The sequence below is a fragment of the Oryctolagus cuniculus genome, chromosome 7, assembly GCF_964237555.1.
Source record: "Oryctolagus cuniculus chromosome 7, mOryCun1.1, whole genome shotgun sequence".
NCBI lineage: Eukaryota > Metazoa > Chordata > Mammalia > Lagomorpha > Leporidae > Oryctolagus > Oryctolagus cuniculus.
The window spans coordinates 140,582,075-140,643,022 of record NC_091438.1 but is presented as its reverse complement, the minus strand read 5'-3'; the positions used below and the strand labels follow the sequence as shown (position 1 = coordinate 140,643,022).

At 54.1% G+C, this 60,948-nt stretch overlaps 1 protein-coding gene across 1 annotated transcript; it reads right to left on the bottom strand.

The window, feature by feature from the left end:
• Positions 1-1,171: 1,171 nt before the first annotated feature.
• Positions 1,172-11,069, bottom strand: SPOCD1 (SPOC domain containing 1). Its single transcript, XM_070077006.1, has 11 exons — positions 10,899-11,069; positions 10,363-10,426; positions 10,042-10,132; positions 9,605-9,764; positions 9,386-9,502; positions 7,919-8,044; positions 4,955-5,069; positions 4,608-4,758; positions 4,193-4,328; positions 3,679-3,768; positions 1,172-2,040 (listed from the first exon to the last, which is right to left on the bottom strand). The coding sequence occupies exons 1-11, from the start codon at positions 10,977-10,979 to the stop codon at positions 1,564-1,566; spliced, it is 1,608 nt and encodes a 535-aa protein (XP_069933107.1). The 5' UTR covers positions 10,980-11,069; the 3' UTR covers positions 1,172-1,563.
• Positions 11,070-60,948: the final 49,879 nt, after the last annotated feature.

Sequence of the window (60,948 nt, the reverse complement as noted above, 5' to 3'; positions counted from 1 at the left end):
TTGCATAGTAATTTGCGTCATTTGCATACAGCGCGGAGGCTGTGGCGCTCCCTTACCCCTCGGAGTCAGAAAAGTTCCCGAAGGAGCTCCGTCCCCTCCCCGGTTCCCCTGTCCTGTTCCTCCGCGCCACCAGTACCCGTTAGCGCACCGCACCCCCGCCCTCCCTTGCAGCCCCTTCCTTAAGCTCCTGCACCCCGCCCCGCCCCCCGCTCAGCCTGGCGCCTGCCAGCCCCGACCTCCATCCCAAAGCCGAGGGCCCCCTCTGCTGTCGGCCGCGGGTAGGGCAGCCGCAGAGCTCCTGGGGCAGAGAGGAGGGGCTCCCGCCATCGCCCATCGCCCCACCCTCCGAATTCCGGAAGGATCCAGGGGGTAAGGGTAGAGTCCAGAAGGAAGGGGCAGCAGCGGCCATCCCCTCAGGCCCTGCTTGCCCACACTGGGCTGGGTGCTCAGGGGCAGCTGCTTCCCAGGCCGGTTCTCTTGAGGTGCACCCCACACTGAGTAGCTTTATGGCTGCAGTTGCTAGGAGAGCTCACTGCAGGCGCAGGGCAAGCCAGCACCCGCCAAGTGTCACAGCAGCCCGCAACCACCCCGGCTGCCCTCCCCCACACCAAGACCCCCGACTTGCTCCAGTACCGGTTCTGGGCGCTCGCAAAGGTACAGCCAGGAGCCTCTATCCAGATCGCCCAGTTTCAGCAGAGGCCTCCGCAGAGCCCTGCACACAGACACACAGGCACATACACTCACAGGGACACGCACTCACAGGGACACGCACAGACGCACACAGAGACGCAAAAGTACAGGGCAGGGGAGCATTGTGCCCCCACATGCCACCTCAGTCCAGCGGGAAAAGTCTAGGTAAACGAACACCTTAGAAACCACTGTCCCCTGCTGGCCCTCTTCTCCCTAGCAATCCTTAGGTGTCCCTGGCCCTCTGTTCATTCCCCTTACCCCCACCCGAGTCCTGACTTCTCCACCCACCACCTTCTCTTCTTCCTCCTCCTCCTCCTCCTCCACAATACTCACAAAATACTCATAGGGGCCACCGCGGCGACATCTGTGTCCCAGGACCCCCAGCCTGCAGCTGGCAGGGCTGCACAGCCCTAGCCCCCAAAACCTGACCAGACCCAGGTCGCTCCTGCCTAGAGCCAGCTAACAGAATGGCAACTTTGACAACTTCTTTATTGAACCAAAAATCAACACCAAACAAACTCAGGAACAGGAAACTGAAATAGGGCAGGTGGGGCACGCTGACCCTCCCCTTCCTCCTCCCCCATCTTCCCCTGGAGCAGTTGAGGGTTCAGCACTGGGGAGGGCGTCTCCAACCCGTTCTGGTGGGTAAGGAGGGTCACCCCTCTCCAGGGAGGGGACCCTCACAGCCAGCCCCATCTGTAGGGCCCAAAGAGGAGTCAGGGGCTGAGCCAGGGAGTCCTGGAGCTGCCGGGGGCCAGCAGAGGTAGCTGAGCATCCCGGGGGCTGCAGGGGGCTGACCAGATGCGGCAGAGGAGCTGGGACAGGGCTCCTGGCCTGGGGGCATCAGGGAGGCTTGGAGCTGGTGACTCACCGTCACCAGGGACTGCAGGTGCTGCAGCAGGGCTTGGTGGGGACAGGAAGCCCTGTGGAGGTTCTGAAGATTCGGGAGGCCAAAGCCACGGCCTCCCGGTGCTGCTGACCAGGAGTGCCGGGACTGGCACCAGCCTGGTTCTGGGGGCTGCTGTCCTTGTCCAGGACCCTGCCAGGTTCCGGGCTCTGCCGACAGTCTCCCCCTGCCTCCGGGGACCCTCTGCCAAGCAAAGGCGCCCCTGGGAGCCAGGCTGCCCCTGCCCTGGGCCTGCTGCAGGGCGCCCCCTGGGGCAGGGGAGCCCTTCGGGGCCACCTCTGGCCGCCTGTCCTCTGGCTGGTAGCACCTCGTCTCCACTTTCCTGTTGAAGGAAACCACCTTGCGGAGCTTTCCCCACAAGGGGCTGGCGGCGGCTGTATCTGGAAGCCCCTCCTTGGGGAGCAGCACGGCCAGCAACAGGCTTGAGTGAGTGGCTTCCAGGCCTGGGAACAAAGGAGAGGAAGAGGGATGGGGAGACCCGAGGCCTGGCGGGGAGAGCACGGAGCCCCCAGGGTGCGTTCTGGCTGCAGCAGGTGTGCAGGTCGGATCCTGAGAGCCCAGGAACAGCTGGGGCCCAGGAGGTGACAGGAAAGAGGCTGTGTGAGCCCCTGGCTGGGGAGGTCATGGATGGTTTGCCCTCAGGACCACGGGGCTTCAAAGTCTACCTCATTGTTCTAGGAGACCCAGCCCAGAAGGGTCATACCCTGCATTCACGAGCAGGCGCAGGCCCAGTGCCCCCACCCTCACCCCGCAGGTGACTTCCTGAAGCTGCACTTGGCTGGGGGGGCGGTATCCAGGCACAGAGGCCACGCCTGACCCAGCACAGCGATGGTGAAAACCCCTCCCTCTGTCTTAGATGACATTTCCGTCAACTGTGGGTCCTGCACCAGGGTCAAATGGGGCTATCCCAGGAGCTGCTATTCAGAGATGCCTCCTGGAGAGGCAGGATGGTAAGGTGGTTAGTGCCCAGTTTCTGGAGCCAGGTTGCCTGGGCCTGAAGCCTGGCTCTGCTATGGACGGGCTGTGGGACCCTGGGCAAGTCCTTGCCTTCTCCCTACTTCAGTCTCCTCATCGGTGAAATGGAGACTCTAACAGTACCTCTCTGACAGGTCTGTCTGGAGACCCAAACAGTTCCTGTACTAAAGCTTTTAGAAGAACGGCTGACATCCGGGGATGAGCTCTCCTTGCTGCTCTTACCCCACCACCAGGAGTTCCCTTCTGAGATGTCCCGGCTTCCCCTCTTTGAGACACAGGTGGCCGTGTCAGTCTGGTCACCAAGAGAGGGGAGGCAAAGCCAGCATCGTGGCACAGTGGGTTGAACCACAGCCCGCAACGCCGGCATCTCACATGGGCACCGGTTCGTGTTCCGGCTGCCCCACTTCCGATGGCTAATGGCCTGGGAAAGTAGCAGAAGATGGTCCAACTGCTTGAGCCCTGGCACCCACATGGGAGACTCGGATGAGGCTCCTGGCTCCTGGCTTCAGCCTGGCCCAGCCCTGGCCACTGCAGCCATTTGGGGCGTGCACTAGCGGATGGAAGACCTCTTTCTTTCTCTCCACAGGCCCCCTGCCCCCTGTTCTGTAACGCTTTCAAATAAATAAATATCTCTCTAAAAAAAAAGAGGAGAGTCTGGTATTGGCACCGAGGCACTCACCTGGGCCTCCCAGGGGGCGCAGCCTGGTGGGCAGGGGCTGGAAAGCAGGCAGGGGCAGCAGGACGACGCCCACCTGCTGCACAGCTGCCAGGCCGTGGCGCTGCTTGTTGTTGAGGTAGGAGTAGAGCAGGCGGCAGTTCTGGGTATCCCGAGCCCCGTGTGGGCACAGTCTGATCACGCACGTGTCCTGTGGGGTGCACAGAGCAACTGAGGAGCCACTGCCCTCTGTCCCTGTGCACACCCCGGTGCCAACCAAGCCTCTGAGAACCCTGTGAGGAAGTGGGTCCCACTTCACAGAGGAGGAAGCTGAGGGACCTGCTCGGGGCCACACAGGCCCAGCTATCTCGAGCCAGGCCTCAGCTGCAGAGCAGAGAGTGAGGGAGAGGGCTAGGGTGCCAGAAGAGGGTGCCCAAGAGGGGGCAGTTACCTTGGCCTTGGCTGGGTCGATGCTGGCCAGAAGGTCCCAGATGGTGTTGGGGGGGATGCAGCCTGCTGAGCGCAGGACCTCGGGCAGAGCCTGGGGGCCGGGCAGGCCAGGCAGTCAGCCCCCAGCTTCCCAGCCGCTTGGCAGATGGGCAGGTGGTGTCCCGGGACCCTAAGTGCCTGGCGTGGCCAGTCTCTGGCACCTCCCACCCTCGTCCAGCAGGTCAGCTGATGGTTTAGTCGCTAAAACCCCCCTCAGGCCCAGGGAGGCACCAGCCTCCTCTGCGGGGGCGCTTCTCGCATTACTGGGAGCCCTCCACCCTGTGTGTGTCTGCAGGAACAGGGCTGGCATCTTACCTGCACCCACGCCTAGCACAGGGTCAGGCAGGCACAGAAAGGGGCCAGCGCCTTGTTTTAGAATTAGTAACACAACGAACAGACCAGTGAATGGACAGGAGTGACAGTGGATGATGGGGAGCAGCGTGCGGGGGAGTCCCTGGGGAGCAGGGCAGGTGCACCTGGATGAGGTGACAGCTGTGTCCCAAGACCAGCTGGGCCGTGACCCGGAACCGCTTGATGGAGAACATGTCAAGCGCACCCTCCCAGGGCGGCTGGCTAGGCAGGGCCTTTGTGGGTGCAGCGGGCATCTGGGGCCTAGAGGAACAGAGAGACAGGGCTAGGCAGAGAGTCAGGGCTCCCCCAGCACCTCCTTTCTCTTCAGAACAGCTCCTGCATCCCCACGGTGGGGACACTGTTCCACACCTGGTCTTGCACAGGGGGACCAGCAGGACAGGCGATTCGATGCCCCCATTGCATGGACTGGCTGACAGAGGCACACAGACAGAAAAGCCCCTCCCGCGTCTGCTGCCCCATCTGGGGGCTGCTCCCGCCAGCCCTGCTGAGTTGCCCAACTCCCGGCTCCCTGTCCCGCACCTGTCCCGGGGCTTCGGGGGAGGTGTCTCCCTGGCTTTGGGCGTCTCTGTGGTGGCCACGGGAGCTGGGCTTGGGGCTCTCTGGAAGACACTGTGCTTGCCGTTGCTGGTGGCTTTGAAGAAGCCTGGCAGCTCACTTGCGGGATCCCAGTCTGCAAAGAGCAGGGGCAGGAACTGAAGCAGGACAGGCAGGAAGAAAAAACGCTGGCGTGTCCTAAAAGCCAGGGTTTGAATCGGGTTCTTTTTAAGGTGCCCTGGGGCACAGACATCCCCACTCTGCCACCGTCTCCCCAGGCCACCCGGCCCTGGCCCCAGCCTGCCCACCGCCCGGGGCTGTGTCCCCCGCACCCATGCAGATGCGGCAGTGGGGGTCCAGGAAGTGGTGCTCGTGCTGCTCCGTGGTGTCCTCGGCCGTGGCAGGCAGGGCTGGAGAGCTGCTGCAGTCCACGGACACCAGGGATCCCTGGGAAGCAGAGGAAAGAGGCTGGGAGTTGGGAGGCCTCCCCAGGGAGGCAGCCTCGGGGACGTGGTTTATTTCATTTCCTCAATAAGATATACAAATATATATATATATATATATATATATATAAATTACAAAAATACCATGAGGAATGAGGATTTGGCGCAGGGTTGAAGTCCGCATCCCACACGGGAATGCCTGGGCTCAAGTCCTGGCTCTGCTTCCAATTCCAGCTTCCTGCTAATGCACACCCTGGGAGGTAGCAGGTGACAACTCAAGTACTTAAGTCCCTGTCACCCATGTGGGAGACCTGGGTTGAGTTTCTGGCTTCTGCTTCAGCCTGGCCATTTGGGGAGTGAACCAACCAACTAACTAACTAACTAAACAAACAAATAAATAAAATACTCAGGGGCAGGAGCGGGGGGCTGGTGCCAGGAAGCCTGCTGAGACAGCGCAGGGGCGGTCAGCCCTCTGACTATGGGCCTGAAGGGACCACAGAGGCTGCAGAGGTCTGCAACCAAGAGGACTAGAACGTTCACAGTACACTGTCCAGCAACTCAGTGTACTCACCCCCCCCCCAAGGAAATTAGTTTAAAAATCTGTAAAATACAAGAAATTATTGAGGATGAAAATAACATGAATTACCAAAAAATATCTGTAAATACTGTGAACTTAGAAAATTTTGAAAAGTACTGAGAAATATTTTAAAAAGCACCCCTTGTCCCACCACTCAGAGACAACTGTGGGCAGCCTGGGCTTCCTGTACCCGTTTTCCTGCACACGGGGCCGCCTGGGGGCCTTTCACAGAACTGCTGGGCTGAGCACTCAGCTGTCCAGCCACCTGCAGGTTATCCGCTCCCCGTGGACACTGTACCGAGAGCTGCAGTGTGTGCGCCACCCCCACTGCTCCGCCACTTCCAGGTCACCACCATTGCAAACAGAGCTGTGCAGGAAGCGTTTTCCTAAACTCTCAACTTACTTCCTTAGGACAAGGCCTCAGAAGCAGGTGATGGAATCAGCAAGACTGAACCTTTTAAAGACTCCTGGGGTGGGTGTTTGGCACGGTTAAGACGCCCACATTCCATATTGGAGTACCTGGGCTCGAGTCTCAGTTCCGTTTCAACCCGGCTCCCTGTTAATGCACCTGGGAAAGCACTGGAAGATGGCCCAACTGCTTGGGCCCCTGCCATCCAAGTGGGAGACCCAGATGGAGTTCCAGCCCCTGGCTTCAGCCCACACCAGCCCTTGGTGTTATGAGTGTTTGGCAAGTAAGTCAGCGGATGGAAGGTCTTGCTCTCTGTCTCTCCTCTGTCACCTAGCCTTTCAAATAAGTAAACCTTTAAAAAAATAAGACTCTCGATGCCCATTGCCAAATCACTTTTTTTGGTAACAGAAGTGGCTTTAAATACAAAGCCAGCACTGCTTTAGGAAGACTGAAGACGACTTTGAAACTGCCTCCCGCCTCACAGACACCCGCACAGCAGGGCTGCCGCACGGGCTCAAGTCACACAGCTGCGCTCAGGTCTCGGCCGGCCACCATGCACTAGGCGACTATGGGGCAAATGCCGCTGGGTCCCTCATCCTGGAAAGGGACATGGTGACAGCACCCACCCATCGGGCACTGTGAGGGCTGAATGAGGCACTGTTTGTGAAAGAGACACACAGAGGGTGTTCGGCGCTCTCTCCCCCACCCCTGCCCTGCCATCTGCTCTCTCCCCCACACTCCTGTGCTGAGGTCTCCCCAGCTTATTTAGGGAACACGTCAGCCATCCCAGCAAGGGTCCCCTCTGCACAGGCCATGTCTCTCCTGGTTGCTGGCAGTGGGAGGGGGAGCAGGGGTCTCTGTCATGTTCACCGCCTAGAGCTACGCCTGCCAACCAGAAAGGACATGAGTGAACGAGTGACTCAAGGCCCGGCCCTACACCCTTCTCCTGGGCACACAGCGTGGCAGAGTGGGATGAACACAGGACCCACGCAGGGGCCAACCACAGCCAGAGTGGCCTTCTTCTGAGAGTGACAGGTGGGAGCTGCGGGAGGCTCGGGCACAGGCTAATGGGACCTGAGGCTGCTGAGCCACTGTGCCAGGTGCCCCATGGAGGAGGAGGAGCCTCAGGGGAGGAGGAGCCTCGGGGAGGAGGAGCCTCAGGGAGGAGGAGCCCCAGGGGAGGAGAAGCCTGGGGGAGGAAGAGTCCTGGGGAAGGAGGAGCCTGGGGAAGGAGGAGCCCTGGGGGAGAAACCTCAGGGGAGGAGGAGCCCTGGGGGAGGAGGAGCCCTGGGGGAGGAGGAGCCTGGGGGAGGAGGAGCCTGGGGGAGGAGCCCTGGGGGAGAAGCCCAGGGGGAGGAGGAGCCTGGGAGAGGAGGCTGCAGGGTACACAGAGCAGAGATTCCCAGTGACAAGAGGAGACCCGGACTCCACTCACTGCCATTGGCTCCAGGACCCAGGGTCAGCTCCTACAGCCCTGGGCACTGGGTTGTCCCTGTTTGGGGCACCTATGAACCAGTCTGCTGAGGATGGGGAGCCTCTGTTCCTCACTTCAGAAAGACCACTGCCTGGACCAGTGTGGCCCCCCAGGTTCCCAGCCAGAGATCTGGCAAACGGCTGTGCTGGAGATGACCGTGTCATAGGACTTAGCACCACTCATGTCGCTCACGGCCTTGGGGTGAGGCCAAAACCTAGAAGCCTCTGTCTCGCTGGATGGGCCCTGGGCCCTGGGCCGAGGATCACTGTCCCCGCTCACCGTGAGCAAGGCGGACTTCAGAGCAGCCAGAGGACCTGCGCGAGGCTGTGAGGCTGGCAATGGGGGGGACTCTGGGCACGGGTCCTGCTAGCCCGAGCTCAGACTCCCACTTACCACCAGGTCCTCCAGGGCCAGTGTCTGGTCGAGGTCCCGCGGGATCTCGACTTCTCCCTTGTGGGTCAGCTTGGAGGCTGGAAGGCTGCTCAGCTCCTTCTGCTGCTGCTCGATGACCTCCAGGACCTGCAGAGGTGGCGCGGCCAGGCTGGGGTCTGGGATCCCGCAAGCCCAAGGAGGCCCCTCGCCTGCGGCTCCCCTTCCACACCAGGCCTGTCCACACTTTGCTTCTGCCATTCCTTTTACCCTCAGCCCTGCCTCTCCACATTCCATCCACTCACTCTTCAATTCACTTCTCCTCCAGGGAGCCCTCCTGGACTCGCCTTTCCCCACTAATCAGTCTGCCTCTGACTGTACCTCAGCTTTTGCCCTGAGGAGCGTACAATGTAGGGGAAATGGTGCAGGTTCAGAAGCCCGGCTGGGTGGCTACCAAAGACTCACAGGTACACGGCCTTGGACCAGCACCTCGCTGAGCAGAGCCACAGGCGAGCTGTCCTCTGGAGCTAATCAAGGACCTGAGTGACACAATCCCCTGCCTGGTTTGTCTCTACAAAGCCACCTGCTTTGCCTTTCCAAGGAACCCTGGCGGGTGGGGGGCTAAGCCCTCCTGGCAGGGCCCTGGCAGGTGGGGGGCCAAGCCCTCCTGGCAGGGCCCTGGCTTCCCAGGGCCCCAGGCTTAGTTGAAGGCTCTGCTGTTGTCACCTGGCAATTCTTACTCATTGAACAAAGGGTCCGCAACTTCAGGTTGTGCTGGTCCCAGCCCCACCCCCACTTATGTAGCCAGTCCTGCTCCTTGGCCGCCCACAGGGCCAGCACAGAGGCTCAGCGTATGGTGGACCGATTCACCCAATGGGCTCCAATCATTCGTTCTAACCAGTTCATGGCTTCCAGGGCCTCATGCCCAGCCCCACCCCAGCGGCCCTGTCCCTGCCCCTTCTTCTCTCACCGGCCACCTGGCACCAGGCCAGGATTCCCCAGAGCCTGCTCAGTGCTGCACCTGCCTGCCTGCCCCAGAGCAGTGCCCAGACAGGGAGAGCGCCATGGACACAGGGCATGCTGGGGCACAGCTGTGAGGTGCAGGGCCTGTGGAGCACCCCACCTGAGCCTGGGCCACCAGGAAGACCCCATGCAACCATTTCTGGGCCTTCTGAGGATTGGAAGAGAGGGGGCCCTGGGGTGTCCCCCATGGGTGGCCAATGCCCACCCTGGACTCCAGAGGCTGGGCCGTCACCAGGACCCGCCCCACAGGCCCAGCTGCACACGACACCCGGTGTCAGCTCCCTCCAGAGCCCTCCGACCCCAAGCCCTTTCATTTCGGCCTCTTTTCCTCCTACTTTCCTCCCGGGAGGCTCTCTCTGGCCCCCTACTCCCCCTCCCTGCCTTCTCTGCTTCTCATTCCTTTGTTCCTGTCCCTGTCCCTCTCCCCGCCACGTCCTGTGGCCTCTCCTGCCGTGGCTCTCAGCTCACCCTCTTCTCCTCCTGGTCCCGCCAGCGGGACAGCTCCTGGGGGGCCAGCTGGATGGAGCTCATCCGCACCAGGTCGTGGGGGGTGACTTCACCTTGAACCACTTTGAGAAAGAGGTCCTGCAGGGGCGGGGGCCGGAGCTGCACCGCCTGCTCCGACACCCCCACCCCGACATCCGCCTGGGGGCTGGGCCACCTCGGGGAAGGGCCAGCCCCACTCACTGGGTTCCTGGGGTCACGCAGGTTGAAGAGCAGGCTGCGGTACTTGGTCTTGTAGCGGCAGTTGGTGCCTTGTGTGAGGGCGAACAGGGCGGCCTCGATGCCCGTGGCAATGGCCTCCACTGCCTCCTCGCTCAGCACCAGGTCAGGAAGCTCCTGAAGGCTGTGGGCCAAGGGCAGGGCAGTGGGCACCGAGCCCAGGGTGGGGGGGTTCCCAGCACACCTGGGCCCCAGGGATGCAGGGGCACTGGTTTTTCTGCAGGAGCCCGGTAGTTCTCTCTCAGCCTGAGGAGGAGGCATCCACTGTCCACTCTCAAGGGGCAGCAAGGCCAAGACCGGGGGCCTGCCCAGCACCATGCCCCAGGGCCAAAGCAAGCCTGGAACCCAGCACCGCCTCGCTCTTTAGCCCCTGCTCTGGGATGCAGCGGGCTCCGGCTTACCGACTCCTCAGCGCCTCGTGGATGGCACGGACCACGGTGCCTTGGACCGCCAAGTCCAGCGGGAGCCTCTCCTGCTGGAGCCGAAGCTGAACTGTGGGGAGACAGCCACAGACGCTGGGTGGTGAAGGGGGTGCCCAGGCAGTGGGGGCAGGGCAGGATCGAGGCGGAGGATTCAGGGAGGCGAGGAGGGGGCCCCGCCCTCAGAGGCCTGGCCGCCCCCAAGCCCCACCCCGTAAGGCAAGGACCACAGGCTGATGGGGCACAGCGGGGGCCCAGCAGCCTCGGGCAGCCAGGAGGCGGCCGGCAGGGGTGTCCACCGACCTTCACCCGAGCCCTCTGCTCCCTTGGGTAGGGCGTCCTCTGCTTCAGCCTCTGGTGGGCCGCACTGTGGGGACCGATGAGGAACCTCTGGCCCAGGGGACGCAGCTTCCCCAGTCACCACCCCACCCCCACGCGCTCCAGGGGCCGCCACTCTTATGTCCCCGACACCCAGCCTCAGAGCTGGGCTCCCTGAGGGGCAGAGCTCGGCTTCTTGGGGGATAGGAAAGGTTAGAGAGGCCCCTGGAGTCCCGGAGTTCAGGAGATGCCTGGAAACCTGGGGGCAGCAGCTCAGGATGGTCAGTCCAGCCCTCTGTCCTCTGGTCCAGCCCTGGAGTCCTGCAGCACAGGCCACAGGGGATCCGGAGCCCAGGCTAGCCCACCAAACAGGAGCTAACCCATGTCTGGCCATTCGGCAGTGTGACCATGAGCAAGCCGCGGCACCTCCCCGAGCCTCAGCGGCCTCTCTGTGCGTCATGCGAAGGGGCCTCTCCCTGCAGGACCAGGGACCTCACCTGAGCAGGAAGCCTGCTCTGTACCTGGCAGCCCGCAGGGCCCCGAGCCAGGGACCTTTCCTTCCGTCTGCGCCGTCGGGCAGGTGAGGCCGAGCTGACTTCCATCAGGTCCTCCAGGGCCTCCGGCTTTGGCGGCAGCTGGCCCCCTGCCGGGCGATGGCTGACAGCCCCCAGGAGCTGGAGCACTGCCCCGGGCCCCAGCTGTGGGAGACACGAACCCTTCAGAGCGAGCCCTTCCCCGTCAGCCTCCTCGCCTCGCCTGGAAGCCCTCTTGGGGCTGCAAGCTCCAGCCCAGGGAACAGGGCTGGCTCGGCCCCTCTGTGTCCCCCAGGCCTGGAAAAGGCTCGCCACACAGCAGCACTCAGCAGGCATGTCTGTCCTCCTCCCACCGGCTCACCTTCCTCTGCAAGGCCAGCCACAGTCAGAGGCATCTGGACCCCGGGCCAGGGCCCTTCCTCCGGTCCTGACCGGAGACGCACCTCATCAGGATGGACACACCCTGTTCTGACGCCCCCTCCCCCTGCTCAAAGCTCTGCGTTGTGTTTTTTGGGGGTCACTGGCTGCTCTTGCTTTCTGCCCCTCCCCTGAAGCAGCTCCCCATTTCCCTCTGAGGCCCTGGAGAGAATCTCTTTGTGACCGATTTCAAGGCAAAGAGCAGCTTTTGGTCTTCTCGTGAGCTACAGAACCTGTCCTGCTCCCCTTTTTACTATGGCTGCCAGGAAGCTCAGGGTTCATGCAGAGCCTTCCAAGACTGACAGAGGGTGAGGAGTTGTTGTAACAAGATCTCCTCTCCCAGGGCCGGCACTGTGACATAGCAGGTAAAGCCACCAAAGCTACCACCTGCAATGCCGCTTCCCATACAGGCGCCAGTTTGAGTCCCAGCTGCTTCACTTCCAATCCAGCTCCCTGCTAATGTGCCTGGGAAAGCAGAAGAGGATGGTCTAAGTGTTTGGGCCCCTGCACCCACATGGGAGACACAGAAGTAGCTCCTGGCTCCTGGCTTCAGACTTGCCAGCTCCAGCCATTGTGGTCATTTAGGGAGTGAACAAGCGGATAGAAGATATCTCTCTCTCTCTCTCTCTCTCAACTCTGCCTTTCAAATAAGTAACAACAAAAAATCTTAAAAAAAAAAAAAAAAAAACAGGTCCCCTGTTGCTTTCTGGCTTTCTCCTGACCTTTACCCCACTGTAAGCGTGGATTCTTTTCACGACTGTGAAGCACAGGGAATTGTTTTGAAGACAGCTTCTGGAATGAATCGCCTTGGTCCTAAGGTTTGAGGGAAACTGGAAGTCTGAGAAGCAGCATCACGGTGGGGGAGGAGGGCAGGCTGGGGCACCAGGACAGCTCCCTGCAGGGGACCCTTCCCACCCCACCGCACCCAAGGAGGGGAGGAGAAAAGGTAGTATATAGCGAAAGTGAAACCTACTAGGTAACACACAAGCTTCACACCACTGGGCCTGTCCACCTTGTCCTTAGAGAGAAAGAGGACGCACAGGTTAGAATCTAACGGAGCAGGAATCCCAGGCAGGGAGTCCTCAGGAAGAGGACACTTCCCGAAAGGGACTGCTCAGTGCTCACTGGCATTTAACACCCCGAAGTTGGAGACGAGCCAGTGTCCATCAAAGAGAGATGGTTAAAAGATGGTGACACCTCCTGCAACACCTTCTGTGTGACCGGTACAAAGGGCGGGGGAGTCACGATGAGAATGACCACTCTCCGGGGGCTTCAGCACCTCACACAGGGTCTCCCTAAGGTCTCCCATTTCCAGGTGGGCAGACCGAGGCTCCCGGAGGTTCCACAAGGTCCTACAGCCCGGGAAGTGCAGGCTCAGGATCAGAACCCACCCCCGTCGACAGCAGAACCCCAGCTCCTGACGGCTGGGCGGTGCAGACACAGAGAGGCCCGCGGGCAGACGCCATGGCGTGTAGTTGGGAGAAGGAGAGAGAAAAATAGGTTAGGGAGCAGTGTGTGTTGCATAAGCCCATTTATGTAAATACATATTTATAGATGCATAATGGAGGTTCTCTCTGGGGAACGAAATTCCAGGGGAGCCTTCACTTGCTGCCGTACATACGTGGGGAGCTGCTCTTCACAATGAGCATGTATTTCTTTCATAATCAGAAACATGTTTTTTATTAAAATGCAAGTTCAGGACAGTATGTGTACTGTGCTACCATTTGTGTTACCGAGAGAACGAATTTTAAAATTTGTATGTGCTCGAATGCACAAAAAATATCTCTGGAAGTAGCCGTGAGAACCGACTAACCCAGCCCGGGGCCAGGAGGGGACTGGGCGCTGGGGAGGAGACGTTCCCTCGTGTGTGTATTTATGAACCAGGGCAATGGAGTTGCCTTTCTAGAGTACACGAGGGACAGGACCCCGTCACATCCCTGTCAGAGTACCACAGACAGAGTCCTGCTTCCTCCTCGCTTTTTTCTTTTTTAAAAATTTATTTATGTATTTGAAAGAGAGAGAGAGAGAGAGAGAGATCTTCCAGCTCTGGTTCACTCTCCAAATGGCTGCAACAGCCAGGGCTGGGCCAGGCCTAAGCCAGAAGCCTGGAACTCCATCTGGGTCTCCCACATGGATGCAGGGGCCCGAGCACTTGGCCATCTTTCCCTTGCTTTCCCAAGCACATTCGCAGGGAGCTGGATCAGAAGTGGAGTGGCCATTCCTCAACCCAGAACTCTGCTATGGGCTGCCAGCATTGCTAAGAGCTGGCCTAACCCACTGCATCACATGTCGGCTCCCTGACTAAGCCTCCTGGGAGGCAGCAGATCAGATGGCCAAAGGGCTGACTCCGTGCGACCCACATGGAGGACATGGAAGGAGTTCCTGGCTCCTGGCTCTGGCCTGGCCCAGCTTTCGCTGTCACCAGTATTTGGGCAGTGAATCAGCAGATGGAAGACATTTCACGCTCTCTCTCACTCTCTCACTCTCTCACTCTTGCTGTCACTCTGTCATACTGCCTTTCAAATACATAAATAAATCTTTTTTTTTTTTTTTTTAAATAGTACACTGAGAATGGAGGAGAAAACCTGAAGGCAGAGGAAATCTTTGGGGGAAAGGCACGGGAAAGCTCTTAAGCCAGCGCTTCGTGTCTGAAAGCCTTTGGGCTGGCCCTGGTCTCTGGCGACCTCCCGCCAGGCAGCCAAGACTCTAGACACCAGACTAGCAGACCAGGAAACGCATCTGTGTAACACACTTAGAGAAATAAACAAAGGAGTCAGACACACGTGAAGGCCAAAGGCTAAACGTAGGTACAGACATAGATCTAGATACAGACATGGGTCTAGAGGCAGACATAGCTATAGGCATAGAGTCATAGATACAGACATAGACATACAGTCATAGATATAGATATATATATAGAGAGAGAGAGAGAGAGAGAGAGAGACAGATAAAACAGGCAGATTTGATTGGGAGTCAGACACAACTTCTGGAAGTACAAAATGTAATAATAATTAAAATTAAAAACTCAGTGTGTAGGTTTAATAACATATTGGAGGTTGGACAAACGAGTAAACTGGAAGACAGATTTGAAGAAATGTTGAGACCATTCTCAGCACCAAGACTGTGAAACACAGTCAGAGAGACACAGAGGACAGGGGTGGAAGACTGATTAGTCTGCTGAAGCTCTAGGAGGAGGGTGGGCAGGGGACGGGGCAGAGGCAGTATTTGAAGATTGGTGGTGAGGAATTTTTCAGAATTGATAAAAGCCAGCAATTCACAGATGTAAAAAGCTCGGTGAATTTCAAACAGGATAAACAACAGGAAATCCACGCCTGGACAACCAATGCTAATGCTAAGGAGAAAACACCAGCTGACCCTTGGAGCATCTGCAGCGTTCACTCTCACTTGGTCCCTGGGGGGCGGGCCCTGGTACTGCACTTATACCCATGGTACAGAAGAGGAGACAGAGGCACGGGCGGTCCATTAGCTCACACAGTGCCGCACAGCAAAGAGCGAGGGTCTCAATCCAGGCAGCGCGATTCCAGGGGCTACGCCTGCAACTGCGATGCTCCGTGCCACCCCCTAAAAGACTTTCTGTCTACGGAGGAATGGCAATGAGACTGACAGCTACCTTCTCAATGGGAATCAGGGCAAGTAAAACATACTAGAATAATATTTTCCATGTGATTTAAAAAAGCTGTCAATTACAGGCCCAAAGTATTTTTTCTTTTTTTGAGAATAGAGAAAACAATTTTTTTTTGTTTTGGAGAAAACAAAGAGAGTTGTTTTCTTGACAATTTTGTTTTATTCAATAAACAAAAGGCTAAAAGATGAACTTGCGGCGGTAAGAAAGAAAAATTATCTCTGCTAGAAAAACTGAGGTGCCAGGAGGAATTCTGAGCAAAGACAATGAGAAATATGTTGTGAAATCTAAACAAACACCACATGGAACAACAATAACATTGTAATTTGTGGGATTAAAAAAATAGAACCAATTCACTGCCTGCGACAGTACGCAGATCGGGAAGGTGCGTGTTCAGAAACAGAGGGTTCCAGGGTGCTTGTGTCGTTGAAGAAGGAGGAGACCGTAGCTCCCTTTCTATTTGGATGGGCTGGGAATTCATGTTACAATTCCTAAGAGAACCACCAAGAGCTATATAAACATACAGTTTAGTTCTGTTGTTCCCATATAACTATGCATACATGTAGTTTGGACATAGGGAAATTCTAAACTATTAGAGGAATAAAAAGGAGCAAGAAAAAAGGAATCACAAATCAGGCAGTAAAAGGCGGGAAAGTGCAGCATGCAAGAAAACAGACATAGACAAAAACAAATCAGTAGCTGTAACAACCATAAATGAACTGTCAGACACTTACAGACAGAAACTTTAATTATAAGGTATTTATAAGATCCATTTCTAAAATGTAAGATGCAAAAAAGTTAATAAAATGGGGTAATTGAAGTTAAGCTTTGAAACCATATTAATGTCGAATCAAACAGAAGCAAAAAATAACTAAAAGCAAAGATCTGACCATGTAAGTTTTATCAGGAAGCTGTAACAAATCTACACTTGTAAGCACCTAATAACGTAGCTTCAAAATATATAAAGTGAAGACTGATAGAACTGCAAGGAAAAAGATCCTCCACGCTGCAAGAGAAGTTCAAGCATAGCTCTAGTACCGACAGATCAAACGGCAAAAGAACCAGCAAGATCAGAAAATAATTAAGAACGCAACTCACAAGCCTGACCTCTGTGTCTGTACCAGAACACTGATCCTAGTAACTAGAGAATACATATTCTTTTTACATATAAGATTTTTAAAAATTTATTTGAAAGGCAGAGCAATGGAGAGAGAGGGAGAAACAGAGAGGAGAACTTCCATTCGCTGGTTCACTCCCCAAATGGCCACAACGATCAGGACTGAAGCCAGGAGCCAGGAACTCCACTCAGGTCTCCCATGTGGGCACAGGGGCCCAAGCACTTGGGTCATTTTCTGCTGCTCTCCCAGGTGCATCAGCAGGGAGCTGGACTGGATGCAGAGCAGTCAAGACTGAAAGCAGTGTGCCGATACGGAAAGCTGGCATTGCCAAGCGCAGCTTAACTCGCTGCACCACACCACCACTGCCAGCCAGTCTTTTCTTTCGATGTTTATTTATTTCATTTTATTTGAAAGGCAGTGAGAGAAAGACAGAGCTCTTCCACTGGTTCTCTCCCCAAATGCCGGGAGCCCGGAGCTCGATCTGAGTCTCCCTCAGGGTGCCAGGGGCCCGGTCTCTAGAGCCGCCACCTGCTACCTCCCGACCTGCACACGAGCGGCGTGCTGGCACTGGAAGCAAGGCCCGGGCAGATTCTCTCCAAGAACGCGCGGAGGAGATAGGAAAACTGAGCACAGCCTGGGCCACGCAGCAAATAACAACAGGTCTCAAAAGAGTCGCACGTTTTAGACCAGCACTGCCCAGCAGAAATAATGGGAACCACAGCACCCTTTTAAACTTGCTAGTAGCCACATTAGGAAAAGGCAAAAAAAAAAAAAAAGTGAAATTAAGTCTACATATTATTCAACTCAATAGATCAAAAATAGAATCTTTTGAGCAGGTAACTAATACAAAATGACTGGGATTCTACCTGGGTCTGGGGTACTACTGTCTTTGAGATCCTGTGTGTGTGTGTGTGTGTGTGTGTGTGTGAAAACATTTATTTATTTATTTATTTGAAAGGCAGAGTTACAGAGAGAGAAAGAACTTTTATCCACTGGTTCATGCCCTAAATGGCTACAATGGCTGGGGCTGGGCCAGGCTGAAACCAGGAACCAGGAGCTTCTTCTTGGCCTCCCTTGTGGGTGCACAGGCCCAAGCACTCAGGCCATCTTCTGCTGCTTTCCCAGGTGCATTAGCAGGGAGCTGGATGGGAAGTAGAGCAGCTGGGACTTGTAGCAGTGCCCACATGGGATGCCAGTGCTGCAGGCTGTGAGTTAACCTGTGTGCCACGCGCCAGCCCCCAGTGTGTGTTTTAACATTGGCAGGACGTGTCAGTGTGGACTAGCCAAATTTCAAGTGCTCAACAGGCAGAAAGCAGCGAGCGGCTCTCATATCCAATAACTCAGATGAAGGCCACATTCTCAAACCACAGTGTGGTTAAATTACAAAGCAGCAACGGCAGGCGCTGTGCAGTGGCTAAGCTGCCGCTTGGGAAGCCCACGTCCATGTCAGAATTCCTGCGTTTGCCTGATTTAGCTTCCTACCAAAGCACACCATGGGAGGTAGCAGGTGACGGCCAAGTACTTAGGTTCCTGCCATCCATGTGGGAGGTCCAGGCTGAGTTCCCGATTCCTGGCTTCGGCCTAGCCCACACCCAGCTATTGCAGGCACGTGGGGAGTGAACCAGCAGATGGAAGAGATCTCTGTCTCTCCCTCTCTCTCTGTCGCTATGCCTTTCAAATAAATAAAAACATTTTTTTTAAAGAAAGCAATAATAACAACACAAGACCCCTCAGATGCTTGGAGATGAAAAAATACACTCTAAATAACATGCAGGTGAAAGAAAATTATAACAAATTATACAATAACAGGGCAGGCACTGTGGTGCAGTGAGTTAAGTGGCCACTGGGATGCCTACATCCCACTCACAGTGCCTGGGATGGAGTCCCAGCTCTGCTGCTGACCCAGCTGCCCACTAACGTGCACCCCGGGAGGCAGCAGGCGATGGCTCACCTTCTGAGTACTGGTCACTCACACCAGAGATGCAGGCGGAGTTCCAGTCTCCCGGTTTTACTCCAATCCAGAGTGAACCAAGGTGGAGTGAATCAAGGTGATGGAAGATTCTCTCTCTCTCTCTCTCCCTTGTTTTCTCTCTCTCTCTCTCTCTCTCAGCCTTTCAAATAAATAGTTTTAAAAAATTATAAAATATTGAGACTAAATGGTAAGAAAGACTGAATATTAGTCTGCAGATGCAGCAAAAATGATGAAGGTTTGCTGACAGCTTTAAATGGCTTTATTAGAGGGGAAAATGTATGAATTAGGCATCATTTTAAGGCATTATAAAATAACAGAATAAACTGAAAGAGATAACATTGAATATACAAATATATAAATGCAGAGAATCACCAAAACCAAGAATCAGTTCTCTGAGAAGACCAAGAAACCGACAACTCTCCGGCCTGGCTGAAGAGCGAAGGTGCAACCAGACGACGTCTGGAGCGAGTGGACAGACATGACAAGGAGAAGAGCCTATCGCTAAATACTTGACACCAACGTGCCAAGAAATTTGACAGCTCAGTGAAATGAACACAGAGCTAGAAAAATATAACTTACCAAAATAGAGTGAAGGAAAAAACCCGAGTAATCATAAGATAAATAGACTCAACAGGGAAGGAAACATCTTCCCTAAAGAAACACCAGTCCAAACTGCATATTACCAGCCTTGGCATCACATTTTGTACCAAAATGTCCCAAAATCAAGTCATTCCAACCTCACTCCAATTATTACAGAGGACAGAAAAAGAAAACACTCCGCCAGCCATTCTTTGCTTTCGATGTTTATTTACTTCATTTTATTTGAAAGGCAGCGAGAGAAAGACAGAGCTCTTCCACTGGTTCTCTCCCCAAATGCCGGGAGCCCGGAGCTCGATCTGAGTCTCCCTCAGGGTGCCAGGGGCCCGGTCTCTAGGGCGGCCGCCTGCTACCTCCCGACCTGCACACGAGCGGCGTGCTGGCACTGGAAGCAAGGCCCGGACTCAGGCCAGACACCAGCACAGAGCCGTGCCGCATGGCTGCCCCCGCCAGTCGTTCTCTGGGGCTTTAGCAAAACCTGGGTGCTAGAGGGGAGGGCGAGAACAGATCACCTGAGGCCAGTTAACTCATCAACGAAATACACCAACTCCAAACAGAATACCTTCAACAGGAATGACAGCAACATAAAAAAGAACACTCGCAAGTTGGGTTTGTTCCAAGAAAGCAAACTTGGTTTAACATTGAAACTAAATAACTCATTACATTTGCTACATTAATAAGTTGGAGGGCAACTCTCATTATCTCAAGAAACTGGAGAACACACGTTTGGCAGATGCACTGCACGGGTGCTGCACTGCTGGGTGAGAGGGCGGCGCTGAGAAACGCCTCGGGAGGCAGTTTCCCTGTGTGCAAATCCCAGCATTTCCATCCTCAGACGAGGCCGGCTACAGCGTCACCCAGGGACACCTCCATCAGACATGCAGTGTGTCACAGACCAGAGCACCCTTACGCGGCACGTGACCGAAACTAGCAAACCAGGGACAGACAGAGCTCCCTAAGCCTAACTTGGCTCACCATGCTCACTTTGGAACGATGACGTCACCACTAGCAACCTCAGGTAGCCCAGGAGGGAAAGGGAGGGGAGATGTAGGAATTCAAGAAAGGAGACAACCGCTTGGACGCATCTTGGGACAGCCACATCCCACAGCAGGGTTCCTGGGTTTGAGTCCCGGCTCTGCTTCCAATCCAGTTTCTGTTCATGCAACCTGGGAGGCAGCAGATGATGGCGCTTGTACTTGGGCCCCTGTCGGCCATGGGGGGGACCTGGATTGAATTTATGGCCACTAGCTTTGGCCTGACCCAGCCCCAGCTGAGGTGGGCAATTGGGGAGTGAACCAACCAATGGATGATCTCTTTCTCTGTCTCTCTCTTTCTCTCTCTTTGCCTTTCAAATAAGTAAAAGAACTTCAAAGTTTTCCAAAAATATTGCAAGAAGAAACAAGACACACGGAGAGAGACCTTCTAGAGACTTAAAAGGCCGATGAACCCGTTGCAGTGTGTGGCCCTTATTTGGATCTTGACTTTCAAGTGACAAACTAGAAAAATAAATTATGAGATTCTTGGCAAAGTGGCTATTGCTCCTTGGTGATTTAAGGACGTACGGCCAACTTTTAGGCAAGACAGCACGTGTGGCTGGGATTGGGTATGCGTGCAAGGGAGTTCATGCAGGGGCCAACAGTGTTTTTCTGTAAAGAGTAAGAGAAAATATTTGGGGCTTGCCAGGAACAAAGATTCTCTCCTTGACCGAACACCATGGCCAGGCTCCTCTGAGCCCGCATCTCAAGCAGGCCTCCCCCTCCGTCTGCGAAGACTTGAACGGGGCCCAATGCAGTCTCTACGAACTCGAGGCTGCACCCCTAAGATGGTCCCACCCCTTGTGCAAGCCCCTGTCTGTGCAAAGTCAAGGCTGCCCAGGCTGCTGTCTACTGTTGCCGACACTGGAGGACAGGGCCTCTGTCTCGCAGTCTCTGCGGGAGGACAGAGTCCTCACCTGGAAAACGGCCACTCGCAGACGGCGCGGCCAGGGCGCAGCACACTGGCTGACCCTTCTAGTGAGTCTCCTGAGCTCCTCAGCCTCCCTGCACAAGGCCCAGCTGCTTCTGCGCAGATCAAAGTCGTGCTCCACTCAGGCCCCACTGCTTTCCTACTGCAACAGTTCCTACTGATTAAGATCTGCCCTCACCACTTTATCTGGTGTCTGGCTTCGCTTACTTCTGACATCCGCTATCTGGTCCCTCTCCCAGCTACTCAACGCTCTCTTTCTAGCTCCAACTCAGTCCCTGTCCACATGCAAACCAAGAGCCAGTGCTTATTTACGAAACCCACAAGGCAGCCAACCTCTGCCTACAGATCAGTCCACCTTTACACACACTGGAAATGTTCCACAATACTTCCGATAATAAACAAGTTATACACAGACGCAAATATGACATCTAAGAATAAATCTGGGGGCCAGTGTCATGGCAGAGCGGATTAAGCTGCCACCTGAAACACGGGCATCCCTTATGGGCACCAGTTCAAGTCCCTGCTGCTCCAGTTCCCATCCAGCTCCCTGCTAACGCCCCTGGGAAAGCTGTGGAAGATGGCCCAAGTGCTCAGGCCCCTGCAGCCACAGGGGAGACTCAGATGAAGCTCCTGGCTCCTGGCTCCTGGCTTTACCTGGGCCCTGCCTGGCTGGCCATTGTGGCCATTTAGGGAGTGAACTAGTGGATGGAAAATCTCTCTCTCTCTCTCTCTCTCTCTCTCTCTCTCTCTCTCTGCCTCTCTGTAACTCTGCCTTTCAAATAAATAATCAAATTTTCTGCTTACCGACAGACCCCACAAGGAAAGCAAAATTACAAGTGGCCCTGTGGGATGGATTTGCAAAACAAAACCTGCCAAGCAGCAGTACCCCAAATAAGAACGAGCTCCTAGAAACCCATCAGGAAAAGCCAGACAGCAACAAAACCTTTTTTTTTTTTTTTTTTTTTTTTTGGCAAAAGACTTAACAGGAATGGCCAACACATAAAACTATTCTCTTTATTCATAGGAAAACAAAAATTAAAACAGTATGGAGACACCATAGCATAACTGCACTTTGGCAAAAAGCAGTCTGAAAGATCACGTACCCACTGCTGGAGGGATTATAAACTGTCCCATGTAGCTCAGAACGCCTTTGACACTGCTTTGTTTGTTTGTTTATGATTTATTTATTTATTTGAAAGACAGAGTTACACAGGGAGAGGGTGAGACATAGAGAGAGAAAGGAAGGTCTTCCATTCATTGGTTCACTCTCTAAATGGCCACATGGCTGGGGTTGGGCCAGGAGCTCAGAATTCTATCCAGGTCTCCTAGGCGGGTCCAGGGGCCCAAGCACTTGGGGCATCTTCCTCTGCTTTTCCAAGGTCATTACCAGGGAGCTGGATTGGAAGAACAGCAGCCAGGACTCAGACTGGCACCCACATGGGATGCCGGTGTGGCAAGCAGCAAGCAGCAGCCCCTGTGCTATGCCACACCAGCCCTCTGGCACTATTTTTAAAAAGTAGAAAGTGTGTGCCCCTAAACCCAGCAAATCCAGATACTCCCTGGAGATAAATGTCCCCAGAAAACATGCAAAACTGTTCATGGCAGCACCGTACGTAACAGCAAATGAATGAATGAATGAATGAATGGATAAATAAAGCAACAACCCGAACGTCTGTATGGAGTCAACAAATAAACAACTGACAGATTCACGGAATGGGACACTTGCTGCCAGCACTCAGGATCTGTGTGGCCTCAGCAAAGTTCCTTAGCCTCTGTGTGCCTCAGTTTTCTCATCAGCAAAATGGGGAGAGTGCCACGTCTGCCTCACAGTGTCGATGCAGGGATCCTCACCATTGCTGGAGGCTCCGAGCAGCGCCCAGAACACAGTGCGCTCTCTGCACGGATGGCGATAGGGTTCCCTGGCTCCTCCCGGAGAGACCCCTCCCAACACCCGGCCACACAGCAGTTTCTCTACTTCCACTCCAGCAAAGATCTCACCTCATGCTTTCCTCCTCAGCCTGCCCCAAGTACGGCTCCACTCCTACAGCCCCCCAGGCCGCCTCCTGCCACAGTGCCTTTGCACATACACTGCCCTCTGCCCGGTGTGACCTTCCTACTTTCTCTGCTTGCTGAACACCCGCTTCCCTTGCCTGGGCTGAGTGTAGCCGGCACCCTCCCCTGTGCTCTCCTGCCCTCTGGACACCTGCCACCTGCTGGACTTGCTTGTCCTTCTGCCATCTGGTCCCTTATCTCTGCTCCTGGACCATTAGATCCTGGACTCTGCCATCACCCAGGCCTGGATGCAAATCCTGATCCTGCCACTTACTTGCCATGTGACCGCAAGTGTGTTACACGGTTCTCTAATGCTAGAGTTCTTAACCAGTAACACGGGGTCACCCACACTGCCTGGCATGGAAAGCTCCTGGTGTGTGGTCACCCTGTGCTCAGCTGCCCACCTGCCTCAAAGGCCTGCTCCTGCCTCCCATACCTCTTGGTCCCCTGAAGCTGCAGGCAGCCCGCCCTCCCAGCCAGGAGCCCGAGATAGGCCAGCGACATTGTGTGCCACCCCCACCCCGGTCCTGCTGGGCAGACTCAGGGCTGAGCTGCCCTCTCCTATCCCCTGCTCTTTCATCCACAGAGTAGCCCCAGGCCTCCCTGGTCCCTGGGGGTTCAGGACAGACAAGAGAATGGCACCCCAAGCCCCACCCACCCACCCCTCCAGGCCAGAAGACGAGAGCACACCCGGCCCCTCCCATCAGATTGCTCCCCACTCCATAGAAAGGCGACAGCTCTTATCCAAAGCCACCTGGAGGAAGGCAGGCAGAGCCTGATCTTGACCCCTCCTGGCTGTCCCTGTCACAAACTAGGCCACACCTCAAGGGCCCTACAGGGGCTCCGGACCAGCCGGGCGCTGTGCCCGCTCTTATACCCTACTCAACCCTGCCTTCAGCCGCCCGCCCGTCCCTGTCACAGCCCAGCCTCCATTCTTCTCCTGCAGCTGGCACTGGTTGCCACGGCAACGGGATGTTTGGGAAGCTGCGGGATGATGGGCTGTGCCCGCAGAGTCAAGGCTGGGCCCTGGAGGAGGGAGCAGCTGTGGGCTGCCTCCTGTCAAGTCCGGCGGGGACCCGGCTCCACCATGGGGCTCAAACAACACTGCAGACCCGGGCACCCCAAGGCAGGGCACCCGGTGCCTGGAGAGCACGTGCAGCCGGAGAAGCAGATGCCTAAGGTTGTGCACCGCAGCCTAGCTGACAGCGGGACCCTGTCAATCACAGGCAACCTGCCCTGGTACCCGTCACTGCGTTCAGTGCCAGACGTGCGTCATGTCCTCTCATCGTCGCCACCCCACCTGGAGCCCGGTACTCCCAGCACCCGCATCTGCAGATAAGGGTATCTGTTTGGGAAAGGTGAAGGCATTCGCCTAGGTCATTCAGATAGCGGCAGAACCAGGTCGCAAGGCCAGGCTGCCAGCCTCCGGACCGTGCTCCTGTCCCGGTGCCGTTGGGAATGAAAAAAGGAAGTCCCAGCCCATCCTCTTATCCTGACAGCGCCTGGGGCTGTGACAAATACAGCCATGGACAGCAATGACGCAGGGTTTAGGAAAAGCACAAACTGGGCAGAACAGTGTGTACCAACCTGGGAAGACCTTCAACTATTAGGAGCTCAAAAACAGAGGGCAGGCCCTGTAATGAGAGGCATTTATGAGCCTCTGCATATGCAAAAGGCTCTGCCTGTAGACGTTCGTGGGCGCACAGAAGCTCAGCAACAGGGCAGCGAAGAGACACACGTGGTGAACGGCGGTTGCCTCTGGGGGAAGGGCAGTGAGGCCAGAAGGCGCTGCGAGGAAACCCCGGGGCAGGCGCTCGAAGCAGGGGCTAAGACGCTGCCTGGAGCAGCCACATCCCGCAGGGCGCCCCGGCTCCCGCCCCAGTGCCACGCTGCACCGCAGCTTCCTGCTAGTGTGCACTCCGGGAGGCAGCAGGGTCTCTGCCACCCGTGTGCGAGACCCAGATGGAGCTCCTGGCTCCTGGCTTCAGCCTGACCCAGCCCCAGATGTTGCGGGCATCTGGAGAGTGAAAGCCAACGGGAAATCTCTCTCCTTCTGACTTCGCTCGTTCAAATCAAATAAATGAATAAAATTTTCATAGGGGACTTCCTTACTCTATTAATAAATTGTGAAATTCTTTTAAGTACTAAAAATGGAAATAAGACTTGATACGTGTGATTCTATTTGTAGGTAGATGTGGGTTGCACAAAGTCAAACGAAAGCAGGTGTACCACGAAGTCACAAGGTTAGATCTGAACATGGGGAAATACGGGGGGGGGGGGGTGATTTGCTCCTTCTTCATTTTCTACTTATTTTTTTTAAAAAAGATTTATTTATTTGAAGGTCAGGGTCACACAAAAAGAGAAGGAGAGGCAGAGAGAGAGAGAGGGAGAGAGAGAGAGAGAGAGAGAGACAGGTCTTCCATCTGCTGGCTCACTCCCCAATTGGTCTCACTCCCCAACTGGTTGCAACGGCCGAGGCTGCACCAATCCAAAGCCAGGAGCCAGGAGCGCCATCCGGGTCTCCTACACAGGTGCAGGGGCCCAAAGTCTTGGGCCATCTTCTACTGCTTTCTCAGGCCATAGCAGAGAGCTAGATCAGAAGTGGAACAGCCAGGACGCAGACCTGCACCCATATGGGATGCCGGCCCTGCAGGTTCTGGTTTTACCTGCTCCGTCACTGTACCAGCCCCCTATTTATTATTTTTAAAAGATAAGTGGGGGCCAGCTCTGTGGCACATCAGGTAAAGCCACTGTCTGTAGTGCTGGCATCCCATATGGGCGCCTGTTCAAGTCCCGGCTGCTCCACTTCCGATCCAGCTCCCTGCTATAGCCTGGGAAAGCTGTAGAAGATGGCTCAAGTCCTTGGGCCCCTGCACGCATGTGGGAGACCTGGATGAAGCTCCTGACTTCTGGCTTCTGCCTGGCCCAGTCTTGACCATTGCGGCCATTAGGGGAGTGAACCAGCAGATGGGAGATCTCTTTCTTTCTCTCTCTGGTTTTCAAATAAATAAACAAATAAATAATCTTTTTTAAAAAAAGAGCAGTGTCTGTGAGTGATGCCTGTGAGGACAGGTATAATGAGAACGGTGAAGATATGAGCAGCTCCCTGGCTCCCACCCCCACTCCACGTGGCTCCGTCTAGCCACTGAGGCACATGAAGCCACCAGTACAACAGGGAGATAGAAATAGCACGTCCCTCCCAGGGCTGTCACAAAGATGGACGACGGAGTACTCAGCACAGTACCCAGCATGTGTCAGGCAGGCAGGATACCGCGACTTCTGTGTGGACAGCACGGGAGATGCACAGGTTGGCCCGCAGCTGCCCTCGAGACAGACTTGCCTGGGTTTGTATCCTGGCTGTCACTAACTAAGCAGCCGTGTGAGCTGGGGCTGCGACCTCACCTCTCTGGGATGGAGGTGAAGACTAAGTCAAAGCACTGAGCACATAATATGCAGCCAATAATGTGATAAAAATTCAACCATGCTGGAACTGTATGTCCGAATCAAGCAGTGCCATCCAACCTTCTGCCTTCGGTGTATAAACACATCGGCCACTAACGCAGTTCGTTATTAATCTAAGTAGAAGAACAATGGCAGGAGGGCCGTGCTGCAGGGAACAGGGGCCTGGAGAAGTTTGCTAACCTGAGCCTCAGTCCCCCGCCTGCTACTACGAGTGAACCAGCCTCATATTCTTACAGTGGGGGGAGGGTCTTCAAAACCTTCATGGAAAATGGAATGAAAAGATAAGCTTATGTTGGTGGAAGAAAAAGTGACATCCGTGCATATGGGCGAGCCCGCTAAACATTCACTGAAAATGCACGGCACGGGAAAACTACGCGCGCATTTCAATTTCTGCGCCCAAATAAAGCCCCCTTGTCATCTCACTGTCCACGACCGTTCTGAAGTAACCTCGTGGAGTTTTTCTTCACACGAAAGAAAAAGCAAATTCAACAAGAATTAAGCAATTTACCCTGTCCCCTTGGCTGGGCGAAGCACATTATGTTACACCACAATTGCACTGAACTCTGAAAACAGCCCCCATTAAGCTGGCATTAGTATCTCCTCTCTACAGATGTAGAAACTTGGAGAAGTTAATAAAACCTGAATCCCAAGGGCATTCAGCAAGGGCAAGATCTGAACCCAGGACTCTCGAACTCCAAAAGGTAATGGGGGGCGGGGGGCAGCGCCGTGGCTCACTTGGTTAATCTTCTGCCTGCGGCACCGGCATCCCATATGGGCGCCGGGTTCTAGTCCCAGTTGCTCCTCTTCCAGTCCAGCTCTCTGCTGTGGCCCGGGAGTGCAGTGGAGGATGGCCCAAGTGCTTGGGCCCCTGCACCCACATGGGAGACCAAGAGGAAACACCTGGCTTCGGATCGGCGCAGCGCACCGGCCGTAGCAGCCATTTGTGAAGTGAACTAACGGAAGGAAGGCCTTTCTGTCTCTCTCTCTCTCTCTCACTCTCTATAACTCTACCTGTCAAAAAAAAAGATAATGAGGGGTGAGTATTTGGCACAGTAATTAAGGTGCCACTCGAGACTCCCACACTGCATCAGGCTCCCTGCATTCGAGCCTTGGCTCTGCTTTCATCCCAGCTCCCTGCTGATGCGCGCGCTGGGTGGCAGCAGGTGATGGCCCACCTACTCCATGTGGGAGTCTGGGCTCCTGGCTTCCGCCCGGCCCAACCCCGGCTGCTGTGGCCATTTGGGAAGTAAGCCAGCAAGTCACAGCTCTGTCTTTGTCTCTGCCTCTCTGCCTTTCAAATTTAAAAGAGTTTTTTAAAAGAAAAGGGCGATAAGAATCTCTTTTTAAAACAAACAAAAGTAATAACCCCTCACAAGCATTCAGCAAACTCAGTTTCTTTTCTTCTTTCCTAACTTGGGGCCTCAGTTTACCCAGCTGACATAAAAGGGGTATGAGAGATCCTGCTCATCCAGAGCCCATCTAGCTTAGCCAGATAAATTCCAAGCAGGGTGTTGGGAAACGAGCTTGCCCCCCACCCCCCAGCCCTCTCTCAGACGCCACTCACCAGTGTGGAGCAGCCTCCAGGGCTGGGTTCCCCCGGCTTGTCCTGGCTGGAGTTCTCTGAGCTTCGGTCTGCATCGCAGTCTTGGGCGCAGGGCTCTGGCCCCTTCCTTGGCTTGGATCTCAGCTCCGTGAATGGGTCCGAGCAGGCCGTGCTGGCTTCAGGCTCCGGCGAGCAGCTGCGGCTGCCGGAGGACTCCAGGGAGCTGGCACAGGGGTCAGGGAGGGCGGCCAGCCCTTGCCCCAGCCCATCCTCGGGCACTGGCTTAGTACTGGCTGCGGACTCGGCACTGGGCGCCAGCCCCTCCTGGCCATGGGAAGTAGCGGGGCCTTCGCCGTCAGCAGCCCACATGCTGTGCTCAGCTACTTCTTGCTGTCCTGACAACCCCAGGCACGCGGCAGGGCTCAGCAGAGGAGGAGACGGGGCCTCTGGCTGCAGGGACTCTCCCCCACCAGGCACTGGGAAGTCCACAGGGCTGGGGGGGCTGCCAGCTCTGACAGTAGGCAAGCACCCCCACACTCCAGGCCCTGGGGAACACCCTGCCCAACTCCCACCTGCACCTCCAGGCCCGGACCCAGCGTCCTTGGGAGAAAGGGGTCTGCAGGGGCCTCCCCGGGACTCCGGGTCAGCACCTTGCAGGGGTTCCCCCCCAGACTGGGGACTGTCCCCACCTGGGCTCAGATCAAGCTGCAAGAGGCTGGCTGTCTGCCCCCTACCTTTCGAACGGGCCCTACCTGTCCTGCTACCCATCCTGCGTCTCTTTCTTGCCCTCTGGGGGGCTGGGCCTGCTGAGGACAGCAGGCCTCTTCCTGGGGGCTCCTCTTTGCTGACTGTGGGGCTTCTTCCATCACACCCTGGAGAGCCCAGCCCTCCGTCTGCAGCGCCTTGGGGCCCAGGGCCGCTCGCCTCCTCCACCTCTGCAGGCCTCCCCCTGCCCAGCACAGCTCTCTGGAGAATGGCAGGTCTGCTACAAAGACTCCCTGGGCAATGCCCAGCTAAGACATCGTACAGAGAAACCCGGAGCCTCCTGCAGGCCTGCGCCCGCCCCCTAGCAGGAGCTGCGCGCAGCCGCCCGTGGGGCCTGGGGCCACGCGTGGACGCCCCACTCTGTCCCACCGCTGGGGGCTCCAAGACCCCCAGGCTGGCCTCTGCGGCGCTCCCAACCTTGCAGCCCGCATCTGCCGGGGCCTTCTTCCTCAGGACCCTCTTCCTGGTGCCAGTCCCAGTCCTAGCCCCTGGCAGCCTCCGAGTCAGGGCCAGCCGGGAGCTGGCTCCTCCGGGGTCCTCGGAGCTGGAGCTCTCTGCGTCCCCGTCCTGGGACATGTGTGCGCCCACGGAGGCCACGGGCCCTGTGCGGAGACAGACGGGAGACTTCATCACCCAGGGCTCCGGGCCAGGGGGAACCTGGGAGGCAGCGCCCCAGGCCCTGCCCACCGCTGGGGCCTGGAGGGCCGGGAGCACCCAGCACCACCCAGCACCCCGGGGTGAGGCAGAAGCTGAGCTACAGGGACCTTGAAGGCTGGCCGGTCCCTGAGAGCCCACACCTTTGCCTGAAGGAGATTCACCACTTCCGGTGACTGGCGGGTGGGTAGTCTCTCATTCCTGGGCCCACAGCAAACTCAAGGACCAGGATTCTCCCCCAGACCCAAAGCCCAAGCCCAACACCGAGGGGGCTCAAGCCCCGCTCCCCTTTCCCGTCAGCCCCATGCTACCCGACAGCCCGCTCAGGAACCCGGGTCGGACGGGACCCGTCACCCAGCTGCGCTCACCCACGCCCTCGCGACTCCCCGTCCCCAGGCGCCACCTGCGAGGGGGAAGGGGCAGCCAGCACGTGACGCGGCGGGGGCGGCAGGCCACGCTGAGTGTGGGGCGGGGGCGGAGCCCCCGAGGATGCGCAGAGGGCGGCTCCCCGGTGCGCCGGCGAGCCGCCCCCGGCAGAGGGCGCCCTGTCCCTCCCGAGGGCTGCGTGGAGGCGGCGCCGGGCCTTCGGGCGCAGGGGCGCGGAGGCGCGGGATCCGAGGCGGTGGAGAGCCTTGAGCGCCTGCTTGCGACGTCCATTCGATTCTACGACGACGAGGCGCTCCCGGAAGTGCCTGGGCGCCTGGGAGAATGTCAAGAATTAGACCTAGATTGGGGGGGGGGGGGCTGGATGCTTATTTTAATATGGTTTCAATGCAATTTATGTAGTTGGAAGTGTGCATTCAAGCTCAATAGAAGAGTTAGAAATACAAAGTCAGAAATTCCCTCACAGCCCCCAGTCACCCCCACTACTGCCCATCGCTTGGTTTTGTTTTGGTGTCTAACTGAATACCATACCTGTATTACTCATTAATATTCGCAGTGATCGTCCCCTTCCTCCTCCCAGCTTTTCCATGTGTGTATTTTTTAGGCTTTCTCGGGGTTACCGTGGTCACTTTGAACCATAGTCCTGAATGCCAGCGTGCCCCTCTCTTCACTCTTCTGGGGGTGGGATGGGCAGTTCCCCCTGGGGACAGCAGTGCGGGACAGCATTCATGTTCGCCCTGGCAGAGGTTAGTCCATGGACATAGTCTGTCCGTGGGCCGAGTCCTAACGTTGGAAGCCAAGCGGTGTTTGTTGCATTGCTGGGACAGCAGAGCCGGCTTTGGGAGGCTTGACCGAGACGAAGGCGGAACCGTCTGGCACCAGATCTGTGCCCCAGGAGGCTGTGAGATGGCTCTGGGTCACCAGAACCTATGCACTTAGGCTGAGTGAGTTACATCTGTAGGTCAACACGGATGTGTCCCAGTGACGGAAGTGGCAGCCAGTGCTGTGGCTCAACAGGTTAAACCACTGCCTGTGGCGCTGGCGCCCATATGGGCCCACCCAGCTCCCTGCTGATGCACCTGGGAAACCAGGGAAAGAAGGGCCAAGTGCCTGGGCCCCAGCACCCACGTGGGAGACCCAGAAGAAGCTCCTGGTGCCCAGCCCCTGGCTCCGGCCTCGCCCAGCCCTGGCTGTTGCAGCCGTCTGGGGTGTGAACCAGCAGCTGGAAGATCTCGATCTCCTCTCTCTCTCTCTGTAACTCTTGCCTTTCACATTAAATAAATAAATAAATAAATAGCAAGGCAGTGTTATAATAAGGTTACTTGAGTGTGGGCCATACGGGAACTCCCTGTACCAGGTGACAAGACGTGAGATTGGCGGCGATGTCCCCAGTGACTGCAGTGACTGCTGGAGGTGACTGTCTCCACGTGAGAAGACCCACACGGCACGGCCTGCTCACAATGCCCGAGACTTGGCCAGGCCGCCCACGAGCAAGCCAGCTCGGTCGTTCTGGCCCATTTGGACAATGGAAGTCTCCCACCGCAAGGCAGAGAAAGGGGTCCAGGGTGCTGTGGGCACCACGTAGCATGGAGGGGAGAGTACCATAGCGCTGCTTCAAGCCAGGGACTGGTCTACATGCTGGACTTGTATTATTCTCCATCTGTCTGTATCGATGCACTTGCCGGATCCTTACAGCAAATCTATGGGATGAGGACCATTACCACCCTTGTTCTAAGACAAGGAAACAGAGAGGTTAAGAAATTTGCCCTCAGGGCCGGGGCTATGGCCCAGTGGGTTAAAGCCCTGGTCTGAAGCGCTGGCATCCCATATGGACACCGGTTCTAGTCCTGGCTGCTCCTCTTCTGATCCAGCTCTCTGCTATGGCCTGGGAAAGCAGTAGAAAATGGCCCAAGTCCTTGGGCCCCTGCACCCACGTGGGGGACCTGGAAGAAGCTCCTGGCTCCTGGCTTCGGATCAGCACAGCTCTGGCCTAGATGGCATTGCAGCCATCTAGGGAGTGAACCAGCAGATGGAAGGTCTCTGTCTCTACCTCTCTCTGTAACTCTGTCTTTCAAATAAATAAAATAAATCTTTAAAAAGAAGAAAAAGAAAGAAAGAAACTTGTCCAAGGTTAGTAAGTGTTGATTTTGGAACTCAGCCAGTCTGCCTCCTCTAAAATGTCTCATTGTCATAAAAAAATAAAACAATCAAAAGGAGGTTTGGACCCAACGCCCTTCCCAGTTGCTCATTGCTCCCCTGACTCGTGACTCTGCTGTATACCTATTCCCAGCGGTGCATGGATTTATTTCTTGTCTCTCTGGTCCACTGAAGAATTTCTCTACTCCCAACTGTTATGGTTTGGGTGTGGTTGATGTTCCCACCAAAGGGTCTTACACTTGGAGGCTTGGCCTCCAGGGTCGCACTCCTGGAAGGTGGTGGAATTCCCAAGGAGTGGGCTTAGTGGAAGGGCCATAGGTCACTGGGGGTGTGTCCCCAGAAGGCAGTTCTCCTGGGAACTCATGGGAGGGCAAGGGAGGGTGCCCTCAGAGGTGGTGCTTGGGGAGGTGGGGGGAAGGGGTGTGTCCTCAGAGGTGGTGTACTTTGATCCCTGTTAAATATGAGAGTGGGAATAAGAGAGGGAGGAGATGTACAGCTTGGTACATGCTCACTCTGACTTACCCTAATGGTAGAGCTAGAAACGTGCCAGGGGATTCCAATTCAATCCTATCAAGGTGGCATGTACCAATGCCATCTTACTAGTCAAAGTGATCAGTTTAGGTTCATAATTGATCATAATGATAGGATTAAGTGTCAAAGGAATCACATAAACAAGGCTAGTGTCTGCTAATAATAACTGATAGAATTAAAAAGGAGAGAATGATCCAACATGGGAAGCAGGATACACAGCAGACTCATAGAATGGCAGATGTCCTCAACAGCACTCTGGCCTCAGAATCAGCCCTTAAGGCATTAGGTTCTGGCTAAAAAGCCCATGAGAGTTTCTCAGGCATGGAAAGCCAAGACACTGTGGCAAAAAAAAAAAAAAAAAAAAAAAAAAAGACATAAATGAAAGATCTTTGTGAGTGAGATCCCAATGGAAAGAAGGGACAATCAAAGAAGGAGGTACCTTTCTCTGAAGGAAGGAGAGAACTTCCACTTTGATTATGGCCTTGTCTAAATAAAGTCAGAGTTTGTGAACTCAAGAGGCTTCCATAGCCTTGGCAGCTCATGACAAGAGCCTCAGGTGATTTCTTACGTCATAAATAAGAGTGTCAATTGTTAAATCAACAACGGGAATCACTGTACACCTACTCCCCATGTAGGATTTCTGTCCTTAATGTGTTGTACTATGTGAATTAACGGTAAAACTACTACTCAAACAGTACTCTATACTTTGTGTGTCTGTGTGGGTGCAGTTTGTTGAAATCCTTGCTTAGTATATATACTAACTTGATCTTCTGTATATAAAGATAATTGAAAATGAATCTTAGGGCTGCTGTTGTGGCTCACTTGGTTAATCCTCTGCCCATGGCGCCAGCATCCCATATGGGCACCAGGTTCTAGTCCCGGTTGCTCCTCTTCCAGTCCAGCTCTCTGCTGTGGCCCCGGAAAGCAGTGGAGGATGGCCCAAGTGCTTGGACCCCTGCACCCACATGGGAGACCAGGAAGAAGCACCTGGCTCCTGGCTTCGGATTGGCGCAGCGCCGGCCGTAGCAGGCATTTGTGAAGCGAACTAACGGAAGGAAGACCTTTCTCTCTGTCTCTCTCTCTCACTGTCTAACTCTTTCTGTCAAATAAATTTAAAAAATACAAGAAAAGAAAATGAATCTTGATGAAGAATGGGATGGGAGAGGGAGTGGGAGATGGGATGGTTGCGGGTGGGAGGGAGGTTATGGGGGGGAAAACTGCTATAATCCAAAAGTTGTACTTTGGAAATTTATATTTATTAAATAAAAGTTGAAAAAAAAGAGAGCTGTTACTTTTTTTTTATTATTTGAAAAAGAGTTACAGAAAGAGGTAGAGACACAGAGAGAGGTCTTCTATCCGCTGGTTCACTCCCCAGATGGCTGCAGCAGCTGAACGGATCCAGAGCCAGGAGCTTGGAGCTTCTTTCAGGTCTCCCATGTGGGTGCAGGGGCCCAAGGACCTGGGCCATCTTTTACTGCTTTCCCAGGCCACAGCAGAGAGCTGGATCGGAAGTGGAGCAGCCAGGACTTGAACTGGCGCCCACATGGGAAGCCGGCACAGCAGGCGGGGACTTTACCCGCTATGCCACAGCGTCGCCCCAGAGGGGGGTTGTACAAGCTTGAGCTCGGCCCCTCCCAGCCCCTCTCTGGCCCTGATTGGAGCTGCGATCTCAGCCGGCCCAGCACTGCTGCTGCTGTCACCCGCCACCAGGACTGAGCTGATGCAGGCACCTTGCCTCTGCACCTCCACAGCTGTGAGCTGAATGAACCTGCCTTAGCTCATGGGCAGCCGTGCCAGGCAGTCGCGGTCCTGACAGAAGGTTGACGAATACCTGATGTCTTAACTCCGTGACCTTGCAGTGCATCTTGATCTCGGAGGGGCACGCTCACCCCTCTCAGACTTGGTTTTCATTTTTCATAATTGCTTTAGGTGTTTGTATAACCTTTATTTTCCATATGAGTTATAGGAACATTTCATCAGGGCCGGCGCTGTGGCATAGCGGGTAAGAACGTTGCCTGCAGTGCTGCCATCCCATGTGGGCGCCGGGTTCTACTCCTGGCTGCTCCACTTCCGATCCAGCTCTCTGCTGTGGCCTGGGAAGGCAGTAGAAGATGGACCCAGGAACATTTTCTCAGGTTCTCTGAAGAATTCTGTTGGGACTTACTTTATAATTTCATTGAATTTGCAGATTGAACATGTAATTGAATGTTTATGATATTTATTCTTACTCAGGAATGAGGTATAATTCTACTATTTCAGGTCTTCAATTCATTTTTCTGTTTTTTTTTCATTAAAATTTGCACATTTTATTAAATTATTCTGTACTCTGTAATTTTATTGCTTTTTTCCTTATTTAGTTTCTATTTGGTTGTTGCCAGTGTTGCCCTTGTATCAAGAAATTTTACTGAGCACTCTTACTAATTCTAGTCATTTTTCTACTAATCCTTTTGTAGATGTCTATGACTATATGATCATATATGGTCTGAAAAATAGCGCTATCCCTGGGGGCTGGCACCGTGGCTCACTTGGTTAATCCTCCACCTGCAGCACCAGCATCCCATATGGGCGCTGTCTTCTAATCTTGGCTGCTCCTCTTCCAGTCCAGCTCTCTGCTGTGGCCCAGGAGTGCAGTGGAGGATGGCCCAAGTGCTTGGGCCCCTGCACCCCATGGGAGACCAGGAGGAGGCACATGGCTCCAGGCTTTGGATTGGTGCAGCGCGCCAGCCATGGCGGCCATTTGGGGGGTGAACCAACAGAAGGAAGACCTTTCTCTCTGTCTCTCTCTCTCTCTCACTGTCTATAACTCTACCTGTAAAAAAAAAAAAAAAAAAAGAAAGAAAAGAAAAGAAAATAGTGCTATTCCATTGTGTTACGTCAGACTTACATTCTTCTGCACATTTACATCTGTTTGGTAGATTGTACTTTTGACAGATTATATCATTCCTCATGTGTTGTATTTATTTTTCTTGTCTTATCTCATTGTTTAAGACTTCTAGTACAATATTGACTGGATGTAGGACATCCTTATCTCATTCTTGACTTAAATGGAAAATTTCAGATTCATAATTAGATAATATTTTTACTATGTATCTTTCATAAATAATATATATTAGGCTAAGGAAATTTCTTTCTGATGTTAAGTTACAGAATATTTTTTCATTACTGAGTCTTGGACTTTATTGTATGTTTTCCCACATCTTTTGAGAGGTCTGTTTAAATCAGTTAATATGATGAAATACATTGATGAAATGTTCTAATGTTGACTCATCTTTGAGTTATTACAACCCCACTTAAGTATGATGCAGTAGAAATACTGCTATATTTGCTTTGATACACTTCAGTCAGGAGTTTTACATCCATGTTTAATTCAATATTAATATATTATTATGATATTATTTTCTTACTCTGCCTTTTCTAGTTCTTTTTTTTTAATTTATTTATTTTACTTGAAAGTCAGAGTTACACAAAAAGAGAAGGAGAGACAGAGAGAGAGGTCTTCCTTCCGCTGGTTCACTCCCCAATTGGCTGCAACGGCTGGAGCTGCACTGATCCAAAGCCAGGAACCAGGAGCTTCCTCCGGGTCTCCCACACGGGTGCAGGGGCCCAAGGGCCCGGACCATCCTCCAGTGCTTTCCCAGGCCATAGCAGAGAGCTGGATCGGAAGTGGAGCAGCCGAGACTCCAGCCGGCGCCCATATGGGATGGCAGCACTGCAGGCGGCAGCTTTACCCGCTGCACCACAGTGCCAGCCCCAGAACTAGAATTTTGTTTTGTGTGTTATCTGGATTTTGGGTACTTGTGTTTATCGTTTCTATTTCATTGTCTCCTCCTGTTCTTACCTTTCTTCTACTTCCTTTGATTTATTCTTGTTCTTTTAATTCCTTCTGGATTTGAACCCTCGGATAACTTTTAAAACCCTTTCTCATTTATAATTAATTCATTCAATGCTACATTTTTTCTTTTTTTAAATTTATTTTATTTATTTGAAAGATAGAGTTACAGGCCAGCGCCAGCACCCCGGGTTCTAGTCCCGGTTGGGGCACCGGATTCTGTCCTGGTTACTGCTCTTCCAGTCCAGCTCTCTGCTGTGGCCCGGGAGTGCAGTGGAGGATGCCCCAAATGCTTGGGCCCTGCACCCGCATGGGAGACCAGGAGGAAGCACTTGGCTCCTGGCTTTGAATCAGCACAGTGCGCTGGCCGCAGCGGCCATTGTGGGGTGAACCAACGGAAAAGGAAGACCTTTTCCTCTGTCTCTCTCTCTCTCACTCACTGTCCACTCTGCCTGTCAAAAAAAAAAAAAAAAAGAAAAAGAAAAGAAAAAAAGAAAAAAAAAAGAGTTACAGAGAGAGATAGAGACACAGAGAGAGGTCTTCCACCCGATGGTTCACTCCCTAGATGGCTGCAACAGCCAGAGCTGGGCTAATCCTAAATCAGGAGCCAGGAGCGTCTTCCAGGTCTCCCATGCGGGTGCAGGGGTCCAAGGACTTGGGCCGTCCTCCACGGCTTTCCCAGGCCATGGCAGAGAGCTGGATGGGAAGTGGAGTAGCCGGGTCTCAAGGCGGCGCCCATATGAGATGCCGGCGCTTCAGGCAGGGCGTTAACCTACTGCACCACAGGACAGGCCCTGCTGCATATTTTTCTTTAAGTCCTTCTTTACCTATATGCTATAAGCCCCAAATAGGTGATGGTGATCCTTTTATTGTCATTCAGCTATAAGTATTTTCTGATTTCCCTTGTCATTTAATCTCTAATCCCTGGATAATTTAGAAGTTTTTGTGTGTTTAGCTTTTAAATAAATGCAAAATTTTTAAAGTACTGATAGTGTAAAAAATAAATGTATTTTTACTACATGTGATAAGATGAAATGGTCTGTGTAATTTTTAAATGTTTATTACTTATGTTCATCTTCTCGAAAGGTACCATGAGAAAGAGAGAAAGATATCTTCTATCCACTGGTTCACTCCCCAAATACCTGCCAATGCCAGGGCTAAACCGTGCCAAAGCCAGGAGCCTAGAACTCCATCAGCGTCTCCCGCATGGGTAACAGGGGCACACCGTCTGCTGCCTCCCAGGCACATTAGCAGGCAGCTGGAGCAGAAGCAGAGCAGCGGAGACTCGAACCTGCACTCCGACTGTGGTATGCAGGCATCCTAAGCAGCAGCTCCATCTGTTCTGCTGCAACACCCACCCAATTAGGTTGAATTTTTAATTCAAGATTGATTGATTGATTTGAAAGTGAGAGTTACAGAGAGAGAGGGAGAGACAGAGAGAGAGAGAGGTCTTCCATTTACTGGTTCACTCCCCAGACGGCCACAGTGGCCAGTGCTGGGCCAGGCTGAAGCCAGGAGCCAGGAGCTTCATCCAGGTCTCTCACGTGGGTGCAGGGGCCCAAGCACTTGGGGCATCTTCCACTGCTTTGCCAGGTGCATTAGCAGGGAGCTGGATCGGAAGTGGCACAGATGGGACATGAACTGCTGCCCATATAGGATTCCAGTGCCACAGGCTGTGGCTTTCCCTGCTATGCCACAACACTGGCCCCAGTGCTGATCATTTTGATAAGCATTTAAGATTTCCTTTGTGATATGCTCTATGGGGGTACTTCAAAAAGTTCGTGGAAAGGTGGACTTAAAAGATATTTTAATTTTTTGGGAAAACATTCGAAATTCATGCCTAGTTTTTTCACAAAACATATTTTCTTTTTTTTTTTTTTTTTGACAGGCAGAGTGGATAGTGAGAGAGAGACAGAGAGAGAAAGGTCTTCCTTTGCCGTTGGTTCACCCTCCAATGGCCGCCGCTGCAGCCGGCGCACCGCGCTGATCCTGGCAGGAGCCAGGAGCCAGGTGCTTTTCCTGGTCTCCCATGGGGTGCAGGGCCCAAGCACCTGGGCCATCCTCCACTGCACTCCCTGGCCATAGCAGAGAGCTGGCCTGGAAGAGGGGCAACCGGGACAGAATCCGGCGCCCCAACCGGGACTAGAACCCGGTGTGCCGGCGCCGCAAGGTGGAGGATTAGCCTATTCAGCCACGGCGCCGGCTCCACAAAACATATTTTCTATGCCCTTTCTGAATTCCCCTGTAATGTCAGCTATTGTTAATATTCACTGTGAGGTCGTGGGACGGCTTTGGGCAAAGACCCCAGGCAGGGCCTCTGGATGCCTGCACCAGAGTTATGTTCCCAAAGACACAGCCGTGGTGACAACACAGAGACTAGGACACGAGCACTGCTGGTGCTGCCACTCAGCATCACCGCACCAGGGACCAGACAGCCACGCACGGAGATCCGATGGCTCTGCAGTTGTACCCGGGAGCATCATGGCCGAGGAAAAGGCCAGCGGTCCCTGCCTCTCATCTGCCTGTCAGCTCCTGCCACCAGCCCTGAAGGCGGAAACAAATTCACATCTGGAACAGCAGCTGGAAAGGGACCCTGGGAGAAGCTCCCTGCCTTCTGTCCGCAGCGGTGTGGGAAGGCACAGCAGGACACCGGAGCCGATGCCGAGTGAGTCGGGCCTTGTTACGTTCTACAGTATCCGACGTTACTCTCCGCGACTCAGTCTATCCGTGTCTAACATCTCACTGTGCTACTGTGGGCTTGTCTGTCTTTTCTTTTCTGTCTTCAAAGCGCTTCCTCGAAGCATGCAAACCCTTAAATGTCTACATCCTTTTGGTAGATTGTAACTTTCATCAGTGCCAGTGTCCTTTCTTCCTGTTCATGTTCTTTCGATTGAGTGCACTTTTTCTGATGTCAGCATTGGTGCACTGCGTGCTTTGGTTCAGTGTTTACCCAGTATAATCTTTCTATCCTATTTTCAGTCTTCATGTGTGGTTTTGCTTTTCATTGTATCTCCTGTAAATGGCATATTGTTAGAATTGAGCGATCCAATCACTATATTTCTTCTTCTTTTTTTTTAAAGATTTATTTATTTATTTGAAAGTCAGAGTTAACAGAGAGAGAGAGAGAGAGAGAGAGAGACCTTCCATCTGCAGGGTCACTCTCTGAAAGGCTTCAATGGCCGAGGCTGGGCCAGAACGAAGCCAGGAGCCAGGAGCTTCATCCAGGTCTCCCACATGGGTGGCAGGGGCCCAGGCACTTGGGCCATCTTCTGCTGCTTCCCCAGACACATTTGCAGGGAGATGGATTGGAAGTGGAGCAGCCAGGACTCCAACTGGCACCCATCAAAGGATGCTGGTGTTGCAAGGACCAGCTTTGCCCACTGCAGCAGCGCCAGCCCCCCACAATATCTTTCTCTTCAGTGTGCATAACCTATTTGTATTGTGTCGTTATTTTTACTCCTTCTTACAAATTCGTCCTTTGTATCCCTTTTTGCTTTCTTTAGGGTGTATCTAACTATGCTTATTCCCTTTATTTTCTTCTTTTAAAATTATGTTTATTTGTTTACTTGAAAGGCAAAGTGACATCCTGCATTAGAACACCTGACTTCCCAACCTGCTTCATGCTAATGCCACCCCCTGCAGCAGGGGTGATGGCGCAGTCAGTCAGTTCAGGGCCAGCTGGGTGGGGCAGCAGGTTGAGCCTCTGCTAGCGCTGCCAGCATCGCATGTGTGAGTGCTGCTTTGAATCCCTGCTGCTCCACTTCTGATCCAGTTCCCTGTGCTGGGTCCATGCCCACCATATGGGAGACCTGGATGGAGTTCTTGGCTTCAGCCTTGCCCAGCCCCAGCTATTAGGGCCATTGGGGAGTGAACCAGCAAATGGAAGATTGTGTGTGTGCGTGTGTGTGTCTAAACAGAGCAACAGAGAGAGGGGTAAACACAGAGCGATCCTCTATCCACTGGTTCACTCCCCAAATGGCTGCAACAGCTAGGACTGGGCCAGGCTAGAATTAGGAGCCAAGAGCTTCCCCTGGGTCTCATACATGATTAGCAGGGGCCCAAGGTCTTGGGCCATCTTCTACTGCTTTCCCAGGCACATTAGCAAGGAGCTGGATCAGAAGTAGAGCAGCGGGGCTCCACCCAGCAATCATATGGGATGCTGGTGTTGGCAGGTGGCAGCTCAACCTGCTGTGTCCCAGTGCTGGCCCTAGAATTAGGCTAATCTCAACCTTTGAGTATATAGTACACAATCACATCACTGCTTCACTCAAGGTCCTCCTTGTATTATTTAAGAACTTGCGTATTTGTGTATTTATTTATAAAGATGCATTTATTTATTTGAAAGTCAGAGTTACACACAGAGAGAAAGAGATGCAGAGAGAGAGAGACGTCTTCCTTCCGCTGGTTCACTCCCCAGCTGGCCGCAACGGCCGGAGCTGTGCCGACCCTAAGCCAGGAGCCAGGAGCTTCTTCAGGATCTTCCCATGTGGGTGCAGGGGCCCGAGGACCCAGGCCATCTTCTACTGCTTTCCCAGGCCATAGCAGAGAGCTGGTTCGGAATTGGAGCAACTGGGACCCGAACTGGTGCCCACATGGGATGCCAGCACTGCAGGCAGCGGCCCCACCCACTATGCCACAGCACCGGTCCCAGTGTGTATTTATTTTAATAATGTAAAATATATTATAAAATAATATAATATAATAATAATGTAAAATATTATATATTTCTAATATAAAATATCTGTGGAACTACTGCCCAGAGTGACAAATAAAACAAATTAGAACTTAAATCTGCTAATGTAGTATCCATGTTATTAAAAAAAATTGAATAAGAACCAATTTTTCTTTTTTTAAGAAAAGATTTATTTATTTGGAAGGCAGAGTGACAGAGAAAGAGAAACAAAGAGAAAGAGATCTTCTAGTCAATGGTTCACTCCCCAAATGGCCACAATGGCCCAGGCTGGGCCAGGCCTAGAGCTCCATCCTGGTCTCCCACATGGGCAGGCACTCAAGTACTTGAGCCATCATCTACTGCCTGCCCAGGCACTTTAGCAGTGGGCTGGATGGGAAATTGAGGAACCAGGGCTTGAACCAGCATTCCAGGATGGGAGACAGATTCCCGATTTTTCTCATTTTAAAATTTCATTTCATTTCTTCAGATGAAATGAAAGAGAGCTCCCATCTGCTGGTTCACTCCTTAAGTGCCTACAGTGCTGGGCTGGCTGGAAGCCCGGAGCCAGGAATTCAACCCAAGGCTGTCACAGAAGTGGCAGGGACCCGACCACCTGCATCATCAAGGCTGCCTCCCAGGGCCGACGCTGTGGCGTAGCAGGCAGGGCCACTGCCTGCAGTGCCAGGGAGTTGGCATCAGGAGCCAGGGTTGGTCCCAACTTTTATCCTTCCAAAGCAACCCATGCGTGAATCCTGTGTTCAGTATTTCGTTTGCCTTCCTTCCGATCACATCTGTAACTGTTTCCCAAAAGTATATGTGTTGTTCCTAGGGTTCAATTTTTATCAGAAGGATATTAATGTGATTGGAATGTGTATGTGGTGATTGATCACTCAAAATCACGCTGCTGCTAAATCCCGCTCCCAAGGCTGCATTTGGCTGTGCTGCACTTATTCTGGCTGCTAACACTCCACTGGGCGTTTTTCTAGAACCTGTGTGGGTCCTCCTGTCTGAGGTCACCTGGATTCTCTCCAGGTTTTGTGCGATAGGAACATTCTCGTATGCGCGCTCTAGTTGAGAGTTTCACTTGCATACAGAGCTAAGGAGTGAGATTACTGGGTCACGGTTGGACTTTGGGCCCCTACAGCAGCCCCGGACAGAGACTAAGCTGCAGATAGCTGATCTGGGGAGAAACCCCAGAAGCAGGGGTGGGGCAACAGAGAGAGGGAGGCAGGGAAGAGGCCCAGGCCACTGCTGGGGGACTTGCTTCCCGGAATTGTGGGCCTGAAGAACAGGCAACCACAGCCTTTATCTGCAGCCTCCTGAGCGCCACTGGCCAAGGGCTGTCCTCGGCGTGAACTTCCCCTCACGTCCAGGCATTGCCTGGGCCTGGGATGGGTCTCCCCCCACCCCGCTGCACCCACAAAGGAGAAGACCCTGGACAGTCAGGGGTGCATCCTGTGCTGGGGTGCCTGTCGGTGCAGGGCACTCCGGAGGTCGGGAACGCAGCCGAGGGGAGGTCCCTGGGGAGCTGGACAAGGCGACTCTGGCTCTGGAGGCCACTGGCCGATGGGACTAGTGAATGTTTGACTTTATAGATGAATACCCAGCCGTGTTTCCAGGCGGCTGTGCCAGCTGACACTCCCCTTGGCAGGCAACAGGAAACCCAGTGAATCTGATGACTTGGTCTCCGATGGCTTCCCAGGGACGAAGGTCCTACTCCTGGCAGCTCCTTCCCTCCGCCCCTCTGCCCCTCTCCACCTTCCCTCCTTCCTTCCTCTTCCTCTTGCTCTCCTGCTCTATCCCTACGCATTTTTTGTGCTTATATTTCTTTCAAATTAGGAAGTTGAAATCCATTCTTTTTTTTTTTTTTTTTTTTTTTTTTTTTTTTTTTTTGTGCAGTAGTTTATCTGCAGAGCGCCCATTGCTACAGAAGAGCTGGACATTTAGAGGCTAAGCAGGGGCCCGTGGGAGAGCCCTGGGTTCCGGACAACCAAAGGGCAGGGCAGGGCAGGGCAGGGGGGGAGGGTGATGAAATCCCAGCGGGATCAGGAGTGGGAACAACAGGGCTACAACCGAGGGGACTGCCCTGCCCTGCCCGGAGGGGCCAGCTCTGCTGCAGCCTCCACGCCTGCTGACCATGCAGCCACCACCCGCTCCTCCCCTGGGTGCCTGTCCCAGTGTCCTGGTCCATGCTCTGAGGCCCCCAGCCCCGCCTGAGCCGGTCAGCAGCAGTCGCGTCCGTCAGCTCTGCGTCCCACTGCTTCCCTGGAGGCCTCCTGCGTCTCCACGCAGTGCTCCCTGACCCAGGGGCTGGCGCCTCGCTGTTGGGTCTCTCCAGCCGCCGTTCTCAGAGGTCTTGCCTCCGGGAGATGGGCTGATTCTTGTAAATTGGCTTCTCAAGCTGCTGGGGAAGACGACATGTCATTTTCCACGGCTGCCTTTGCACACAGTCTCCAGTCCAGCTGTGGGCACAAGGGAGCGAGGGGCCTGTCTGGACCACAGCGAGCAGCCAGTCCGGGAACGAGAGGCTCTGGGAGCCACGCCTCCTCAGAGGCGCCCCCTGTGCTGGCCTCCGCCCGCCGGCAGGGGGCCCTGTGCTGGGCACTGTGCACCTAGGTCTTGATCAGAAAGCAGTGGAGCCCCCCAGCCCTAGTCACCGCGACCGCGCAGGGCTCCACAGACTCTGCTGGACACACAGCTGCCCACGGTCACGCTGCCTCCTGGGTGCCCTGGTTGGCTGAAGGACCTGGTCATGAACGGGTTGACCAGAGACAAGCCCTTGGGGCCCCAGACACGAGGCTCCAGAACACAGGGCTTGCAGCTCCTTCTCCCAAGGCTGGGCCCCTGTCTGAAGATGGACACTGCCTTAGCTCTGGGGCTATCAGCTACCACTGTTGCTCTGACTCCTTGGGGCCTCCTGTGAATACTCAAGGCACCCCATGGCCCTGCACCTGCCGGCCCCGTGCTGTGGAGCCCTGCTGAGTTTGCTGGGCCTGGTTTGTGCCTCCAACAGCAGAGCCTCCTATTCCACTCCACGTCACCGCTCTTCTAAGTCCTTGGCCATGGCCAGGGCAGCTGGGTTCCCTGAGCCTTGGAGGAGATGGCCAGCTGCTCCCAGGCAGCTCTTCCTCATCCCGCAGGCAGGTGGCCAAGCGCAGCCAGCAGGACCCTGGCGCTGTAGCTACGGTGGCGGAAATGCTTGTGCTTGAGAAAGGTGGCCCCTTTTTTTTATCTTAATTTTTAAAATTTTATATTCACTTTATTTGAAAGGCGAGAAGCAGAGAGAGAGAGAGAGAGAGATCTTCCATCCGTTGGTTCACTTCCCAAATGCCTGCAACAGCCCAGACTGGGCCAGGCTGGAGCCAGGAGTCAGATACTCCAGCCAGGTCTCCCTCATGGGTGGCAGAGACCCACATACTCCAGCCGTTGCCTGCTACCACCTAGTGTGTGTATTAGCAGGAAGCTGGAATCTGAAGCCGAGCAGGAAATCCTACATGGGATGCGGGTGTCCCTAGGAGCATCTTCGCTGCATCAAATGCTGGCCATGGTGCTCCTTTTCTCAGGCTCCCAGGCCAAGGTTGCTGACGGATGCCCGTGACACCAACGTGACTGCTCACTCTGTTCTTGGCCTGGATCCCCCGGCGAGTGCAGGGTTTCTCAGCCTTGCCCACCACAAAGGGCAGTCTTCTCGCACTCCCAGCCCCGTTGCTCTGCTAGGAAGGAGGTCACTGTGCACAGCCTGCACGCCAGCAGTGGGACTTCTGCGCCACCGCCTTGGAGCATCTATCCACATCATTTGGAATTCTGCCTGGGAGATTTGTCCCTCCGCCATCATTTATTTATGTCATTTATTCAATCATTTCTTTATATCAGTGCAGACTCATGCATATTTATTTTATATTTGGGTCGTAATCCAATGCTACTTCATTTATTTGGTTGTTCAAACTGTTCCAGTTTTGGCCACCGGGAGCTCTTTTAGTTGGCTCCTATCTCTGACATTTTTTAAAATGTTATTTATTTATTTATTTATTTAAGAAGCAGGAAGACAGAAAGAGCCAGCTCCCATCCCAGATGGCTCAGAGCCAAAGCCAGGAACCAGGAACTCAGTCGAAGTCTCCCACGTGAGTGGCAGGGACACAATCTCTTGAGGCCTCACCACTGCCGCCCAGGATCTGCATTGGCAGGAGGCTGGGGTAGAGAGCCAGAGCTGGGCGTCTGGTGTGGGCCACAGGCGCCTTAACCACCAGCTAAATGCATGTTGCTCTTGGACACTTTGATGTACTCCCATGAGTGGATGTGCACGTGTGTGCACCGTGTGTGCGTGTGCAGTGTGTTTCTAACCTGCCCGGAGCCTTTGGATGCCAGGATGTTAATACTGGATGAGACTCGGACTGACACCCTCCTCCTCTCACCCCGGCCACTTGCCCCTGGCCCCGGAACTGGAGCTGCGGCTGCACCTCTGATGGATCCTGAGGACCCCGGGCTGCTGGACACACTGAGCTTTGGGCTCTCTTTCCCCTCGCGGCAGCCACTGCTCTGCAGGAGAATGCCCTTTCCCCGGGTTGAGTCTGTCCTCCAGCTCCAGCCCTGGGGACGTAGCTGCCGCCCTCCGTGTGTGAATTTAAATTGGAAAATTTTTATTTATTTTTCTCTATTGGAGAGAGAGACACCAAGACAGAGACCTTCCTTGGCCATAATAGCCAGGTCTGGGCCAGGCTGAAGCCAGCAGCCAGGAGCCCCATCCTGGTCTCCCACATTGTTGGTAGGGCCAGAGCTCTCGGGCCATCTTACACCGCCTTCCCAGGTACATTAACAGGAAGCTGGATCAGAAGCGGAGCAGCCAGGACTCTAACTGACACTCTAACATGGGATGCTGGCATCGCAAGCCGCAGCTTAACACAGCGCACCACAGCGCTGGCCCCAGGACCAGTGTCCGTTCATCCAACACACCCTCCCATCTGGCCACAGGAGCATCATGGTCTCCGGAATCAACCAGACTTGAATTCCAATTCTGATGAGCCAGGGCGGTCAATTGATCTCTCAAACACGAGTTTCTCATCTTTAAAAGAAGAGATGATAACAGCTTCCAAATAGCTACCAGCAACAGCACCTGCTATGAGTGTTAGGTGACAACTGACACTTAGTAGGTGCTGAACACCTGGCAGCTGTTATCACTAGGAGGCCAGTCCTTCGTCCCCGCTTCCCAGTCTCTTCCTCAACTCCATGCTCTGCGCGCGTTCTAGACACAACAATGTCACCCTTCCAGATTCCAGGATTCAGAATGTCCCTTGGATCTTTCACAATCTTGCTCTGTGCTGTTCCCTTGGCCTCATCCTCCTTCTCTCCCAATCCTGCCCAACAGGCCTGGCCATTGCACCTCCGAGCCCTGGCCTGTGCTGGGCCCCCTGTCCCTGGTGATCCTTTAGCCCCCCTCCACCTGGGCTGGAGGTCCAGGTTCTGCCTCAGTGACACCTTTCCCGCACAACCAGCCGGAGCTGGGGCTTCCTTCCCGGCCCTGCTCGGAGCACCTACCCAGTGTCGTGAGTCTTGGCTGCCTGTCTGCCCCCTTCTCCCTCCGCCACCAGCTAGGCTGCCCAAGGGTCAAAGTCATGACTTCTTAGAGCCAGGTGCTTAGGAAGAAAGGACGTGGTCTTGGTGGCCCACAGACCGGCGTGGGCACCGCAGCCTAACAGCTGTGTGGCCTCCAGCAGGCCTCCCAACCTCTTTGAGCTTCGTCCTCCTTGTTTATGCCACGATGCTAATAACAGTGGTTATTTTATAGGAACGCTGTGAAGACTGAAGCAGATAATCCATGTGCAGCACTTTGCGTCATACCCAGCACACAGAACGTGCATAATAAATGGTCCCTTGCTCTCTCCTTAATGTCAGGCAGCCAGGAGTTGCCTTCATTACCAGACTCCCCGTTTATTGATGGATTCTAGGCTAAAAATAGAACACTCCAGCCCTGGGGAGCAGGGCCTTCCGGAGCCGGGAACTGCCGCCTTTGGTCCTGTGCACAGGGACGGCTTCGGCCTCCAGGGACCTCTCAGACACACACGGATCAGGCGCCTCCGGCCTTTCTCCCATTGATCCTGGGCCCTGCAATTCAACACCTCCAACCCGGACTATCAGCCCCCGCCTGTGTGACCTTGGAGGATCCTTATTCCCCCTTAGCCTGAGATGTTGACAATTTGTTGTGATAACAAACAGCTGACGCTTGGAGCGACCCAGAGGCCAAGCAGCAGCCTGGGGACCCTGAGTTACGGTGTCCCCCGACCCCAACCCAGCCTCAGTTTCTGCACCTCTGAAATAGGCATCAAAGCCCCGACTCCCGGAGCTGCGGCTGAGGCGCCAGCAAGGTCATGGCCAGGGCTGCTGAGAACCTGAGTTACCCCGCAGCCCATCTCCCTGTCTGAGGCCGTGCGGAGCAGAGGCAGAAATTTATTTTAGCTGTTTGTAGCTATTGATCCACCAGCCTTGGAAAATGCAAAGAATTGCATCCAACAGAAAAGCCTCTTGCATCTCGAGCTGCTAACAGGCCGGCCCTGGCGGTGGAGAGACCACGACTTCGGTGCGATCGACTTCCCCGCCTTCGGCTCAGTGCTCTTGGCAAGTTGTTTTGTCTCCCAGGACAAGATGCTGATTTAATTAAAGCAGATTCTGAATTGTGCGTAGGAGTCTTCATTTCCCTGCTGCAACTCGTCTTTTTTTTTTTTTTTTCTTTTTTCTTTTTTTAATTTGAAAGGCAGAATGACAGAAAAAGAAAGGGGAGAGAGGGAGGGAGTGGTGGGGGGAGAGAGAGAGAGAGATCGATCTTCTGTTTACTAGTTCACTCCCCAAATGCTCACAACAGCCAGGTCTGGGCCAGGCCAAAGCCAGGAGCCAGGAACTCCATCCAGGTCTCCCACATGGGTGGCAGGAACCCAAGCACTTGGGCCATCACTTATTGCCCCCAGGCATTAGCAGGGAGCTGCATCAGAAGTAGCGGAGGGGCCGGCGCCACGGCTCAATAGGCTAATCCTCCGCCTTGCAGTGCCAGCACTCCGGGTTCTAGTCCCGGTCGGGGCGCCGGATTCTGTCCCGGTTGCCCCTCTTCCAGGCCAGCTCTCTGCTGTGGCCCGGGAGTGCAGTGGAAGATGGCCCAAGTGCTTGGGCCCTGCACCCCATGGGAGACCAGGAAAAGCACCTGGCTCCTGGCTTTCGGATCAGCGTGGTGCGCCGGCCGCAGTGCGCAGGCCGCGGGGGCCATTGGAGGGTGAACCAACGGCAAAGGAAGACCTTTCTCTCTGTCTCTCTCTCTCACTGTCCACTCTGCCTGTCAAAAAAAAAAAAAAAAAAAAAAAAAAAAAGAAGCAGAGGAGGAGGTGGGACTCAGCCCCGGCACTCTGATGAGGGCTGCAGGAGGTTTAACCGTCTCTGCCACAACACCCTCCTAGGAGGAAAGAATTTTTCCGCCATTGAGCAGCAGGGAAAGACCAGCTTTTGGTCATCTTCTGTCTCGCCTCCCCCCTCAGCTTCCCTGTCAACGCCGGGCAGGCAGTGGCCTGAACACCCTGGTCGCTGCATCTCACACCTGACACGGAGCCTGTGAAGAGGAACCAGCTGAACACAACGTGGGCTGGAACGGAACCAGCCGCACGCTGAGGCCAGGGCCACCCAGGCAGCCATCTCTGCTTTCACCGCACCTCCTGATAAAGTGGTCCTTCGGTTCTTTGACTCGCTTCCTCCTGGAGGCCCACCTTGATGTACAACTCCATCCCCACCACCACCACCATTGTCACCATGGAGACAGGACAGGCTGGCCCTGGGGAGCTGGTTCAGTGTGGCCGTTAGGGGCTGGAGATAAAAACACGAGGTAAGTTGCAGGGTTGTTTAAATGAGATAAGGTCCCAGAAGGGTGCCTGGCACAGCAAGGCATTCAGTGAGCTGCTGCTGCTGGCTCTTAGGATTCTTTCTGCCTTAGCATCGTCAGAGCAACAGGGTGCTCGCTTCACATCCGCATCCCCAGCTTAACGGAGGCCTTCGGGAAGTCAGGGGCTAAGCTGTCATTTCCCCGGGACCTCTCCTGCACCTGCTACAGAGACCAGACGTTCACACAACGTTCGTGGGATCCAATCAATCGGAGACATCACAACTGCAAAGACAGGAAGATAAAACCCTGGCTGGCGCCGCGGCTCACTAGGCTAATCCTCCACCTAGCGGTGCTGGCATACCGGGTTCTAGTCCCGGTCGGGGCGCCGGATTCTGTCCCGGTTGCCCCTCTTCCAGGCCAGCTCTCTGCTGTGGCCCGGGAGTGCAGTGGAGGATGGCCCAAGTGCTTGGGCCCTGCATCCCATGGGAGACCAGGAGAAGCACCTGGCTCCTGCCTTCGGATCAGTGTAGTGCGCTGGAGGGTGAACCAATGGCAAAAGGAAGACCTTTCTCTGTCTCTCTCTCTCTCACTGTCCACTCTGCCTGTAAAAAAAAAAAAAAAAAAGAAAAGAAAAGAAAAAAGAAAATAAGATGAAACCCTGCAAGTTTGTGTAACAACAACAACAACAATGCCTGAAATCACAGCGTCAGCTGGGGGTGTGGGAAGCAGAAACCCTCTAGGGTCTCCATTAGGTAAAGATTTCACACACACGCCAACGAAAAATATCTGAGCTCTACAAAGGTCACGGGCACACGATGCCAGGGAGGAAGCGGAAGCAGCAGGTAAACACGGAAGAAAGTGAGCCTTCGACAGGAGCAATGCAGACGAGCTACAGACGAAAGCACCAGCAGCCCAAGATCCAGAACTCAGTACAGAGTTATTGTCAACGGCAAAAAAATGGCCAGAAGCAGAAGGATGGCGACATCAATGATGGTAGACTGGCTCCATGGCACGGCGTCCACCCTCAAATAAGCAGGAAAACGCTGCAGCAAGTCCTTGTGGTCAGGTGGTCCACGAGCCGACTGCGACACTAAATTTCAAGCATGATCACAGTGTGCAAAACGTTCATCTGGCCTTGATGAAAGCTTGGCGGAAAAACGCAAGAAAATGAAAACAGTTGCTTGGAAAAAAAAGAGAAACCAGCGAGAGCCCACCCTGTGCCAGACACCACGCCAAGAGCCCGCATACTTGGCATCTCACTTAATTCGCCAATTCTCCCCAAGTCCCCGTGAAGGTAGGAGGTGTTCCTCTTTCCAGGTGAGGCACCGCCGCCATACAGGAGGCCGTCAAACCTGCCCGAGGGGGCGTGGCGGGAATTGGCAGGCAGGATGGCCGCCCTGCTGTGTGGGACTCCAAGTCCAGCGCTCTTTCCAACGCGTCAGATGTGTCGGATGGACGGGGGCCAGTGGCTTTTCTTTCTTTTTAAACATTGCCTTTAGTGCTTTTTAAATGTCATCTGCGCAATTAAAACACAATTAAAGACAAATCAAAGCTGTCCCCAGAAGGCCGTTTCGTTAGTCCCTGTTCCTCCAGAGAGCGCCACAGGCCACAGCCCCACCCTGCCATTGGCTGACATCCACGGTTTTGCCCGAACAATACCAGGAAGCAGCCCTGCTGAATCTTCTGTCCCTCGTCAGCAGGTCTGAAGCCCGTGGCGAGGTACCTGGCATTTCCTGCACGCTCCTCACCAGGCCTCTTCCCTGCTCCCTGGGCATACTGGGCACCCTGGGTCCCTCTGCAGTGGGGTCTCAGTTCTGTGGTCAGGATTGCAAAAAGCCATGTGGCAACTGTACTTGCACCCTAGACAGGCGGCGTGGCCGGGCCGGCTCCCTGGATGGAGTCAGAGCATCCCATGGGGAAAGACCGCATCGCCTGACCATGCACCAGAAAGGAACAGGTCCTGGGAGCCCCTGCAGGGTTGCTGGGGGAGGGGGGAGGCTGGGCGGGCTCCTCAGGGAGGGACGTTCGCAGCTGAGCTGTGGGTGGTGGGTGGAGTCAGCCAGGCCAGGAGCAAGAAGTAGAAGCCCTGAGGCAGGAAAGATCGGGGGCTTGCCAGCAAATGAGAAACAGGTCACCGAGGTCAGCAGAGGCCGATCCCGTCCCGCCACAGCACACATGGTGACACGGGGGGAAGCCACCGTGCAGGAGGAAGTGGAGGGGCACGGGAAACTTCCTGTCGGAACTTCCTGTTTGAAAACAGTCAAGCTGGCACTTTCCCACTCCTCTTCTCCGAAAGCAACAAGAGAAGGAAAAAGACGCAAACTCCATTTTTGAGGAAACCAGGCATCACAACGAGGTGACAAGGCAGGGAGCCCCTGACAGGAGCGCGGGGAGAGGCAGAGGATTCACGCCTCAGAGGCTGTGTGGGTGCAGGCCAGCAGCAGGGGCCGCCCTGGACCTGTCTGAGTTTCGTGGAACAGAGGGGTTGAGGCTGAATTCAGAATCACACAGGGGTGGGTGTTTGACCAAGGGGTTAAGCTGCTGCCCAGGTCAGAGTGCTGGTTCGAATCCCAGCTCCTCCACTTCTGACTCAGCTTCCTGCTCATGCACCCTGGCAGGCAGCAGGTGACTCAAGTACTTGGGCCCACGCCACCCACGTGGGGGATCCAACAGAGTTCCTGCCTCCTGGCTCGAGTGTGGCTCAGCGCCAGCTGATGCAGGCGTTTGGGGAGTGAACCAGCTGATGGAAGATCTCTTCCATATCTGTCTCTCTGCCTTTCAAATAACATGAAAATAAATAAGTAACTTTTTATTGTTTAAGATTTATTTATTTATTTGTAAGATAAAGTTACAGAGAGAAAAGGAGAAATGGAGAGAAAGAAATTTTCCATCTGCTCATTCACTCACTCCCTAGTGGCCATAATGGATGGGGCTGGGACAGACCAAAGCCAGGAACCTGGAACTCCATCCACATGGGTGGCAGGGATTGAAGCACTTGGCCATCCTCCCCTGCCTTCCCAGGCACATAAACAGGAAGTGAAGCAGCCAGGACTCAAACCGGTACTCAAATGAGAGGCTGGCATGGCAGCTGGCAGCTTACCCCACTATGCCGTAATGCCAACCTCCAATAAGTACTTTTTTATATAAGATTTATTTATTTTATTTGAAAGTCAGAGTTAAACAGGAGAGGAGAGGCAGAGAGAAAGAGAGAGGTCTTCCATCTGCTGGTTCACTACCCAAGTGGCCGCAATAGCTGGAGCTGAGCCGATCTGAAGCCAGGAGCCAGGATATTTCTCCGAGTCTCCCATGTAGGTACAGGGGCCCAAGGACTTGGGCCATCTTCTACTGCTTTCCCAGGCCATAGCAGAGAGCTGGATCAGAAGTGGAGCAGCCAGGACTCGAATCGGCGCCCATATGGGATGTCGGCACCGCAGGTGGCAACTTCACCCACTACGCCAGAGCGCCAGCCCAGTAAATACTTTTTAAAAAAGAAAAATTAGTGCAGCCCAGGAAAATTGATGCAGCGTGATCAATACCAAAATATAGTGCAATGCAAAGGTATTGGATTTTAAGATGAAGAAAGAATCCTTTGTACACTAGACAAGAAGAACCAGGCTGGCCTCTGACTTCCTTCTGGAAGCTCCCAGAACAAGAGCACAGGAGAGCAACACCTACAAAGGCACCCGGGGAAGAAAGCGTGACTCAAGCCTTTTATTTTCAGCCAAACCGCTCCTGGAGCACAAAGACAAAGGCGACGCATTTGAGCCTGTGCGAGAAGCTGGGAGGCTGAGGCAACAGTGCAGTCCGGATTTGTTGGAGAAACAGAATTTTCTCCTTATCGCGACCTAGAGTTTAGTTGGGGCTTCATTTACATTCCTATTCAACGAAGGCTGAAAGACTGGGCTTGTGTTGAATCTTGCAGCAAATGCTGTGGGTGGCAAGAGGGGAGCGGCCTGGAGGAGGTGAGCCGGCCTTGGAGGCTGCCCGCGGGGGCCGCCCTGGTGATGCAGCGGGTTAAGTGGCTGCCCGCAGCACCAGCATCCCATAGCATAGCGCCAGTTCGAGACCCAGTTGCCTCATTTCCCATCCAGCTGCCTACTAGTGTGCCTGGGAAGACAGCTAATGATGGCCCAAGTGCTTCTAAGACAGGAGTCAAGATGTCACTTTGAGGCTGGCGCTGTGACGTAGCAGGCTAAGCCTCTGCCTGCGGCGTCAGCATCCCATATGGGCTCTGGTTCAAGTCTCAGCTACTTGTCTTCCAATCCAGCTCTCTCTTTATGGCACAGTGGAGGATGGCCCAAGGGAGGCCTAGAAGAAGCTCCTGGTTTCAGATTGGCCCAGCTCTGGCAGTTGCAGCCATTTAGGGAGTGAAACAGTGGATTGAAGACCTTTCTCTATGTCTCTTCCCCTCTGTGTCTGTAACTCTGCATTTCAAATGAAAAATAAATCTTAGGGCGTGATCTGTGATGTCCAGATGTTTGCAGGCTGAGCAGGTGACCGAGGATTGGAAATGGACAGGAGACCTTGATCACGAAGTTTTCACAAGGCCCAAACGTTATCCCATGGGCAAAGTGAGGTCATGGAATGATTGAAGCACAGTGATTACCATTCCATTGCAAGAAGAGAAGGCTCAGAGGTGCTGGAGGGCTGGGATCCCACCATTCCCAAAGTTGCTTCAGCTCGGGGTGTGTTTGATGGCACTCATCAGAACCACTCACTGTAAAGTCACAAACAGGCAAGGCTGTCCATCTTGGCAGCTGTGTCCAAGAGAAAGAAATGGAGACCTTAGGGATTGCTGTAGGGGTAGACATTGGGCAGTGGTCCAGCGGCCACCTGGTTGCCCTCATGCCAGTTCAAAGTGCCTAGATTCTAGTCCCAGCTCCACTTCCAGTCCAGCTTCTTGCTAATGCACACCCTGGGAGGCAGTAGGTGATGACTCAAGTGCTTGGGTCCTTGTCACTCACATGGGAGACCCATAATGAGTCCCTGGCTCCTGCCTTCATCCTAGCCCAGCCCTGGCTATTGTGAAGATTTAGGGAGTTAACCAGCAGATGAGATATCGATCTATCTCTCTTCAAATAATAAATAAAATTTTTTTCTTTTTCTTTTTAAAAAAGATTTTATTTATTTGGCAAGTAGAGGTACAGAGAGAAAGGTTTTTCATATGCTGGTTTACTCTCCAAATGTCCGCAATCTGAAATGAGCCGATCAGAAGCCAGGAGCTTCTTCTGGGTCTCCCACATGGGTGCAGGGGCCCAAGCACTTGGGCCAGCTTTTACTGCTTTCCCAGGCCACAGCAGAGAGCTGGATCAGAAGTGGAGCAGCCGTGACTCAAATGGGGGCCCATATGAGATGCTGGCACCACAGGTTGGAGGCTTAACCTACCATGCCACAGAGCAAGCCCCAACATCTACGGTTTTTCATTGCTGAGTCAAGAACTGTGCTTGTAAATTTCCTTCCTTCTGCATCCTTATATTTTTCCTGGAGTTGTCCATTGTCTTTCCTCTGTTCCTACACTATTTGCTGTTATTATCAAGGGTAGACTCTTCCCCAAAACTCAGCAAGGTTGCTATTCTTATTCTCATTTTACAGGTGGAGAAGGAGGCTGTGAAAGGCTGATAAAATCCACAGGCAATGTTCAGTGGTGCTGAGATTCTTAAAGAAAAAAAAAAAATTGAAAAGCAGCAGAGAGAGTGAGAGGCAGAGAGCTTCTACCCACTGGTTCATTCCCCAAATGGCCACAAGAGCCAGGGCTGGACCAGGTGAAAGCCAGGAGCCAAGAACTCCATCCTGTCTCCCATGTGGGTGCAGGGGCCCAAGGATTTGGACCATCTTCTGCTGCTTTCCCAGGCACATTAGTAGGGAGCTGGCTCAGAAGCAGAGCAGCCAGGACTTCAACCTGCGTTCCACTATGAAGTCCCAGCATTGCAAGAGGCAGCTTAACCCACCGCACCACAGTACTGGCCCCGAGATCCTTATCTGCATCACGGGATGGCTATCAGCCGCTGGGCTGGCTGCACCCAAAGTCTCCTGTACAGAGGGGTAGAGCTGCAGCTGGACTGTCTCAGTTATTTGAACTTGAAGTTCATGAAGTGCAGGCCAGCGGGCGAAAGCACACCTAACTAGTGAAGCTCTCTGAAGTGGCGTGTGGAGGGCGGCCACGCTGTCCATGTGTGGCTCTGCAAAGGCCCTGCCCCTCCAGCGCGCCCCAGGACTTTCGCACATTTGTCCCCTGGCCTCAAATGCACTTCTCCCCAGCTTCTCCTCACCCTTCAGGTCCCTCGCTGGCTCCCCCTCCTGGGAGAGCCTCCCCAGGGACTCTTCATCACCACTGCCCCGGGGTTGTCTGTCCAGGCTGTAGGAAGTCAGCTCCCACCTCCCCAGGAAGGCTGCTTCCCGGAGGCGCCCAGTGCTCACGCAAATCGCGGGGCATCCTACCCAGTCATCACTCAGCCTCTTCCTGTGGGCTCTCAGCCTGAGTGCTGGGGACACACTCCCGGGCCCCAGAGAAACACCTAAACTCAAGAGACTGGAAAATCCTGTGCGACTCCGCACCTGGAAGCAGAGGCTTCTTTCTGAGCACAAGAGAAACCCCTCAGGGGCTCCCAGAAATTTCTCCCAGAACTACCTCGCTCGTCTCTAAACCTTGCATCCAAGCAGCTCTTCATTCAGTGCACTTCTTCCTTCCCTCCTTTCCTTTCTAGTTGTTTCTTGAGAAGCAGAGAGAGAGAGAGAGAGAGAGAGAGAGAAGCTCTCCCATCCAGTAGTTCACACCCAATGTACACTAGGACCAGGACTAGGCCAGGGCCAGAGCCAAGAGTCATGAACTAAATCCAGATCTCTCAATGGGTGGCAGGGATCCGATTACTGGAAGAACCTCTGCTGCCTCCCAGGGACTGCATGAGCAGGAAACTGGAGTGAGGACCTGGAGCCGGGACTCAAACCCAGGTGCTCCGACACGGGATGCAGGCATTTCAACAGCATCCTACCCGCCAGGCCAAACTCCTGCCCTCACTGTGCCCCTTGAGCAACTCTCGGGTGCCAGCCTACGCGAAGCCCTGGGTGTAGACACCAGGGCAGGCTGCCCGTGTGTGAAGACGCTGGCCCACCCCGGGCCCCAGATCCAGCCCAGGAACCTTGCGGAAGAGTTGGCCTCTCAGAGCTGTGCCTGCCCAAGAGGATGCCCTCTTCAGTTTCTCTCCAAAGCAGTGCCTGGGCTGGCAGCAGCCCTGCACGCATGGAGGAAGGGAGCCCACGCGGTCCTTGCCCACGGGATTCGTGTCTCCAGTGGAGGACAGACAAGTCCTATCATGTCCTGCACCTATCACGAGACGTCAGCCCTCCTCTTAGTGAGGTCACTGAGTCCCCCGAAGTGAAGTACACGGTGAGCGACGGGTCAGGGTTCACACTCGGCTCTCCCGGCTCCCCCGCCAGCGTGTGCCCTGCAGCGTGGAAAGGACATTTGTGCTGCATCTGCACTGGCCCTGAGCACCAGCCCCCCTCTCCAGCGTCGGCCTCCTCCCGACTCCTTTTGTGACAATCTCAGGGTTGTCTGGCCCAGCAGTCCCCTCCTGTTGGCCCCCTGGCTCCCTCAGCCCTGCTCTGCCTCTCTCCAACACTCACACTCAGAGCCCCCCACCTGTCGCCGAGGCCCTGGTCGCGTGACTCCTGCAGTCTGCACTTCCTGCCCTCTGTGTCCTGGAGTCAGTCCTGCGTCCCCAGGGGACCGAGCTGGGGACAGACCAGAGGGACAACCTCTGAGCTAGCTCAGCATTCCTTCACAGTGGCTACGAAAGCCATCACCTACCTAGGAATGAGCTGAATAAAATGAAAACCCATTGCTGAAGGCTGCAAAAGTCTCAAGCTCCAAGTAAAGGAGAATCAGGCCATGTTCCCCTGGGAGGACCGAGAATGCCAAAGAGGTCCGTGCCCCGGAGGAATCCACAAAGGTGATGGAGGTCCAACCAGAGTATCCAGACTAGGGCTGGATCCACATGAAGCCAGGATCCTGGCGCTTGACCAGGGTCTCCCACGTGGGTGGCAGGGATCCAAGCAGTTGAGTTATCACCTGCTGCCTCCCAGGTGTGTGTCAGAAGGGAGCTGGAACGGAGAGCAGAGCAGGGACTTGAACCCAATTGCCCGGCTACGGGACACGGGCATCCCAAACTAGGTCTTTGCCGTTGCACCAACATCCGCCCTGCCAAGGCATTTTTGGTGGGAGTTGACAAGCTGCCTCTCAAGTTCATATAGAAGAAAAGGTGGAAAAATGCACACAGATACAAAATGCAAAATTGTTCATTTGTTTCATCGTGGTGAAACACATGACACAGTAGTTGCCCCTTTAACCACGAGTAAGCTCAGCGGCGCGAAGTGCATTCCCGTGGTGGGAGGCCATCTCCGCTGCCCACCTCCAAAAGTCCTGCATCTTCCCTAACTGCAACTCTGCACTGATTAGAGAGAAACCCCACGCCCCCTGCTACAAGAAACATTTAAAATAAGCAAAAGTGAAATACAAATGTGCTGTACAGTAAGATAAATTTTACCTATCTACCGATATCTATCATCTATCGCCAGCTAGCTATGTATATGCATCTATCCACCCATTTGTCATCTATCTCCAGCCATTATCTATCTATCTATCTATCTATCTATCTATCTATCTATCTATCTATCTATCATCTGCATCATCCATCTAGCGAGCTAGTGTACATTTCAAGACCGTGAAGAACACACAGACTATCTGACCTACAGCACCAGGATAAATGGCTCCCCAATATGCAAAATAGAAAACTCGGATCCTATCTTACAGCAGACCCACATACAAAAATGTTTTGATTTAAAGGACTAAATGTAAAAAAACAAAATGCCACAAAAGCCTTAGACAAAAAAAAAAAATCGGAAAGATGGCTAGATTTGACTACATGAAAACACTTAACTTCCGAATGACAGAAGACTCTGAACAAAGTTAAAAGACATCAGGACAGGAAAACAAACCCACCGCAGACATACAGGAAGGCAACAAGAACTTATCTTGAAATAATAACCATTTTGCTTTCATTTTTCCCACTTCCCCCGTCAATCGGAGGCTCCACGTTAGCTCCCAGAGAATTAGTGCCTTTCTAGCAGGAATACAAAGAGAGAGAAGTAGTCGGTGTGGAGATGCTATTGTTTTTTCAACTTCCCAGAGAGTCTACTGAAGCCCACATCAGAAACCACGCTGCGAGAGGCCGCGCCTTTGATTTGCAAGAGGCTGCTTTTGCCGAGAGAAGAAAATGCTCTTGAAAATCAAACGGCAAGGTCCTGAAGGAAGCTGGAGATGAAACCGACACCTTCGCTACAGATTGGGAAGGTGCTTGAAGAAGACCCAGAAGCCCCTGACTGTGGCCCCCCTGGGGAGCTAAATGGGCTCCCGGTGCTGGGACAGAGAGAGGGAGGCATGACCTTGGAGGAACGAGGAGGGAACAGGACCTGCGGGACTGCAGGGAGAGGAAGGGGGTGCCCAGAGACAGCTAAACCCCCCTGTGCCACAGCCGAAGGCTTCCTGGTGGGGCTGTGACCCTCTGGGGCCACTCAAGTGGGTGCCAAGGGCCACGTTGACTGAAGAGCCACACTGACCATTCAGCTCTTCCTCGTCTGTCTGGAATGCTCAGAGCTGTGATGCCCACCCACGTTCTGAGACGGCCGTGACACCCCGCCCACACACACCCCACTGTGCCATCACGTGTTTCCTTTCCACAGGGCTCTGGACACTCATCAGCCTCCCAAAGCAGACAGTGGGACCCTTGACACCCACAGAGGAGGCAGTAGTAGGGAAGTGAGGCCCTCCTGCAACCTGTACTCGAGTAGACCTAGATTATGGTACAATCTACCCTGGCTAAATAGATGCACACTATATAAAGAGCTCTTAGAAATCAACAAGAGACCAATAACCCAAGACAAAAATGGTAAAAAGATACAAAAAAGAGGATTCACAGAAGAAATACAAACACCTAGTGTGGTAGAATGAGAAGGCCATGCCAAGGTGGCCGCTGGCAAGCGAGCGTCAGTTACTCAGGAATGGCTTTGAAACCCACCTGGCAACGGAGCCTGCCTGGCAACAGGCTGTGAATGGATGGCTTTGAAACCCACATGGCAAATGGAGCCTGCCTGGCAACAGGCTGTGATTGGATGGCTTTGAAACCCATCTGGCAATGGAGCCTGCCTGGCAACAGGCTGTGATTGGATGGTTTTGAAACCCACCTGGCAATGGAGCCTGCCTGGCAACAGGCTGTGATTGGTTGGGGTATACACCGCTCCTTGACCAGATAGGCTGGTCTTGGCTATATAAGCTGTTGTACCAACTGAAATAAACGAGTCTGAGGGCTGCTTGCCTCAAGCCCGCTTTCACTGGACTCCAGGGGTGACTCCGCGCCTCTTGCCCCCACCACACTCCTCCTCTCAGAAAGGAATCCATCGCAACATTGTTGAGAATCAACTGCAACAACCTAGTAAGTTTATAAAAAGATGTTCAGTGTCGGTTCTAATTAGAAAAACATAAAGCATGATACATTTTATTATTTACTTGAAAGGCAGCCACACACACACACACACACACACACACACACACAGATCTCCCCTGGTTGTACTGGTCTACTGAAACATCCGCAACAACCGGGCTGGACACAGTAAGAGCCAGCAGCTGGGGCCCGACTCAGCTTGGATCTCCCAACCACCTGGGCCGTCACCTGCTGCCTCCCAGGACACACTTTCTCAGGTAGTTGGAATCAGGAGCGGAGCTGGGACTCAGACCCAGGCACTCTGATATGCGACACAGGTGTCCCAGGCAGTAGCAGTCTTAATTGCTACACCAAATGGTCTTCCCCAAAGAGAAACATCCTGATTACCAAATGGGCAAAATGTTGAAGGTGAGGCAGAAAGCCTGGCACACCCACTGGTGGAGGTGCCAGAGGGGAGCTGGGCAAGCCACAGACGTCTCTGCCATGCACACCTTTAACCCAGCAGTTCCACTTCAGCCGCGATGTGCACCAGGGAGGGCTGAGAAAATCCCCCGCGAAGGGGCCTGTTCCACCTGGTGGTGGAGTTGCCTTGCCCCGGGGTTGCTTTAGTGAAAAGATGAGTGACAAAGTGGAGAGGGAAGGAGGAAGGGCACGGGGCAGTGTGAGCTACAGGAAGCGGCCAGAGGCCGAGGCAGAGACAGAGACTCGGCCAGACGTGAGGAAGCCTGGATAGAGGAGGGAGAGGGCGACACTGAGGCAGAAAGATGGGGAAATCGAGATGAAGCTGGAGAGAGACAAAGACCAGGTCAAGGTCAGGGGCGGAAACCAGGGCCCAGCTGCCCGATAGCCTCCGTCAGAGCCTCAGCTTCCCCATCAACTCCTTGATACCCCCATCAGCCCAGGAGCCACAGCCAGCAGCTGGGCAGCCGCCCATCCTCCACTCGCTCCATCATCTCAGGTCTGGAAGCTCAGGAACCAGGGGTGGCTGCTTGGATGACCTTAAGCCGGGAAGTGACGCAATTGAACTTGGGTGTTCACATAGCCCACATCTGCTAGGAGGAAATGGGTTGGGTCCCAGCTAAACCACACTGAGAAAGGCCTGAGACTTCGGAGAGCAAGACAGGCCTGCAAAGCACTTTCATATGTCACACACACACACACACACACACCACATGGACACACGTGCACACACGCATATATGCACAGATATGCTTGCACACATGTACACACACACACCCGTGCACGTCTGTAGGCATGCACATACACATGTGCACTTGCACACACATGCACACACACTGCTGGTACAGACCTTACAGGGACATTCTGGTGCCTGGTGAGGGTACCTGCCAGAGGCACCCAGCCAGGCAGGAGCTGCACCTGACAGCAGGAGCTCATGTTTGGGCCCATGCGAGAATCTGCCAGCACACTGCAGTCACTGGGGGCCTCCCCACATCCCACCTGACCCAGGGCTGCTGGGAGAGAGCCGCATGCGTCTTGCCTGAACCTTCTGCCAACGTGCCCGGTGGCTCCCCTCAGCCTTCCCACCTCAGGGCTTTCTTCTTAGCTGGGGAAGGCTTCTCAGCCAAGGTGCAGGTTCGGCTGCCAAGAAGTGGCCCACTTAGTCATTCTCTTCTTTAAAAGTTAGTTGTTCATCTTTAAAACAAAATTTTTTGTTTATTTTTATTTATTTGAAAGGCAGAGACACCCACAGAAAAAGAGAGAGAGATCAGACAGACAGAAAGAGATCTTCCATCCACTGATTCAGTCCCACATACCCACAATAGCCAGGACTGGGCAGGCCGAAGTCAGGAATCTGGGACTTAATCTGGGCACCAGGGACCCACGTACTTGAGCCATCCACCTGCTGCCTTCCAGGGTGCACGTTAGCATGAAGCTGGACTGAAGGTATAGGTGGGATTCTAACTCAGG

Bases quoted from the DNA above. Each gene is read 5' to 3' on its own strand.
- SPOCD1 (XM_070077006.1), bottom strand. From the start codon at position 10,979: ATGGAAGTCAGCTCGGCCTCACCTGCCCGACGGCGCAGACGGAAGGAA. The intron at 10,133-10,362 runs GTCGGTGGACAC...GTCTCCCCACAG, and splicing joins AGCAGAGGGCTCGGGTGAAG to TTCAGCTTCGGCTCCAGCAG. The intron at 4,329-4,607 runs GTGCGGGACAGG...CTGTTCCTCTAG, and splicing joins CCCCCGAAGCCCCGGGACAG to GCCCCAGATGCCCGCTGCAC.